At 45.2% G+C, this 72,089-nt stretch overlaps 1 protein-coding gene across 1 annotated transcript; it reads left to right on the top strand.

The window, feature by feature from the left end:
- Positions 1 to 7,928: 7,928 nt before the first annotated feature.
- On the top strand, positions 7,929 to 48,389 carry zbtb40 (zinc finger and BTB domain containing 40). Its single transcript, XM_015960120.3, has 12 exons — positions 7,929 to 8,174; positions 8,399 to 8,558; positions 31,792 to 32,183; positions 32,274 to 32,431; positions 32,669 to 32,864; positions 32,941 to 33,324; positions 43,942 to 44,148; positions 44,283 to 44,447; positions 46,587 to 46,801; positions 46,967 to 47,123; positions 47,588 to 47,823; positions 47,919 to 48,389. The coding sequence occupies exons 2-12, from the start codon at positions 8,407 to 8,409 to the stop codon at positions 48,114 to 48,116; spliced, it is 2,460 nt and encodes an 819-aa protein (XP_015815606.3). The 5' UTR covers positions 7,929 to 8,174; positions 8,399 to 8,406; the 3' UTR covers positions 48,117 to 48,389.
- The last annotated feature ends 23,700 nt before the right edge of the window (positions 48,390 to 72,089 follow it).

The raw sequence follows: 72,089 nt of genomic DNA on the forward strand, positions 1-72,089 counted from the left end.
CTTCATTAGATCGAGAGCCAAATGGATTGAGGAAGGTGAGAAAAAAACTGCTTATTTCTGTAACCTAGAAAAAAGAAGCCAACAAAGAAATTCTATAAACTCTTTACTAATAAATAATGTTGAATCCACGGATGAAAAATTAATAGGACAAGAAATATTCAACTTTTACCAAAATTTATATACTTCTAAATTTTCAGCCCCTAATTCTCATGCTTTTCTAAACCATATTGATTCCTTCATCCCTAAAATAGATGACTCCTTCCAAAATACCTGTGAAAAGGAAATTACGATGAGCGAACTAGATAAGGCAATCAAAAGATTAGCGATTAATAAAGCACCTGGCCCAGACGGCCTTACAGGTAACTTCTACCGTCACTTCTGGCAGGATATAAAACCTTTACTATTTGAAGTTTTTTTTGGAAATCTTTAATAACTCCACTCTTCCACCAACGATGAGACAAGGCATCATCATATCTATCCCCAAACCAGGCAAAGACCCAAGAATTATTGTAAACAGACGACCCATCACACTTAGAAATTCGGACTATAAATTGCTTACTTACATATTACCTTACGCCTCCAGTCAGGAATTTCAGATATTGTCAGTGAATCACAATCCGGTTTTCTAAAAGGCAGATCGATCCATTGTAACATTAGATTGGTAATGGACATAACAGAATACAAAGATCTGATTACTGACAACAGATTCATACTTTTCTTGGACTTTTACAAAGCCTTTGACTCTGTAGAACATCAGTTCATCTTCTCAGTCTTAGAACGCCTGGGGTTTGGTACCAACTTTATCAACTTAATTAAAGGCCTATATGACAACATAAACAGCTGTGTCATCTTACCAAAAAACACCACCCCTAGATTTATATTAATGTTGGAATCCCACAAGTTGCCCAATCTCACCATATCTCTTTATTCTGGTTACCGAAATGTTGGCATTGTATTTAAAAAACTGCGATAACATTGCAAAATTAAATGTTCTAGGCACTGATCTAATTGTGACAGTGTGAGCGTACTGTCACAATGTCCCGATTGATCATGCGCCCTGGCTACTTGGCCAAGGGGATGTCCCTTTGGCTGACTGGTTAGAGCATATGACTCTCACTTGGGAGTCTGGGGATCAAATCCTGCCCGGGCCCTTGTTTGTCCACCTTGCCACATAATTATAAGTCAACTTGCAGATGGCACCACTCTTTTTTTAAAGGATTCTAAACAAATTTCTATAGCCATTCAAAAGATTCAACTCTTCTCTGAGGCCTCGGGTCTAAACCTAAATCTAAAAAAATGTGAACTTCTAGCCATTCATGACACAATGTTAAAAGAAATAGATAATATCCCTATAAAATCTGAGGTTAAATATCTAGGAGTGCCCATAAATAAAAACCCTAAACTTAATTCAGTCTTAAACTTTGAAAATAAACTTAAAGAAGGAAATTCTAAACTTAACCTGTGGCTCCAACGTGACCTTTCTATTCTAGGTCGTATCTACCTCACCAAAATGGAATGTTTATCAAGATTAGTTTATCCAACCAGTAACCTTGTCTTGCCAAACTACCTAATTAAAAAAATAAATCAAACAAACTTTAACTTTATTTGGAGAAACAAACCACACTACCTTAAAAAGGCTCATATGACTAAAGAAATAAAAGATGGAGGTTTAAAGGTCATTGACTTTGAATGTCTTAATGTTACCCTAAAGATTAGTTGGTTAAAATGTTGGTTAAATCACCCACACGCCTTTTGGTATAGTATCCCCAATTACATTTTTAACAAAATTGGTGGCTTAAAAATTCTTCTCCTAACTGACTACAACATAAACAAACTCCCCATTACACTTTCAGAGTTCCATAAACAAATTTTATTGTATTGGAAAATGATATATGTACATAACTACTCACCACACTCTATAATCATTTGGAACAATCAATTTATATTGCACCGAAACAAATCACTATTCTATAAAGATTGGTTAGATAACAATATATGGTCTATTATACACTTAATGGATGTAGATGGTCACCTCTTGAATTATGACAATTTCTGCAGAAGATACAATTTTAAGGCTTCTGAACTTGACTTTAACAGGTTACATAATGCACTTCCAAAACAATTTATCATCCAAGCCTGGAAATATCTAAAACATCAATGTTCGATTCCAACCCTTCCTATGTTATCTATTAAAGATCTTCTGTTAACTGACAGAAATTGTCACACCCTGTCCTGTCTCCCCATTTGGTTCAGCCTGCGTCTCTGTTAATTGCTCCCACCTGCCTCTCGTTTTCCAATCACCCAAGCTCCCAGCCCTCTTGTATTTAAACCCATCCAGTTCTGTGTCTCTTGTTGGCTCATTGTTCCCATGTCCTGCGTGCGTTTGTTATTAAAACCTTTTATGTTACCCACTTTGTCTACCTGCCTGTGGATCCTCACCTTCGTTCCACTCACCGGCACTTCTTGACAGAATGAGCCAACCCACAGAAGGATCCAGCGGGGAGGTTATCCCTTGGGAGGACCTGCTCCAGTTTCTCACCGTGGACCACCGGCCGGCTCCTCTTACTCCAGCATCGCCTTGCCGCGGACGCCGCCACCGAGCCCGGGCCTCAGCGATCCTCTCCACCCTCCCGGAGCTGGATGGAGACTTGGACGAGGAGGCACAGATGGAACGCTTCTGCTATGCTGTGTGCTCCCCCGAAGTTGGCCCATGACGTTGGGAAGGATGCCAGGCTCCACCGTCATCCCTTGTCCCAGGACGGAGCAGCGAGCTCACAGCTGCCCCGGCTCGGCGCGCCAGCTTGGACCCGCCCCCCAGTCAGACCAGCAGTCCCATCTCCGGTCCAATCAGTCCCTCCATCATCTGCAGGAGGAGGAACCACGCCTACAGCCCAGCTGACAGAGCTCGGCGGTCTCCAGGCGGAGCTTGGCCGGATCCGTCAGCTCGTCAGCCTCTGGGAGTTCCAGCTGGACACCCTATCCTCCCCGTTTCTCCAGGAGAAGGTTTCTGTCCAGCCAGCAGCCCCCCCCCCCCCCCGGTCTAGCCAGCAGCTCTCTCGTCTCCAGGCCAAAGGACCGAGCTCGCAGCCCATCAACAGAGCTCGCCAGTCTCCTAGCTGAGCTGGTCCGACTCCGTCAGATCCTCAGTCTCCAGGAGTTCCAGCTGGACAATCTATCCTCCCTGCTTTTCCAGTTACCGGTTCCACCAGGTCCCGCGCCACCAGTCCAGTCAGCGCCAGGTCCCGTGCCACCAGTCCAGTCAGCGCCAGTTCCAGCGGTGGTCCAGGACGCTCCGCCCCCTCGCCAGCCTGTCCAAGAGGTTCTGCCCCCAGGCCAGCCTGTCCAGTGGTCAGCGCCCAGTCCGGCGGCACCAGCCAAGGAAGCGGTCCCGACTGTAGCGGCTCCGCCTCCACTCCAGAAGTCAGCGGCCCCTCCTGCAGCGGCTCCGCCTCCACTCCAGAAGTCAGCTGCCCCTCCTGCAGCGGCTCTGCTTCCACTCCAGAAGTCAGCTGCCCCTCCTGCAGTGGCTCCGCCTCCACTCCAAAAGTCAGCGGCCCCTCCTGCAGTGGCTCCGCCTCCACTCCAGAAGTCAACGCCTCTGGTCCAGAAGTCGACACCTCTGGTCCAGAAGTCGAAGGTTCCGGTCCAGAAGTCGACGGTTCCAGTCCAGAAGTCGACAGTTCCAGTCCGGAAGTCGACAGTTCCAATCCAGAAGTCAACGGTTCCGGTCCAGAAATCGACGGTCCAGGTCTAAAAGTCGGCGGTCCAGAAGCCTTCGCCTCCGGACCAGAAGCCGACAGTCCAGGTCCAGAAGTCGGCGGTCCAAAAGTTGGCGGTCCAGAAGTCGGCGCCTCCAGACCAGAAGCCGACAGAGGTCGACGCTCCATCCCGTCCAGAGGTCGACGCCCCTTCCAGTCCAGAGGTCGACGCCCCTTCCAGTCCAGAGGTCGACGCCCCTTCCAGTCCAGAGGTCGACGCCCCTTCCAGTCCAGAGGTCGACGCCCCTTCCAGTCCACAGGTCGACGCTCCTTCCAGTCCAGAGGTCGACGCTCCTTCCAGTCCAGAGGTCGACGCTCCTTCCAGTCCAGAGGTCGAAGCTCCTTCCAGTCCAGAGGTCAAAGCTCCTTCCAGTCCAGAGGTCGACGATCCTTCCAGTCCAGAGGTCCACTCTCCTTCCAGTCCAGAGGTCCACTCTCCTTCCAGTCCAGAGGTCCACTCTCCTTCCAGTCCAGAGGTCCACTCTCCTTCCAGTCCAGAGGTCCACTCTCCTTCCAGTCCAGAGGTCCACTCTCCTTCCAGTCCAGAGGTCCACTCTCCTTCCAGTCTAGAGGTCCACTCTCCTTCCAGTCCAGAGGTCCACTCTCCTTCCAGTCCAGAGGTCCACTCTCCTTCCAGTCCAGAGGTCCACTCTCCTTCCAGTCTAGAGGTCCACTCTCCTTCCAGTCTAGAGGTCCACTCTCCTTCCAGTCTAGAGGTCGACGCTCCTTCCAGTCCAGAGGTCGACGCTCCTTCCAGTCCAGAGGTCGACGCTCCTTCCAGTCCAGAGGTCGACGCTCCTTCCAGTCCAGAGGTCGACGCTCCTTCCAGTCTAGAGGTCGACGCTCCTTCCAGTCCAGAGGTCGACGCTCCTTCCAGTCTAGAGGTCGACGCTCCTTCCAGTCTAGAGGTCGACGCTCCTTCCAGTCTAGAGGTCGACGCTCCTTCCAGTCCAGTGGTCGACGCCGTCTCCTCCTCCAGTCCAGTGGTCGACGTCTCCTCCTCCAGTCCAGTGGTCGACGTCTCCTCCTCCAGTCCAGTGGTCGACGCCGTCCTCAGTCCAGTGGTCGACGCCGTCCTCAGTCCAGTGGTCGACGCCGTCCTCAGTCCAGTGGTCGACGCCGTCCTCAGTCCAGTGGTCGACGCCGTCCTCAGTCCAGAGGTCGACGCTCCTTCCAGTCCAGAGGTCGACGCTCCTTCCAGTCCAGAGGTCGACGCTCCTTCCAGTCCAGAGGTCGACGCTCCTTCCAGTCCAGTGGTCGACGCCGTCCCCAGTCCAGTGGTCGACGCCGTCCCCAGTCCAGTGGTCGACGCCGTCCCCAGTCCAGTGGTCGACGCCGTCTCCTCCTCCAGTCCAGTGGTCGACGCCGTCTCCTCCTCCAGTCCAGTGGTCGACGCCGTCTCCTCCTCCAGTCCAGTGGTCGACGCCGTCTCCTCCTCCAGTCCAGTGGTCGATGTCTCCTCCTCCAGTCCAGTGGTCGAAGCCGTCCTCAGTCCAGTGGTCGACGCCGTCCTCAGTCCAGTGGTCGACGCCATCCCCAGTCCAGTGGTCGACGCCGCCATCTCCAGTCCAGTGGTCGACGCCACCGTCTCCCCAAGCTCCCAGCCCTCTTGTATTTAAACCCATCCAGTTCTGTGTCTCTTGTTGGCTCATTGTTCCCATGTCCTGCGTGCGTTTGTTATTAAAACCTTTTACGTTACCCAGTTTGTCTACCTGCCTGATTCCTCCCCGGCGTCTGGATCCTCACCTCCGTTCCACTCACTGGCACGTCGTGACAAAAATGCAACAATCTTACAATAAGATCAGCCTTAAATGAATCTCTATTTCCTGGAAAAACAAACAAAAATAACATAATTTACAAATTTGATAAAACGTCTGTTGAGAAAATAAGAACTATCTACCTAAATTACCCATACCACCGAAAGCTAAAGAAACCCACTTTAAAATAATGAATGCAATCTATCCTTCAAAAGAATTGTTAAGAGCTCATTTTAATATTGATAGCAACAACTGCTCTTTTTGCAAAAGTCACATAGAAACTATAGATCATATATTTTATGACTGTCAGAAAACACAATTGTCCTGGAAAAAGCTAGAGGTGTGGATCAAAAATAAAATTACCCCTCCCAGTTCACATCACTAAAGATATGATAATATTTGGAATTATATTCAATAATAAAGATAAAGAACTCTGCAATAATAGCATCCTCTGTTTAGCCAAATTTTTTATCCATAAACAATGAATTTTACAATCATCCCCTGTCTTCAATGGTTTTTAAATAGAATTTCAATCATATTTAAAATCCCTGAAACAACTCAACAAATATAGCGAAAATCTATATAACATGTTAGCTGAACTTCAAAAGTGATTTCCTAATTCTATGCTGTACCCTCATTGAAAGCTGTACTTGTTCTTTTGTTTTTTGTTGTTGTCTTTTTACTGGATATTTACAAATGTTATATTAACTGCTCCTTTTCAATTTAAGTTTTGGACTTAACATTGTCAAAGTGCCATGTTTGTTTGTAAATTTACTAAATAAAAATAAATAAATAGTCTGCTCGCACTGCACGTCCGACCAGAATTACTTCCGGGAACTAAGGTGACCCGGTTACATGCGTATTTATTTATTTTGTTTTACTATTTTCTGTAAATTAAACCAGGTACTTGAGTTTTTATTTATAAGTTGATATGGAAAGTTATAAGCAGTGGCAGCACCGGGGGCTCTAGGGGGCGCTATAGCTACCCCTGGATTAGTCATTGCACCCCCATAGCACCCCAAGTAAATATAAGATTTTTTTATTTTTTACAATTTAATTTTAATTTAACGTGTGGATGTGATAATATTTTACATACAAAATAAAAATAATCAGTAAATTATCTAGATAGTAAAAACTTAAACCAAAACAGGAAATTGATGTTAACCTTTGACCTCATTTTCCACCTGTGAACGAGTGAAAGGCAGAGCTAGTGGTAAAATGGATCGGTTTTTGTTGCCCACATTTCCATGGGTTCAGTCAGAAACGAATGAATCTTTGGAAGTGATCTCAGACCCACAAAAACCTACGGATCTGGATTAATTCAGTTCAACTCAAAGATACTTTATTAATCCCAGAGGGAAATTAGACTTTCAGTACACACAATTCTGAGATCAGACATACATACATAGGCATAGACACATGACAAGAATTGGTGACTGTGGTCATTCGCAACGTGAGTCATGCTACCTTAATAAAGATCAGAGGGGTTTACATGAGGATTGAGTCAGGTGGAGGGAAAAAAGAGAGTCAACCCTCAACCGCCGCAGCAGTCGAGGGTTTTTTGCCGCTGGAAATGCTAACACTAACGTTAGCTAACCTTGCAACACTATAGATGGTTTTCTGTGTGGCTGTATGCATTTATGATTTCATGGAAAAATCAGCGATTGTTCATATGTTTATGATGTATATTAATGATTGTTTCAGGTGTTGTTGAGGTGTTGTGCACGCATGTGTATCTGCTAGTGTTGAAGGTGTTTTAGAGAACAGTAGGTACGCATGACCACTTCCTTCATAGCGCCCTCAATAAAAAGACTAGCTCCTTCATAGCACCTGCAGAAAAACATTTCTGGAGTTGCCACTGGTTATAAGGTATCTTAAAACTTATATTTATAAGTTGACCTCCGTTTACAAACTACAGCTAGTTCATCAGAAGCAGATCTTGACATTTAAACAGTAAGTCTATGGGAAATTGTCAGGATAGGGGAAAACAGCTGGAAAGTGGAGTGAAATAAGGGGAGTTTCCTGCCAAAACTAATATATTTCATAGCCACATCTCTAATGTTTCTAAAAAATCAACCCCTATGAAAATCGGTTGAAAACTGAGAAAGTTAGAGTTGTTTAAATAGTGCATGCACCACTAAACACCAGCGTTAGAGGAGGCCAGCTGTCCGAAGTAAACAAAGACGGCCGCCACGTACGGACGTCAGGGTCCATTGACGAACAGCGCGGGCGAGGGATCTAGTTAATATATGATATCTATGGTTCCAACTTCTACAGCTCTGTGCTGTCCTAGGGTAGGTTAGGCCCCGCCCACAACGCCGCGGTTGCTGCGGCTCCATGATTTATAGTTATAGTAATATATATGTCTATGCTCTTTACCATGGGAAACGGGTAATAATGGCTCTTTGATGGGAAAAGGTTTCCGACCCTGGGCTAGAGGGACCGACAGTTGTTGTTGGCTGCACAAGAAGGGACTTTGCGTGAGGAGACCCATCCAATGTGGCGGCGACGCTGTTACGCTCTTCAGCGCCAAATGAAGTGTCTACGTGTTCATGTCTATGTCGTCGTCGCCATTTTCAAAACGGCTAAGCTTTATTGCACACGCTGGATTTGTGCAGCAATGTGAACTTAATAAAGAGACGGATCTTTAGAACTGGAGGTAAATCGGTCATGAGAATCGTAGCTAGCACCAGAATCGCTTCACTCAGACGTGTTTCATTAACAGAGTCGTGACTCCTGACCTGACGGTGTTAGCATGCATAGCTAAAGCTACTGACTCTTCTGGAGCAGAAACAACACGCTACTTTACTAAACCGCTCCAGCGTGTAAGCAAACACAATGTTTTTAAAGTCATTTGTAGTCTAAGAGTATGATTGTCTGCAGTGTTCAAGATGATGGAGCTGGCCGACTTCAGCAGACAGCTGATGCAGCAGCTGATGCTCCTGAGGAGCGAGGGGCTCTTCTGTGACTGCACCATCATGGTGGGGGACTCTCAACACCAGGCACACAAGGTGGTTCTGGCTGCGTCCAGCATGCTCTTCAGGTAGACCCAAACCCCTGCTCCTCAGCATCAACAGAAGCTCACCATGCAGGCCCGTGGTCTGACTATGATGGTGGCACCATGGTAACACGGTTCTAGGTCACTTCCTTTTTATTCACTCTGTGAATGTTAAAGCAGAAAAAGCGTCAAATGCTGTCAACACATGCATGTGCAATTCTCGTTTTTCTTAAAGAGCAGGTTATTTTTTATTTCACATAAAGTGCTGTCCAAAAATAGAGTTTAGAGAAGCGACTCCCCCCCGCCCCCCCCAAATCATAACCTCTGACTTAAAGAGCAAGTCACCCCCTACCAGATTCTTACTCAACTCCCACTTCCTGTTTGAAAAATGCAACAAATTCTGTCGCCTGGCAGACCGAGAAGGCAGAGCTGCTAACATACACACACACAGGCTCACGACAGCATTGTGACATCATAATGTACCAGCTTACATCATAGCATACCTCTTAGCCAATAGCGGTGGCAGATTTAAATTAAAATACAGTGCAGAGTTTTTACCTGACAACGGCACAACACTGCCAGTTTTAGGCAGAATATTTAAATTTGAACTAAGATGCACTGAAGTGCCAAATTATTGACGACACGTGTCTACAGCACGATGAGACACTCGTTAATTTAGTTTATCAGCAAAAAAATGTTTATTTGGGGGTGACTTGCTCTTTAAGGTGGGGTGTTATAAGCTAGTCCCGCCTCAAGCTCAGTGTGGCCAGTAGGTAGTTTTCATACAGATAGGTTGTGTTATGGAGTCTGTTTTCACTAGTTTTGCATTGCAAAGTTACTTTGTTGTTTCTCTAAACATTGGTTCAAGGGAGTCTCTAATCTAACCTGCAAGATATGATCGGTGACTCTGAGTTTTTCATGCAGGCTGAACTTGAAAATCGTCTCCTACACCTATCTCCTGCAGTAGCTTCTGATAGAAAACAGACGGTAAAACTCTAGGATTAGAAGGTCCTGACAGATCTACATCACACTGTCACTAACATTCATGGACTCACCCATCTTGGCTCACGATGGGGAAGGCTGTTGTTGATTTAGTGTCCAGCAAACAGCAGAGAACGTCTCGGCTAGTAGAAGCTAACCGTTAAGCTTGGAGCACACCGGATATAGACACGTAGCGCTGCTGTTTTGAAGAGGCAAGTGGTCACACAGGACGTGCTACGCCACTGAGCGCTTCTAGCAAAGTCACGTGATAGTCACAACATCATAAGTACGCTATTTATTAGAATATTTTAAGATCTATAGTACTTTAAAGTTACCAACACTGCGGTTGGGCCTTAAAGCCATTCTGCGTCGTAACGTCTGTTGTAAAGTACTCCACAGTGCACAGTTTTTCCTCTTCAAATTTGGACTGGCGAACTTTTAAGTAACGTCGTTACCTACAGTTGTGGTCAGAAGTTTACATACACTTGTAAAAAATATAACATAATGGCTCTACTGAGTGTCCCGTTATTTCTAAAACTCTGATTTTTCTCTGATAGAGTGATTGGAACAGATACTTCTTTGTCACAAAAAACATTCATGAAGTTTGGTTCTTTAATGTCTTTATTATGGGTTAACAGAGAAAAGTGATCACATTTGCTGGGTCACAAATATACATACAGCAACATGAACTAGCAATTTAGGTGACTTAGAAACGTGTCAGTGAACTGAGCTTCATAGCATGGCCTCGTAACTTCTTGTGAGTGATTATGAGTGACTACAGCTGGTGACTTCTCTTAGGCCAGGTAAATAGGGCTCAATGGATACAAACGCCCACAAACGCTACAATGGGAAAGTCAAAGGAGCTCAGCATGGATCTGAAAAAGCGAATTATTGACTTGAACAAGTCAGGAAAGTCACTTGGGGCCATTTCAAAGCAGCTGCAGGTCCCAAGAGCAACAGTGCAAACAATTGTTTGTAAGTATAAGGTGCATGGCACTGTTTCATCACTGCCAAGATCAGGAAGAAAACGCAAGCTATCACCTGCTGCTGAGAGAAAATTGGTCAGGAGGGTAAAGAGTGAACCAAGAATCACCAAAAAGCAGATCTGCCAAGAATTAGAAGCTGCTGGAACACAGGTGTCATTGTCCACAGTCAAACGTGTTTTGCATCTCCATGGACTGAGAGGCTGCCGTGCAAGAAGGAAGCCCTTGCTCCAAAAGCGGCACCTTAAGGCTCGACTGAAGTTTGCTGCTGATCACATGGACAAAGATAAGACCTTCTGGAGGAAAGTTCTGTGGTCAGACGAAACAAAAATCGAGCTTTTTGGCCACAATGCCCAGCAATATGTTTGGAGGAGAAAAGGTGAGGCCTTTAACCCCAAGAACACCATGCCTACAGTCAAGCATGGTGGTGGGAATATTATGCTGTGGGGCTGTTTTGCTGCCAGTGGAACTGGTGCTTTACAGAGAGTAAATGGGATAATGAAGAAGGAGGATTACCTTCACATTCTTCAACATAACCTCAAATCATCAGCACGAAGGTTGGGTCTTGGGCGCAGTTGGGTGTTCCAACAGGACAATGACCCCAAACACACATCAAAAGTGGTAAAGGAATGGCTAAATCAGGCTAGAATAAGGGTTTTAGAATGGCCTTCCCAAAGTCCTGACTTAAACCCCATTGAAAACATGTGGACAGTGCTGAAGAAACAAGTCCATGTCAGAAAGCCATCAAATTTAACTGAACTTCACCAATTCTGTCAAGAGGAGTGGTCAAAGATTCAACCAGAAGCTTGCCAGAAGCTTGTGGATGGCTACCAAAAGCGCCTAATTGAAGTGAAAATGGCTAAGGGACGTAACCAAATATTAGCACTGCTGTATGTATATTTGTGACCCAGCAAATGTGATCACTTTTCTCTGTTAACCCATAATAAAGACATTAAAGAACCGAACTTCATGAATGTTTTTTGTGACAAAGAAGTATCTGTTCCAATCACTCTATCAGAGAAAAATCAGAGTTTTAGAAATAACGGGACACTCAGTAGAGCCATTATATTATATTCTTTACAAGTGTATGTAAAGTTCATGAAAATTATATAGTAAATCCCTTTGTCCTTCATATATATATATATATATATATATATATATATATATATATATATATATATATATATATATAACGACAATAAAAGTCTCTAAAGTGAATTAAAAAACATTAATGGAAAAAATGAGAACACATTAAGACTTTTCAAGATGTGCAAACAAAATAGTAGTTGCCTAATATTCAGTTTTATTGTTAAGCCCAAGATGAACTTTTGATCTGCACCAATTGCTAAAGTAGAGGACTCCCAGAATCAGTGAAAAACATTTCAACAACACTCCTCTCTCACCAGCAACAAAATTTGTTACAAAGCATCCCTAACACTGTCCTATATGTGTATCACAGCAGCTCATTGCAACAGAATGTAACTACTACAGCTGATAACTATTTAGCTAGTTAATATTTCTGTAATATTTTCAGTGAAAGACAACAAAACAAAAGAAACACTTAATTTCACAACCATTTTATTTTGGGTACAAAAGAATTCTTTGAAGCATGGCTTTCTCAGCTGCATATCGATTCATCCCCTCCCATTTTTCCAACACTGTCACCTGAAAGACATGCACACAAGGATTAATTCATACACTGTCAGATGTTTTCGAAAAGTAACTTGCAATCACTGCTGAAGACTGCTTTGTACCTCTGGGACAAGGACATCAAACACCAAGTCCAGAAACTGGAACTCTCCCTTCTTTATTAGTTTATCTATTCCTGAACATGAACCAATCCACTCTGTCAGCTCGTCAACCTATAAAACACGTTCACATAAATGTGAACAAAACATTCATAGGGCTGCTCCATTAATCGAATTTGAATCACGATTACGATCTGAGTTTTGAACGATTATAAAAAACAAAACAAGCCGATTATTTACTCCTCCCGCTTGCGCTGCCCTGAGTTGCAAATGAAGCGCTCCTCCCACAGTGTTGCCAACTTAGCGACTTTGACGCTATTTCTAGCAGCTTTTCAGACCCCCTTCTTGACTTTTTAACTTAAAAGTACCTAGCGAACACCTCAGAAACATCTCTGGTAACCCTTAGCTACTTTCTGGATAACTGTCGTCGACATTTCCTGCAGGTTAGCTAAACACTCCGCCTGTGCTCCGGACCGTTCTTCAGGACATTAGGAAAGGGAATGATGTAGTGATGTGTCGGTCGCTAAAGAAACAGCTCTCGGAGCCGGCTCCCTGTTGGAGTAACCAGAGTGAGTGACACACACCGCACCTGCGGACTCCTGAGCCGATAAAAACGGCTAAATGTGCGCGTGCGGCGCGCTAAACACACGTGCAGCTTGCCCTGATTGCTGTGAGACCGGGTTGGGGGGTGCAGCTGTGGTTGGGACAATTATTACATTAACTGATGGACTTGTAAATAAATAGTTTATAAATAAGGTAGAAATAAGTTCCTCACGCTGATAAATAATAACTAATCTCTCTGAGGACACGGTGCTAGTGCACGCTCCTACAGCACCTTGACACGACTCAATAAATGTTATACAACATTTTGTGGACATCAATTTATTTGCGTTTATTTGTTATAAATGCCACTGTATAATTCTTGCTGTCAGTATTTGCAAGATATTGGAATTTGGGTCTGTACTGGTTAGACTTAAATGAGTTAAACCAAGGTTTATAGCCCTTGGGTCATAGACTATGAGCTATAAGTATATTGGTCTTTTTATACTGGGAATCAGGAGTTCTTTTAGTGATCATCTTGTTTCTTATTTTTGTCCTGATTGTGCCCTGAGCAATTTTATGACTGAATATAAACAAATAAAATCAACATAAATTGAAAATCGTCCTAAATAATCGTGATCTCAATTTCAGTCACCATAATCGTGATTATTATTTTTGCCATAATCGAGCAGCCCTAATTAGACATTTATTTACGATATATATATATATATATATATATACACACACATACTGTACATAAATAAATAAATGTTGTCTAATGCTGAGAGGAATGTTTTGTTTGTTGATAAATGAATAAATAAATAAAGGACCCAGGTGGCCCACTGGCCACGCATCGAGATAAATAAATGTGATGCAGCTTATTGTCAGTCAGTATTCATTTACCTGTGCATCAGCAAAGTGGAACATCAGTGGCTTTAGTCTTTGCTTTAATTTAAGCGAGACACCTGGATTGTGCCACAGATACATGCGGCCTGACGTCACTCTACCGCTGCAGAGATCCTTATACAACGTCTGAGTAGAGACAAGAGTTAAAAAATAAGCAACATTACCACAGAAAACAAGGGATTGCATTATCCTATGTACAATTTTCGAGTCTTAATTTATTATAATTAAACATTACCTTGATTTCACCATCTGAAATCACTGGCTGGGTTCCATCTTTCAAAGCCTCGATTGTCCTGTAATTTAGATAAAAATACATCTTATTAGCAAATGAAGAATACAAGCACATGTAAGGAGTTTTGTCAGGGTCACCTGAAGAAGTCCGATATTCATTTTAGATCTATATTTAAGGCCTGTAACTCCTGAATGATTTGCAGCTAAATGTGCTTAAATCCGGTAATAGTTACATAAACCATACCCGATCAAAGCAGTCAGTCTATTTTTTATAAGGTTAGGATTATTCTGGAACAGAATCAGAAGGAGGGAGGCAGTAATTACAGAATCGGCTACTATTTCAAAGGTATTGTACCTGTTGCAGGACACCTGATTTGTGCAACCACAGTTGAATGACCCAGAACTGACAAATGGCTTTCCAGCACACACCGTATGCAGCCAGCCTTCACGAATATTGCACCGTACCCATTCTACCAGCTTCTCTTCTGGATACAATAGTCTGTAGGTGACAATGCAATACAGATTTGGAAAACACAAATTTAACACTACACTTTATCTTGTGTGTTTTTTGATGTTTTTCTAAGAAGAACTGTGAAATTTGCTATATTACCCACCGCTGTCCTGTATATTCAGATATCTGATAGACACAGGCAGGTATGGAGTTTGCTGTCGTGCTGTTGTGTCTGATGGCTCCATCTTAGAATTATTTTTTTTTTTATATTTAAAAACAAAATAGTTAAGACCTTCTGTAGCAGCGAATGATGCAGCAATACAATTTATTTTCAAATGATGATAATCCTTTGGAAACAAACCTGAGCAGGCTCTTCAGCCTTTCGCTTCTTTAATTTGAAGACTGGGACATGGTGGCCAGCAAGGAATACTTAGCACTCTTCAGTCCAATGGGCAAACACTTTCCTGTAACTACAGCATGCACACAATCTATGTTAAATAACATGAATTAAAAATGCTTTCTTTGTTATTTAAATCCTACATAGCTGTCAAGACTGTAGTTCTCCAGCAACAGCAAACACCACCACTTCCGCAACAAGGGCATGTCAAGCTGCAAGATTATTTTTGTAGGTTACACTCAAGTTGTACATTCTGCTACCTACATGGTTTATGGTAGATGGCCTGTATTTGGATAGTGCCTTCTAAAGCCGGGCGTACACTGTGCGACTTTTTCACTCGTAGCACTCAGCTTCAGCTCAAACTGAACGACTTCCTCGCAGAGCAGATCTCACGAGTCATGTGCTCACACTGTACGACCCAGTTCTCGGATGCGACCTGACTGCTCACGCTGTACGTCTGGTAGCAACACGTCGGCCCTAAAAATGTGCTAAAAATAGCAGTTTTTACCCCACATGTCAGACTTTTTTGTCTTGCCTGTTGTCCTTCGGGAGTGCTGCAGGAGGACACACGGGGATTTATGGGGGTTGGATGAGGAAAACGAAATAAAGAAAGTAAATCTGTGTTTTGTGATCAGTTTAATTTGACATGAACACGACAAACACGCTTTCTTGACAATCTTTGTGAGTAAAAAAAACGTGTAGAAACAAAAACGAACAGCGTGTGTTATTAGGGAAATAGCGAGCGACCGGCCGGCGTTGATGCAGGATTGCGCGCGCATGCGCCGTGAGCGGTTCTGATACTTTTTGGGTCGCAGCTGCTCGCAGCGCCGCTTCAACAGTGCGATACCCTCACGAGGGACGAGCGAAATATTAAACACACCAGAATAGGGCTGCAACTAACGATTATTTTCATAATCGATTAATCTGTCGATTATTTTCTCGATTAATCGATTAATCGGTTTGTTATTGTTTAGCTATTTAACCTATACAAGTGATGGATGCATTTCAGTTAAGAAAAAAAACATAAGAGAATTGTGCAGTTGACTGCAATCTATTTTATTGCACATGAACACAGTCATCAGTATAAAATGAGCTAAACAGTGCAAAATATCAGTCCAGAATAATTTTTTAGCATTAGCTGGAAGCCTGCTCCTTCCACCATGGATAGTGGCCTCATGTCTTTTACCAGCATGTTTAGAATAGAGTTTGTAAGTGGTATGAATTGCTGGGGGGTGAGTGTCTTGTTCCCCATGTAGTTGTCCATCGTTGCTTGTTTTTTTTCTGCCTAAGAAACACAAATAGACTGAAATAAGTACACATATAAAATAAAGCAGCACACACACTACAACACTAAATCAATATTATATTATTTGAATTAATTAACAATATACAGTGATCATTTATTTTGAGGGTTACGTTCTACAAAATAGTCCGCAACAGGAGATATTCAGAAAAAAATTCAAATTTTTTTACTATTAAAAAGCTCTAAGTAAGAAGCTCATGAGGTTTTTACTTTGAGTCGGGAGTGTTTAAATTAGCTAGAGAAATGTGAAAAATGTTTATTTTGTGTAATACTGTTTAAGAAACATGATAAAAATGTGTTGTGAGGCGTTTTACAGCGTTAGACGGTAAAACAGCCTTTTAATAGTAAAAAAAATGACTTTTTCTGAATTTCTCCTGTATTTAAAAATTGAAAGCGTACAACTATGCCGCGTTATATTCACCTGGACACAACTCGTCTGTATATTTTTCACCGCGGAGTTGTCCTTTTTTGAATGAGGAACATAGTTATGGGTTTGTGCCGTTTTTCTCTTAACGAGAACATTCATATAAACAGACATGCTAAATTTGGCAAGCGCATGATTCACAACACGGAGGAGATTCACGATGGCATCTAGTCAATCAGAAGTAAAACACCGTAGACTGACGCGGCAATAAAAACATGTTTAACATCCAGTATAACGAACTCAGCTAAAACACTAAGTCCAGCTTGTTTATTTTCTGTTACTTACCGGGCTGGCTCTTCCAAATGACGGCTCACTTGACCGCGGTGCTCTTCCTCTGCTGCATCAGCCCCCACATGTTTTCGTCTCAAATGTTCACTTAGGGACGTTGTGCTTCCGTGCCATGCTAGATGGTTTTTGCATATTTTGCAGGTCACCCGTCTTTTCAAGGCATCTAGAGTGAAGTGCTCCCATACTCGTGAGGTTTTTGTCCGGGGTTTCTCTTCAGTTTTGTCGCTTCTATTTTTCTTCCGTATTTCCTCTTGTTCCGCCATCTCTCACAGCAAAATGAGCGTCAGTAACGTGATACGTCATGAAAACCGAGGGCACTCATTGGCTCATTTCTTCTTCTACGGCTCCACTGGTAGATCAGTGGCTCATTACTGCCACACACTGGCGGCAAATTTAACAGCTTGTAACCGATGTCAGATTGTGGTAAAAATAGACTTTATGCGGTAAAATATGATTATTAAACAACTAATCGATGACTAAAAAAGTTGTTAACTATTTAAATAATCGATTATAATCGATTAAATCGATTAGTTGTTTCAGCTCTACACCAGAAGTCCCTGCGACCTCACGACTGCTGATCGGTAGCTGGTCACGTGGTGTTAATCGCCTCTCGTAACCCCCTGTACACTACACGACCGCTCGGCGCAAAACTCTCCCCGATGTCGTGGCTTCTCGCACGACTGGAAAATCGGCTCAAAAAAGTGAAAAAGTCGCAGTGTACGCCCGGCTTTAGGGTACTACAATCCCCCAAGGTGTTTCACAACACAATCAGTCGTTCACCCATTCACACACACACACACGCATTCACACACTGCTGGTGATGAGCTACAATGTAGCCACAGCTGCCCTGGGGCGCACTGACAGAGGCGAGGCTGCCGAGCACAGGCGCCACCGGTCCCTCCGGCCACCACCAGCAGGAAAGGCGGTTTAAATGTCTTGCCCAAGGACACAACAGTAGAATTCTCTGGTTGGAGCCATGATCGAACCTGCAACCTTCTGATTAATGGATTACCCGCTCTACCTCATGAGCTACTGCTGCTGGTTTATTCAAAAAAACAATTTCAACCATCAGACAGACACTTACTGCTGAGTAGTCAAATGGTGCATCAAAGGCAATGTACAGGACAGCCTACAAAAATAAATACAGCATTTTTACAATTTTTGAACTTGTCGGTATTCCAAGATGCTCATTGGAATTGATAAATCTTACCATCAATATAAATATGCCACAGTCATTGCCAAAGTCTTGTCTTGGAAGATCCTTATATTCGAATGGATGCAAATTAAATAGTTATTGTGCGAGTTTATCATGCCATCATAAAAAATGGTACACTGATTTTATTACCGTGATATCTTTGCCAGTTTCTCTGTCCATTTCCCAGGATTTAGGTTCTGTGCAACATCCCTGATAATGTAAAATAGAAATAAAAGCAAGCAACACAACTTTTAATTACACATGCAACAGCTTGGAAAAAGCTAAATGTCATTTGAATGTGACCAAACTAACCACCACCAGCAGCAAGAAAAAATTGTAACCTCAAAATAGCCATGTACTGCAAAGCACCAAACGGACTCTGTGTTTGCATACAAAGAGTCCAGAAAGAGAATTTCGGCTTTATCACCTATAGAAAACACACACTTCAATTTCAGCACATTAATTGACATCTGGAAAAAATTTATAATGGAAACTAAAATCATGTTTAGTGAGTGTATCGTTTAATTAGTTAAACAATTATAGTATGAATATGATTTTTACATAAATAATAATAAGATACTCACACACAACAGGAAATGAACACTGCATCTTTTAGATGACCACAAAATAAACATCAACTCCATGGTCTATAACATTTGTAGAGGTGACATAAATACTTACAGGTAGACTTGTCATGGGATCCATATCTGGTGACAACCACGTTGGAGTAACATACAGATCACAGATAAAGATGTTCTGACCCTATAAAGCAGACTAAACCATGCTAAAAGCACAACCACACCAAACATAATGCTGAATGTCTGCAGAGCTTTACCTTGTATTGTGCCACTTCTTCAATTATCCCTAAACAGCCATTTCCAATCTGGGCAGGTCAACCAAACACATGCAAGGGGTTTGAAATTGAGAAAGTGCGTGCACACACACACACACACGCATGCACACACACAATCTTCATATGAACAGACACAAGGCAATTTAAAAGTAACTCACAGTGGCTTCCATGTCCCTTTGCAAGCCCAAGTGCCCAGTGTGAGTCAGACATGCCTTTGGGGTACGAACAATCAGCTCCTCCCCTGGTTTGTTGTGGTCAAGGACATGCTGAAGCTGAAATAATAAAAAGAAGTAAAAACACTGCAAGCCCTTAACATCATAAATGTTAATTAAACAAACAAAAACAGTCAACGTACAACTTATCTTACCACTTCCTTTTGAGAAGGATGAACTGGAAATGCCCAGCATCCACGATTTGGATGGACAAACGTGGCTTTTGTCAGGTGTTCACAGTGACTCCCACACTGCATTGGTTGCGTATGTTCCTCTTGGTTTCCACACACATCTTCATGCTTCCTCTTCTAATCATCACTATTAACCAGGACTGTTTGGCAATCTGTCTTTGCCACGTTATCTAAAAAGTTATATGACAGGGAGGCGTAATATCGGTGCAATTTCAGACATTACGACTACTTACTCAACATGAAAGTAAGTCATTAGGAGCTGTTACGTACATAACGTATGTATGAAACTTATTTCAAAGTTCAAAAAGACCATAGACTCACCTGGGTCTCCTATGACAGCTTGGCCCTGGTCTGTGACTGAAATGCTGAAGATTTTGAAGTTGGTGACCGCTCATCAGTTGCCGAAGTAATAGCTTACCGTTGCATGCATTGTTTCTGTGTTCAATCAAGTTTCTCGTCAAAAAGATGTGTGTTGATGGTGCCGTTCTGTTGAGGAAATAATTGTTTTTCCTCATCTTAGCAAATAGCTGCTCTGCAACCTGGATGTTCATAGAACCCTGCAACTCAGGCACAAGGCCGATCTTTCTTAAGATGTCATGTGGATCTTTAGTATTAGCCTCATGGAACTTGTCATGAAGTGCATAGTGATGGTTCGATCCAGTTATGGGATGTCCTTGTTTGTCTGGGTTCCTTGATTTTTCAGTCAACCATGGCAGGCACACCTTCACTTTCCCTCTTGCTGCATCAGTCAAGTTTTCCTTTGTTGGGTCAACTAGTTTACCCTCATTTGGATGAAAGCGAGGGTTTTCAGGTGTCCTTAAGTTAGTGTGTGATGCCAGGCCACGTGCAAAGTCATACAGACACACATTTGGGAAATGCTTCCATGAGAGAAGGATATCTGCAAAGTCTCTGGGGCCTTCAGCTCTCAGATTAAATTTTAAACTGTACACAATGCCATGTGGACATAACACAACAGACCATCCACCTGGAGGGAAAAGAAAGAAAGAAAGGTGTGTAACTGAAAACGTAAGCCAAAGATAACAAAAGAAAAAGTCTCACGGCTAATTTGACTAAAACACCTGAATCAGAAAAATCCCCAGCTTTAAAATCCTCGGGGAAAAAGCACTCGAAACAGAGCTTATCTCTGTACAGAAACCAGGTCGCAGGAACAACAGCCAACTTATAAACAAGTCCAAAATGGGCAAAAACCACAGTTTAACCGTAGTTTAATCTAGTACTAACTAGTACACCGGCGCAGGAGGATCACAGACTAGCTCTGGACCTCCCCGAATGAAGGCTGTCATCTAGTCCTCAGGTCTGCCTGATGGCTGTTTTGGAGCAGCTGCTCTTGCTGCTGGCGTGCGCCTCTCCAACATGCTGTACTGTCACACAGGGAGTGAGCTGCTCCGGAACTGTCCCTGGTGCTGAACGTTCAGTAAAGATGAGGCCAGGGCGCAGATAAAACATGACGATGAGGACCGAAGGGACGAGGGTCGTGAAAGTTGAAAGGTGAAATCTAAGCCCCCACCCCTATTTAAAGTGGGTTTTCCACGTTTGACGTAGATGGATTCAGAGAGGAGTAAAAGAAGCTACAATCTTCTCTGTCCAGAATGTGTCCCTTGTCCTTCAGGTGTAGGTGGACTGCAGAGTGTTGACCTGAAGAGGTGGCTCTCCTGTGTTGTGCCATGCTCTTGTATAATTGTTTAGTTCCCCCGATGTAAACATCTGGACAATCCTCGCTACACTGGACTGCATAAACGACGCCACTGAGCTTCTGTTTGGGTGTTATGCCTTCTGGATGGACCAGTTTCTGTTTGAAGGTGTTGTTGGGTTAAAGTTTACTGGGATGTTGTGTTTGGAGAAGATTCTTCTAAGTTTCTCTGAGACTCCTGCCACGTATGTGATGGTGGTGCCTTTGTGCCTGTTGGCCTTTTCTTTGCTGGTTTCTGCTGTGGATGCTTTTCTAGACTTCTTTGTACGTAGATTTCACAAAGGCCCAGTTTAGGGTATCTGCATTTGTGAAATCTACAAAGAAGTCCAGCTGCCTTCATTTCAACCCTTTGGATTACCATATTCTGGATGACTGAGAACCTTCACTAGCAACCAGCTTTTAGATCTGCAGAAAGGGAGAGAGACACAAAAATCCAACAGAACCAGAACATCACTAACAGTTCTGATGGATGGTTTGTCGTGTTCTTGTCATCCAGACTTTGTTCTAGTTGTTCTCTCTTAGCCTCTCTGAAATGTATGGACACTATATGTATATGAATTACACAAACACATCAATTGTTAACTATAAGAATTATATTGTTTATTAAAATGACTGAGTAGTAGTTTCTGCTTCTCTATCATATACTAAGTGTTTCTTATAAATACCTGCCATAGATCTCACACACCTGTTGTATGAACATTTTTTTAATTACTTTGATTCTCATTGTTTTTTAATGATTGATCCTTTTTCTATAAGTTTTGACACTAAGCTCTGGACAAGAGTCACGTATGTTTATGTTTATGTTTATTTCTTTAGCAGACGCTTTTATCCAAAGTGACTTACAATTTATAACCTATAGGGCATGTTGTGATCTGTGGGGGAAACCGGAGTACCCGGAAACCCATGCATGCATGGGGAGAACATGCAACTCCACGCAGAAAGGCCGCAGTCGAGTTTCGAACCTGCAACCTTTGTACTGTGAGGCAACAGTACTAACAACTGCGCCACCATGCAGCCCTATGTACCCACAGCAACCCTACTGTGATTAAAACCTCTCAAGCACACCAAGTGCTATGTCAGCTCTACTGGTGTCTGATGATCGGGGGATGTCTAGATTATTTCTTTTGTCTTATGGCTCCATCACGTGGCTGACAAGCGTGTCACCAGGACATAGTTACACTTTTGTATTTACGACCAAGAGCAGCACCTCTCTTTCATGAACGCCGTCCTCTAGCCAACATGATTTTAGCAGTTAGCTTACTGTTGTAACATGGCACTTATACCTTATTAAAATAAAGTTACAAGTAGGTCCTAGCACATACTGATCGTTAGCATTAGCATTATTATCATGAGTCAATGAGAAAATAGCACAACTCAAGGTAACTAGTTACCTGAGCAAAAACAAGACGATGGTCATTTAAAGCTCCGGATCACTAAAAGGTGAACCAACCTGAAATAAAGCAGCCGCAGGCTTCCAGGCTTGCAAAAGGCATTTGTTTGGTTTGCAGTGTGATGTGAGGAAGGCAGCACAAGGTAGTTTGTTGCTGATCGCTTCAGCGCTGGGTATATCCTCCACAGTGATGAAAAGTGTGACTTTTAAAACTATATGGGTCATAACCTAAAAGAAGATGTATTTTTTCGAGATATGGCGTCTGTGCCAGCTCATTTTAAGCTTTAGTCGAATCACTTTCATCCATTGCACCGTGTTGTATTTCTGTGTTTTGTGGCGGAACAAAACACTTCCTGCCCCCATTTGAGTTTCGCATGGCTGCAGGCGTCACGTGAGCGAAACCCAACAAGGGGACAAGGGGGCGGGCTTATCACAAAAAAAGACGTATTGCCTAGACCTCATCATCTTTATGGGTTTCTGAAAAAAATCATACAGAATTCCTGTAAGGGTAAAACTCCAGACAGCAACTTATGAAGTCTCAATGTGTCCCCAGGCCGCTGCAGGAGACTAGGGATGCACCGATGGATCGGCATTTGATCCCAATCGGCCGATAGCGCCCCTATCGGTTTTGATCGGACTTTTCATAATAGATCAAAGCAGACCGATCAGGTAGGGTTGTCACGGTAACCGGTGTAGCGGTAAACCCCGGTAAAAAAAAAAGTTGACAATAATAATAACCGTCTTGTTTAAAAAAAAGACTATATTATCTCGGTGGGTTTACCGTGGCTGCGGTGTAGGCGCGGTGACCCTTACCAGCCACCGTATCATCTGCTGAAGTTGCCGGCGGCACATGCGTGCTTTTTTGTTTACAACCAAAACTTTCTTGAAGCTAAGCTGAAATAATGGCCAAAGGAGGAGACGGCAGCACTCAGGAGGACATTTTTTATCCCTCAAAGAAGACAAAGTGGGAAGTATGGGCATCTTTTGGACATTTGAAGAACGCTGTTTGCAGCACGTGCAGAAAAAGTGTCTGTGAAAGGCAGCAACGCTTCAAATCTCATGACACATCTGCGTGACCATCACCCACAACTCTACAGTCAACGCAAGGCAAGCTAACGTTAGCGTTTTAGGTAAAATGCGTGATCCGAGGATTTGGGTTGAGGGAGAATGCAACGAGTCGCTATATAAAGCCGCCGCAGCGCCGCTACCTGCATATAAACCGTGTCGCGGACACCCCCATGTTGAAATGACGCTATGCATTACGGGGCTCCCAGGGGCAGATAAGAGTTGGTCTCTCTCCGAGAATAATTATGAATTAACAATGATCACTGCCTGATGTCATTTTCCCACATCTGCAAAGCTCACTGGAAGGACACAAACCGAGGACAATATTTTCCTGATATAGGGTTTATTACTCAAGTAAGGGTAAAAAAAAGTATCTGATTAGAAGGCTACTTGAGTACTGAGTATCATCTGATCTAATATTTTTAAAATTATGACATCAAACAGACATAAAATAAGAAGTTATGGGCAAATATTGGTATTTTAAAGACTAAAGGGAAGAAATGTAAACAAATAAACAACATAATTACAAAATAACACATTTTAGGCAAAATTTAGACACAAACTGAGGACAATATTTCCTGACATACAGGGTTTATTTAATTGTGTGAAAATGTAGCACGTTTAAAAAAAATACCGCAATAATACCAAAAACTGTGGTAATTTTGGTCACAATAACCGTGAGGTTAAATTTTCACACCGTGACAACCTTAATACAGACCATTTTAGATTAGGTTACATTTCCTTTATTCCCAGATTATGTAGTTTGTAGCACTCATTATAATGTTGTAGAAAATTTCTGGCCAATCCACGTGATCGGTATCGGTATCGGTGATCAGCATTCTTTGATATCGGTATTGGTGATCGGCAGCAAAAAACCTGATTGGTGCATCCCTACAGGAGACATCAGGTAATTCTCGCGCTGCTCTGCGTGGTTGCATGTTGGAGTAGCTCTGTTAGCTACATGTAAGTTTTGCCTTTTTTGAACATTTTTTGTTCTAGCGTCTTAAGAAAACCTTTTACTTTTCTGTTTCTGGTGCAGCTTAGAGGATTTTTACTGCTCTTTTTTCACTTTTTGAGCATTTGTTATGATGCGTAACTGGCAACAAGCTGGTTTACAATCGGGAGCAGCTGATTAACATTGGAAAGGCTGAAATAATACCTCAACTGAAGCCACAAATCCTAAATGAGCTAAAACGCAAGAAGCGTGGGTGCAGAGCGGGAGCAAAACGGAGACGGAGAAAGAGGAAATTTAAACCATCTCTTCCATCGATCATAATGGGCAATGTGAGATCACTGGCCAACAAGATGGAGGAACTCCAAGCCCTTTCAAGGACTCAGCCAGAGTATCGGCAGTGCATTGTTATGTGTTTCACTGAGACGTGGCTGCAGGTCCATATCCCCGATTCCAGCGTCACTCTGCCAGGATTCCTGACTGTACGAACAGACAGAGATCTGAAGAGGAGCAGGAAAAGAAAAGGAGGTGGAGTGGCAGTGCTTGTCAACAACAGATGGTGCCATCCATGTCATGTTTCAGTGAAATGTCGTCTCTGCAGCCCAGATGTTGAACTCTTGGCAGTAAGTTGTCCCCCATATTATTTACCAAGAGAGTGTTGTCTTGGAAACCTTTTATATTCCACCTACAACTATTGCTGAAAATGCATTTGATGCCATCAGTTCCGTTGTCGCTAAGCTACAAACCCAGCACCCCAATGCATTTGTGGCTATATCTGGTGATTTTAATCATGCCTTGCTCTCTGTTACACTTCCAACATTTCAACAGTTTGTCAGCTGCTCCACCAGAGAAAACAAGACATTGGATTTGTGTTATGCAAATGTAAAGAATGCATACATGTCCAAAACAAGACCTCCTCTGGGACAATCAGATCACAGTCTTGTTTTTCTCTGCTCAGAATGAAGACCACTTGTTCAAAGGCAACCTGTGACAAGAAGAACTGTGAGAAAATGGTCACAGGACGCTGAAGAAGCCCTGCAGGGTTGTTTTGAGACCACAGATTGGATGACTCTGCCAAGGATATGAAAAGGACATCAATGCCATGACTGGATGTGTCACTGACTATATAAACTTCTGTGTGGACAACATCATACCCACCAGAACAGTGAGATGCTTCGCTAATAACAAACCCTGGATCACAAGTGAACTGAAGAATCTGCCAAATGAGAAAAAAAGAGCCTTCAAGGAGGGAGACAGGAATTTATTGAGGAGTATACAGAAGCAACTGAAGATCAAGATCAGAGACAGTAAGAAGGCATACAGGAAGAAGCTGGTGAACAAACTGCAGAGGAACAATATCAGAGATGTCTGGTCAGGGATGAAGAAGATCACAGCCTTCAAGCAGAGGAAGGATTGCACACATGGCAGCCTGGACACAGCCAATGAACTGAACAAGTCCTTCAACAGGTTCAGTTCAGGAACAAACCCAGCATCCTCCTTGCCTGTCCCCAGCCAATCAGACATCCCATCCTCCTCTGATCCAACATTTTCCTGTCACACGCCAGCTCTTTTGTCCTCTAACGCAGTCATGGACTCTTCCGGTTCCATAAATCTGTCATCAACCAAGTCAGGGGATGCTGCTGACCCATTTACCTCCCCCTCCCACCTATCTGTCGCTAGAAGTCAGGTGAAGAGGCAGCTGGAGAGACTGAACAGGAACAAGGCTGCAGGTCCAGATAGTGTCAGCCCCAGAGTACTGAAGGCCTGTGCAGAGCAGCTCTGTGGGATTCTGCAGCACCTCTTCAACCTCAGCCTGGCCCAGGAGAAGGTTCCAGTCCTGTGGAAGACATCCTGCCTTGTTCCAGTTCCAAAGAAAACTCGCCCATCAGTCAATGACGACTACAGACCAGTTGCCCTGACATCCCACATCATGAAGGTCCTGGAGAGACTCCTGTTGGTCCACCTGAATAAGCAAACTAGGACATATCAGGACCCGCTGCAGTTTGCTTATCGCCATGGAGTTGGAGTTGAAGATGCAATCATCCAGCTGTTTCAACCAACCCACTGTCATCTGGACAAAGCAGGCAGCACTGTGAGGGTCATGTTCTTTGATTTCTCCGGTGCATTTAACACAATCCAGCCTGATGTTCTTTGCCAGAAACTCCAGAAGACACAGGTGGGGTCCTCAGCTATCGCCTGGATTAAAGACTACCTGACAAACAGACCACAGTTTGTGAGGCTGAAGAACTGCAGATCAAACCAGGCGATCAGTAACATTGGAGCACCACAGGGGACTGTACTCTCACCATTCCTTTTCACCCTGTACACCTCAGACTTCCAGTACAAATCAGAGACCTGTCATCTATAGAAATACTCAGATGACTCTGCAGTTGCCGGGTGTATCAGAGATGGACAGGAAGCTGAGTACAGAGAGCTGGTGGAGCGCTTTGTGGCATGGTGTGGAAACAATCATCTGACCTTGAACGTGAACAAAACAAAGGAGATGATTTTAGACTTCAGAAGAAACAGGGTGGAGAAGAAGTGGAGGTGGTTGAGGAATACAAATACCTTGGATTTCACCTGGAGAAAGAACAACAAAGCTGTTTACAAGAAGGGACACAGCAGACTGCACTTCTTGAGGACGCTTAGGTCCTTCAATGTCTGTAGCAAGATGCTGCAGATTTTCTACAAGTCTGTTGTTGAGAGTGTAATCTCTTCAGCCATCGTTTGTTGGGGTAGCAGCATCAGAAGCAGGGACCTGAAAAGGCTCAACAGCCTAATAAAAAAGGCTGGTTCTGTTCTGGGGACGACTGTGGAACCACTGGAGGAGATAATGCAAAGAAGGATTCTCCAGAGAATCAAGAAAATGATGGACAACCCTGAGCATTCTCTTCACAAGACTGTCCGACAACAGAAGAGTGTCTTCAGTCAGAGGCTTCTTCAGTTTCGCTGCAACACTGACCGCTACTGGAGATCCTTCCTGCCAACAGCCATCGTAATATACAACAACTCTTTGATGACTTGATTATATTATTATTCTTAGCAATTTCCCTCTGGGATTAATACAGTATTTTTGAATTGAATTGAATTGAAGGTGTGTCAAAGCAGACATCAATCTGTCCTCTTGTGTTGTGTCTCTGTTCTTCATGAAGCTGCAGCAGGCTGTTGAAGGTAACTGTTAGGGGTTTTCCTGCCTAAAGTAATAATCACACAGGAACGAATATGGTCTTTTTTTTAGCTTTGCAAAGGGAAGAGAGCAATGGAGAAGTTGAACAGCGTGACTCCACTCCACTGCCCAACTCCAAAGTTCTCCCTGTGTGGCTCATTTTTATTAAACTCAGGAATGCATGAGAGTGGTTACACATTACTCTAATGTGGTGTGGTAAGATCAGTGCAACATGACTTGGAACTGAAACATAATGCTCCAGACACAAAACTGTGGGTGATTGTCGGTGACTCTACAGCATGAATCGACAGCACGAGTGTGGGTGAATCGACAGAGCGAGTGCAGGTGAATCGACAGAGCGAGTGTGGGTGAATCGACAGAGCGAGTGCGGGTGAATCGACAGAGCGAGTGCGGGTGAATCGACAGAGCGAGTGCGGGTGAATTGACAGCATGAGGAACAAACATCATGTACAGACAGACTCACATATGAGATAATCGGTTTACATACTCCAGCCGTAACGTTTACTGCACCGAGTTCAAGTTGATCTTGGACAAACCAGCTGTGATGAGTTCAGCGTTCATCCAGGCGTGCAGATAGGGTGGGGGACGGGGGGATCTGTACCCCCCAGATTCAGATCGATCCCGATCCATCCCCCGCACTAAGGCCAGAAAGAAAACAAAATCAGAGGTTAAGCGCTTGAAGCTCCTTTTTCCAATTACATTGAATGCAGCATGACGTAAACAAACAGTGACTCCAGAGGCGCCAAAGTGGTTGCTGCTAGGATGCAGGATGAAGCAACGATTACTGCGTATTTAAAAAAGACCAACAGTGTAAGTAGGCGGGACCGATCTGTCTGTTTATGCATGTTGGTTCTAGTTTCAGTACGTTGTTGTCGGTGTTGGGACTTACTCGTTATAAGCGCCAAAGCCTCATTGCTGACTTTAACAAGTCTCATCTACAAATATGATCCCTCATGAAGTTACTACTTTACACCAGAAGATAGTGGAGATGTGGAACCTTCAGGCTGAGCAAAGTTTGGGAGTTTTTGAGTTTGAAAACCGCCTCCCGCCGAGAGGCTCCCAGTCGGGGAGAGGAGGAGATGCGCGCAGCATGAAGAGCGTAAATATTAGATAAAACGTATAATTGCCGGCAGGTCTGGTCTTTGTTGACTGATCACTTTGTCTGGTAATGACTGACTCTGATTATGAAGCAGAACATTGACTCTGATGAAGAAATTCACTCATCCAGCCGGGAAGATTGACGCTGCTGCAGCATCAGACAGCTGGTGCTGCACGAGAGGTGTGTGGAGTTTACAAGCTCCAGACGTTGGGTTTGATGTTGGTTTAACCTTCTCTGGGACGTGATGAATGTAGAAATGATGGTAAAATACCGCTAACGTGACAGACGTAGCGACAATGTTAAAAAAAAAGCTGTAAAAAAGAGGCAGATGTCGATGCGTTAATATGGAAGTCAAGTGTGCCACATAATCATAAAAAAGTAAAATATAAAATTTAAAAAGAGATTTATATATTTATATATAAATAAAAACCTTTAAAATATAATGACAATTTCTAAATAACGTAAACATATGAAGGAACATCTGTTGGTCAGGCTGAAAAGTTTGGGAACCACTGCTCTAAGTGAATATTGTTTTTAAATATATTTTATGTGCAGTTTTTTAGGGCTTTTATGTTTTCTGTAAAGATTAGTATGCTGAAAATCATTTAACGTTTTGCATGAAGCATGAGGTTTTGGTTAGTAAGTGATTGGGAGAATAACAAATGACTGATTTGAATAGTGTTGATCAGGCAGAACTTTGCAGCCAGGGTTCCATTGCACAATGGCTTCAGACACGTATATAATAGTGTTAGTTTTGTAACGTGATAAAGGAGCAATTCCACCGAAGGTTATTTACACTCTCTCCTCAGATGCCTCTGACACAGTACTAATCTGCATGAGAGTGCCTCAAGGTCATGCATTCGCTTCTAAACTGCTTCTTTCCAGCCCAAGAGAAGAATGAAGACAAAGGACTCTTTCTTTTTAATAAATCAAAGATGAAAATATTATGATTAGTAAATTTTAATAAGTAATATGACTTTAATCTAGCTGCAGTAGACATTCTGACGACACGTAATGTAAATGCACGACACATTGCTTTTACTCATCCAATCAGAACCTTCCTTTCTGAAGCGTGGCATAGTCTCTGTGGTGTTTATGAATCTGCCAACTTTGATTCGACCATAAATCAAAACATTCAGATTAATAAAACCAGTCCCCACGCCATCTTAGTTCAGTTCTCTGAGTTCTCTTCAGTTCACTGCAGTTCACCGCTTTCTAAGAGAAGTATTGGACCGGCCACCCGGACTTCCTTTTTAAGCAAAGAACCAACAAGCTGGATAAAATCTGTTGCATTTTACCAACCAAGCAACGGTTCCTTTCAGAATAAAAGCTGAACTCACTGACCCAAGGAGGGTCCATCTGACGCTGTCAACCAGCTGTTTTAAATGTTTTAAAGGTGACTCTCTCTTCTGTTGTCTCGTCTCGTCTTCCTCCGCTTATCCGGGTCCGGGTCGCGGGGGCAGCATCCCAACTAGGGAGCTCCAGGCCGTCCTCTCCCCGGCCTTGTCCACCAGCTCCTCCGGCAGGACCCCAAGGCGTTCCCGGACCAGATTGGAGATGTAACCTCTCCAACGTGTCCTGGGTCGACCCGGGGGCCTTCTGCCGGCAGGACATGCCCGAAACACCTCCCCGGGGAGGCGTCCAGGAGGCATCCTGACCAGATGCCCAAACCACCTCAACTGGCTCCTTTCGATCCGGAGGAGCAGCGGTTCTACTCCGAGTCCCTCCCGAATGTCCGAGCTCCTCACCCTATCTCTAAGGCTGAGCCCGGCCACCCTACGGAGGAAACTCATTTCGGCCGCTTGTATCCGCGATCTCGTTCTTTCGGTCATTACCCAAAGCTCATGACCATAGGTGAGGATTGGGACGTAGATCGACCGGTAAATCGAGAGCCTGGCTTTCTGGCTCAGCTCCCTCTTCCCCACGACAGATCGGCTCAGCGTCCGCATCACTGCAGATGCCGAACCAATCCGCCTGTCGATCTCCCGATCCCTCCTACCCTCACTCGTGAACAAGACCCCGAGATACTTAAACTCCTCCACTTGAGGTAGGACCTGTCCCCCGACCCGGAGGTGGCAAGCCACCCTTTTCCGGTCGAGAACCATGGTCTCAGATTTGGAGGTGCTGATCCTCATCCCAGCCGCTTCACATTCGGCCGCGAACCTACCCAGCAAGAGCTGAGGGTCAGAGCTGGATGAAGCTAGGAGGACCACATCATCCGCAAAAAGCAGAGACGAGATTCTCCTGCCACCAAACTCGACACACTCCACACCACGGCTGCGTCTAGAAATTCTGTCCATAAAAGTGATGAACAGAACCGGTGACAAAGGGCAGCCCTGGCGGAGTCCAACCCTCACTGGGAACAGGTCCGACTTACTACCGGCTATGCGGACCAAACTCACGCTCCTCTGGTAAAGGGACTGAATGGCCCTTAACAGAAAGCCACCCACCTCATACTCCTGGAGCGTCCCCCACAGGGTGCTCCTGGGGACACGGTCATAAGCCTTCTCCAAATCCACAAAGCACATGTGGATTGGTTGGGCAAACTCCCATGCCCCCTCCATCACCCTTGCAAGGGTATAGAGCTGGTCCACAGTTCCACGGCCAGGACGAAAACCACATTGCTCCTCCTCAATCTGAGATTCAACTATCGATCGGACCCTCCTCTCCAGTACCTTGGAGTAGACCTTTCCAGGGAGGCTGAGGAGTGTGATCCCCCCCTTCTGTTGTCTCTCAGTTAATACGAAGTGTTACATAATCCCTGCAATAAAAAGTTCCAATCTTCTGGTTAAAATAACCCAAAGATCTATAAGATTAATTTCATATTTACTATGGAATCTTATGTCTTATGGTTCCTTAAATAGATGTAAATTAACTCCTTTACAGTTTTTACATAAACCATTGGATGAAATTACACAAACCGACTGAGCTCTAGTTAAGGCACTTGCAATAGTTTGTGTATGTGTGCGTGCGTGCGTGTGGGTGTATGTGTTTGGGGGAGGGTACATTGGCACTTTGTCCCCCCCAGTTTGAAAATCCTATCTGCGCCCCTGCGTTCATCAGTCATGTGACTGCACTCACCACTGACCAGATAGTCATCAGATTAAACACTTGAGTCTTTTATTCCCTTAGGGCGATGGTGGTTCTAATGGTTGATGTTGTTTCTGTCAGGTCTCTACTGGACAGCTCTGATACCATCTCCATCGACACCAGCGTGGTCTCGTCACAGGAGTTCAGCTGTCTCTTAGATATGATCTACACGGGCAGGTTACCTCTGGGCAAACACAACATCAGTCGCATCGTGGCTGCTGCTGAAAACCTGCAGATGTTTGATTTAGCTGTTGGCTTCAAAAATGTCCTCACCACTCTGGTGAACCAGCAAGTCACCAGCCACACTACAAGTACCACCTCAGAGGGTTCAGCCACACCCAGCAGGAAGGACGCTGCCTCCGACAGGATGGACATCAGGTCTGAGATAGAGAAGAAGAGCTGTCGCTGTGGCGACGAAGATGTGGTGGAGCCAGCTTGTAAGAAATCTTGTGAGGAACCCCCAGAGTCTCCAGGTCTGGTTCTGTAGAGTAGCACTTAAAACCAGTAGAGTCAAAACCTCAGCCTGAGTGTGTGCGTGTGTGTGTGTGTGTGTGTGTAAACAGGCGTAGAAGATACTGCAGCAGTCAGAGAGTCTAGCACAGCTGCTGGTGGTCTCCTGCAGAACTCCTTCCTGCTGGTGAAGCTTCTCAGCAGCGTTCCGTCTGTCCTAGAGCTTTTGAGCCAGGCAGCAAAGGGCAGGTGGGATGAAGAGAGCAGACAGGTAGGAGTCTTTATCTTGTTGTTTTCCTGCTAACTCTTGTGATCACCTGGCTTCAGCTCAACCTGGTGAAGGGGGTGAACCAGAACTTCTGCTCCAGGTCCGCCTGCCAGGCTGATTCCCGTTTAAATGAGGGAAAGTCCAGAAACGAGCTGGACACGGGGCATGATATGGGGGTTAAAAGTGTCTGGTCAGATCATAGAACTGAAACAGAAACAGCCTTCTCTCTGCTCCTGGCAGGTTCTGAGGGAGTGCTGTGAGGAGGGGGAGCCCAGCTTGGCGCTGGAGAAGCTGATGAGCAGATTAAGAGATGGAGCAATCAGTGAGCCGAGGCTCATTCAGCTGCTCCAAGCTGTCCAACAGAAAACTCTGGCATCCTTCCCTACTCTGCTTCTCCCTCTCCTGGAAGGGAACACACCCCAGACTGAGGGTGAAGGTCAGCGCTCCAGGGTGAAGGCTGCTGCTGGACTGACTCTCTTCAAACATCTCTAACGTGTCTTCCTCCTTCACAGCCGACCCAGAGCAGCAGCATGACTCCAGAGATGAAGCACAGCCAGAACCAGAGGTGGAGACTGAACGCAGCACCAAGCAGAGTGAGGAGGATGAGAAATCTGTGACTTCTCCAGCCGACTCTTTGTCCTCCATCTCCACCCAGTCCAAGTCCTACTGCTGCCGCTGGTGCAAGAAGAGTTTTAAATTTAAGTGTCGCATGCTGTCCCACGCAAAGCGCTGCTCCATGTCCCAGGACGGGGACCTGCAGTGCCCTCGGTGCCCCAAGAAGCTCCCCAACCAACGAGCAATGAGGCATCACTGGGCGGAGCTTCACCGGGACACCAAGCGGGACAAGAAGAAGGTGCTCTGTGATCTCTGTGGGCGGTGCTTTGCTCACCCATCAGGTCAGAACTTCCACAGTGCAACCGTGTGTGTGCGTGCACGTGCGTGCGTGAGAGAGAGAATCCTAAAACGAGAGAAACTTCAGATCCAGTAAAGATTTAAAACCAAGGTAACTTAAATTCCTCTGGAGGCTGAGCTGGATCAGAGCTGTCTGCTACTTCCAGTGTTGGGTGTCTTATGTAAAAAAAAAAAAAAAAAAAGTAATTAAGTATAGTTACAAATTACTTTTTCCAAAAAGTAATTGAGTTAGAAACTCAGTTACCACATTGTAAAAGTAACTAGTTACCTAGCAAAGTAACTAACGCTACTTTTATGTTCTATAATATCTTAAACGTCAAAGATTTTTATAAGTGAATATTTCTGACTATCTGGAACGAGCATGTCAGATATCTGGGAATCTGGGAATCTCACATTGAATTCCTGCTAGTGCAGTTGTTATGGATATACTTCATTATCATTTCTATAGTAACAATGTAGCTGCTGATGTCTTTGTTTGCAGTTTTGACCAATAAGAGCATCAGTCTTTATTTACACAGCGCCTTCCACTGCCTTTGCAAGACCAAGGTGCTGAACCCAACACACACTAAAAATAAAAAGGAGATAAAAGCAGCATACAAAATGTAAAGAAACATAAAAGCATAAAACCAAGTCAAGAAAAGCCAAACCATAAAAGCGAGTCTTCAAACGACTCGAAGACCTGCAGTGAAGGTGATGGTTTAATGTCCAGTGGAAGGTCGTTCCAAAGAGAAGGAGCCAAGCCCGATCACCTCTAGACCTGTACCAAGGTTGTGGGACAATCAAGAATACAATTACTAGGATACATTAAATTATTGATATATAAACTAAGAGTTACAAAGATTGTTGATTAAATGTTAAAATGGCTTTCCAGTGGTTTAGTCTCAGCACATCACTCATTTCTTCACCTTTCTGAAGGGCTGGTTGTTTTTCTTTCCTCCTCTTTTACAGATTTGTCTCCACAAATATTTACAGATCCACCGTGTTAATGTAATAATCGTCCCAGCCACCTGCTTTATAGAGATCTGAGGAAAGAACCTACCTCCCATCTGCAAACAAACACCCTGATGTGCAGCGCTGTGTTGTCTGTAACACCGGCTCCTCCAAGGAGGAGCAGGCTCTGAGAGCCGACACATCACTGGTGCGGCTGTCAGGCAGCCTGACAGCGCTGCTGTGCTTCATTCAACCACATTGTAGTAATGCTTTCAGTTCAGCATTAATATCTTTATATTAATATTGTTAAAATATCATCATTATTTTAATACCGCTACTATTTATTATTATTATTATTACTGCATATGATAATAATGATTATAATGGTATTATTTACTATCAGATTAATGTATGCGTTTAATTACTTATTTTATCTCATACACATGAAGGCGTCATATTCTAGCTACTCACACACACATCTATGGGTGCACTAAGGGTTGTCTCATGGAACGTACATGGAGCTGGCTCCAGAGAGAAGAGATTAAAAATTTTTGATCAGTTAAAAAGAGTACAAGTAGACGTAATATTATTACAAGAGACTCATAGATCTGCCACATCTGACAACACTTTCAGAGACTTTTACCAAACTTTGTACTCACCACAGATAAACCCATCAGATAACGAGATCATTGAGTTCCTTGGCAGGATAACACTTCCTAAATTATCAGACAACCAAGCTACAGTCCTGGACTCGCCACTAACATCAGCGGAGCTCCAGGAAGCCCTTAAATCCATGACTAATAGGAAAGCTCCAGGTCCAGACGGGTTTCCAGCAGAGTTCTACAAAGAATTCTGGATCATTCTGGCTTCAACATTTTTCAGAATGGTGAGGGAAATCGCAGAGAGCGGCAGATTACAGCCAAACATGAACTCAGCCAATATTAGTCTCTTGTTAAAACCAGGCAAAGACCCTGCATTTCCAACCAGCTATCGCCCAATTTCTCTTATTAATGTTGATCTCAAAATAATTTGTAAAGCCCTGGCCAAAAGATTAGAGAAGGTAACCCCCTTCATAATACACCCTGACCAAACTGGTTTCATTAAGGGTAGACAATCATCCACAAACTCACGTAGATTACTTAATTTGATAGATTTCTCTTACAGTAGAAATATAGAAACTAGTATATTATCTGTAGATGCAGAAAAGGCTTTTGATAGAGTTAACTGGAAGTTCTTATTTGCAAAACAATTTCTCTTTTGTCAGTTTGCTTAATACACAATTGGAGTCAGGAATATCACATACCTGAGAATTAATGTCTCTCCCAAGTTAGCAGATCTAACAAAATGAAACTACATCCCACTTTTTTTTTCTTTTTTCCCCCCGTGTCCTGTCTGGCTGTGAAGCAAGCAGAACTGATTTCTGAATGCTGGTAACAAGCCTTACAGATTTATTCTCAGGTGGAGCATCAAAGTGTTTGCTTTTAATGTCACGCCTGATACTTAAAACTTTATTGTTGTTATTGTTGTTGAATGCTTTGTAATTCCGACCAGACATGGAGACAGAGGTGAAAGAGAAAGGAAAAGAAAAGGTGGGGAGAGAGGGGGGGGGGTGTTCCACAAAAAGTAAACAATAATGAACAAGAGTCTGCTTCTAGACCTGCAGAAAAAGACCAAAAAAAAGCAAAAGGGCAAAAAAATGGGGCACAACAACAATACAACAAGATCTACCTATCACTGCGTCAACTTGATGAAGAAATATATAATCAACATTGCTTAACTGAAGAATCACGATAATAAATCACAGTGCATTAAGTGCCCACCATAGTCTTAAGACCTGTGTTTAACGTGCCCAAGCCCATACTTTTGAGAGCACCATGTGAGCACCTGTGTGTGTACACGCGCTTGTTTATGCAAGGTTTCTCTATAGGAGCGCCCAACAGAGAGTGTGAGGGACCACAGATACGCCCCCCAAAGATGCGCAGGAGACGGGGGGAGCTCCAAGTCTCAGAGATCCAGGCGCTGCCCCAGAACACAGGAACCCCAAGGAGACTGCAACCAGAAAGGCCCCCGCCCCCCTCGAGAGGCACAGAGGATCGCCCCGGGGGGCCACAACCAGCAGCCAGCAGAGTCCCGGGAGATATCATCGGCAAGCCCTCAGGCCCGCCCGCAGCCTCCCACCCCCTAGCCGGCCGAGCCCGGGACCCAGCGACCCGGGACCCAGGGGCGACCACCCCCGCCGGGGACCCAGCAGAGCCCAGGGACCCAGACCCCACCAGGCAGCCACCGGGATCTATCAGGCAGATGCCAAAATCTTAAACCCCCAGACCCAGTTGCCACGAACACTCAGGCAGACCAAGGCACAAGCCCCCACACCAGGTGTGGCAGGGGGAGGGGGGACAAAGATCTATATCATCAAAAGAAGTTCCAGGAGAGGGGAGGAGTCAAAGGCCCCACCTGACATATACAGTCACACACAAACACAGTCACACACTCCCTCCCTCATGCTCACACATGCACATACAACCCAAGACTTACGAAAATGCCCGCCGGACACCTACTCATGCTCCTCATACACACCCTATTCACTCTGGTCGCAGTACTGCATCACATTGGGTACAACCATCACCGGTAACCAGAGTTTGACCCTTTCTGCTGGGGTGCTGATGAGCAGGCTCCCCCGCCCAACGCTGAGCACAGCAACCTAGCACCCCAGACCCCAACCAGACGGCCAGATCTCCCTCCTAGCCTCCAGCCCCAGGAAGCCTAGCAACAACAGAGGTGGCCAAGACCCCTAGTCTCCCTCCGCCTGCTCCAACTACATCCCACTTTTAAAGAAAGTGGACGATGATCTTGCAAGATGGAAATCCTTACCGATATCACTCATGGGGAGAGTTGCTACAATTAAAATGATGGTCTTACCCAGAATAAATTACTTATTTTCAATGATCCCAAACAAACCTCCAGCTGACTGGTTTAAATCTCTGGACTCCTCAATTACCAAATTCCTTTGGCAGGATAAACCTCCACGAATTAGCTTAAAAACGCTTCAGAAGACCAAAGACAGAGGAGGACTGGATTTACCCAACTTTTATTATTATTTCTTAGCCAACAGGCTGCAATATATACCAAGATGGTTGCAAGATAACCCACTAGATGAGTCCTGGTTAGATATAGAACAGACACTTTGCAATACGATAGAGCTATCAGACTAACCATTTATTAGCTCAAGCATAAGAAAACATGAAAGCTTCAAAAGTATTAGTATCAGCACCTCTCTGACAGCATGGTGGGAGTATCTTAAAATGGCAGAGTCTTCACTAGTACCATGCAGACGCACACCTATCTGGAATAATCCTGATATTTTGCAAAATAATAAAATGATGAACCTTCCGGACTGGAAAAATAAAGGAATCCTATACCTGGAACACATATATGAAGGATTGGACTTCATCCCATTTAATCAAATAGTCTCCCAATTTGGAATGGATAGCTTTTTAGAATACCACCAAATTAAATCTGTAGTCAAACAAAAGTTTAAGTTCAATAAAGTAGCATTACAAACACCACCAAGGGTATTAGACTTTTATAATCTCAAACCCCCCAAACTACTGTCTAAAGCAGTGGTCTTCAAATGGTGGCCCGCGGGCCACATCCGGCCCGCAAGCCCTCTCTTTGTGGCCCCCAAACCCCGATGGCCGACCGGGAGGTTTAGGATAGAGCTGAGGAAAATAATCAAATAATCAATGCATGAGATGTGGGCATAAACGATTTTGCATCATAGAAGAGAACCATAATCAGTTATAGTGGAATGTAGTTGTGTTATTTTAACGGCGGCACCAACGCAGCATCCAGATCTGTCAGAGCGGTGTTCTCCACATTTACCGGGTAGGAAACTTTGGTCTGCCTTTATGTGGTTCTGCAGGGCTGAGCGCTGGAGTTGTAACCCGAGACCGAACCCGAATCGAATCAGCCCAACTGGTTCTGTTGGATTTGGGTCGTAAATTATGTTAATTGAGCAGCTTGTTACGCAGCTCGCTCCACTCGCTCGATCAGCGACTGAGACAAAGAGAGCGGGAAATTGTCTGCTCACACAGGAGAGAGGATCGGAGGACGCTCCTCCAAACATGCATTATTATTTTCATAATTTCATTATTGTTTCTCCTGGAAGCGCTCAATCAGACCGAGTGTTGTGATGTCGGGAGATCCGGTCTTGGGGAGGGAGCGGGGTCAGTGACGGCGGCTGCAGCGTGATCATCTGTCTCTTTTATTTAGGGACACGGAGAAGTTAAAAGGAGAGAGAAATAGAAGATAGAAGTTCTTGTTCCACTTTATTCTTTTGTTTCATGATGATAAACTGATGTTAAATTCAGCTTAAAGAGAAACTGGGAGGAAGCTTTGGTTCATTTTATGTTACAGGAGGTCTTGTTTCCTATCTGCTCCTCCAGAGACAGCATGGACATGAGGGTGAAAGGGTGAGGGTCCCACAGGACAGGTTAGTGCAGTCACACAGCCGAGCTGGAGGGGGACAGGCGCTGTTCTTCTTTTATATTGCAATCTTGTGTGTTATGCGCACAAAACAGCAAGCAAACCCACTCCACACACACACACACACACACACACACACACACACACACACACACACACACACATCCCCCGGCCCTCTTGCTTCTGGGTCTTTATTGTGTGTGGCCCTCGGACCATTATAATTGAGGACCCCTGGCCCTGCTGCCCCCCTCTGGAGGTGCTTGGGTTGCCTCGGGGGGTGGACTACTGGCGGTTGTGAATGGGGCCCCTTTGAGGGTCTCGGCGGTGGCAATGGGTTGCTGCCTGGTGGCTGCATCGCCCCTAAGTAAGTCTTGGTGGGGGCCTAGGGGCTCGGGGTGTGGGGGAGGCGAGCCTCTGTGGGGATCTGGGTGAGGACTTGGGGGTGAGGTCCTGACTTGTAAGCTTCCGGGAAGAAGGCAGGAACAAGCGGCAGTGCATGGCCCAGGCTCAAGGGCCTCAGGTGGACCTTGGCTCCTCTGGAATAATAACAACTCTGTCCCATCACGGGGGAGGGGGATGTCCAGGAGGGGAAGGACCCAACCTTACCTGGATGTCTCATGCCTTAAACATTCTGGAAGTTGTGCAAATGCAGGGATGGGAGTAGATATTCTGCTGGGGTGGGGCTTGGTTGGTGCCCTCTGACTCCGTGGGGCTCTGCGATGCAGCTGCTTTAGGCCCTGACGAGATGGGCTAAGGTCTCCATGCCCTGGGTGGCATTTTGGGAATGGAGTTGCCTATTAAGCCAGTGGATGAGCTGGCTCCCTGGAGGGCTTAGGCCAACCAGCCATTCCTCCCCATGCCCATACATTTTTCTCCTCCTGCTCCTTCATATCATCACACAATCATGCACATAGGACCTTGGGGGCTGGGCAAGTCAGGGGTGCGAGTATGGATCCCATTTCCGCATTCCTGTGGCAGCCTGCCCCCAATTTCATTTGCACCTTAAACACTTCCACCAACGACATTCCATGCAAACACACATTTAGGGCCTTGGGAGTGAGCACACTCAACGACATTTGGCAAGGGGATCTTTCAGCCTCATCCTGAGTGCCGGTGCCCACTTCCAATTTTAAACTGCACTTAGACACAGAGGGCTGACGGGGGAAGTGAGGTTGTGTGGTTGCATCAGCTGGCGTAGACCAGACGATGCCTGCATTGCCTGTTCACCAAAGCTATGGAATACACCTCATCATCCTGCACTATAACTGTATTGGAGCAGGCGGAGGTGAAACTAGGGGTCTTAACACACCTCTGTTGTCACTTGGCTTCCTGGGGCTGGAGGGTAGGAGGGGTAGCTGGCCATCATGTTGGGGTCTGGGGTGGTGGGATGCTTTGCTCGGCATTGGGAGGGGGTGCCTGCTCATCAGCACCCTAGCAGAAAGGGGTGAACTCTGGGAACCGGTGATGGTTGTACCCGTATTGCAGCAATACCGGGACCAGAGTGAATAGGGTGTGTATGGGAGCGTGAGTGGGTGTCTAGAGTTCATTTCTGTAAGTCTTAGGTTGTATGTGTATGTGGGTGCATGAGGGAGGGAGTGTGTGACTGTGTCTGTGTATGGCTGTAAATGTCAGGTGGGGTCTTGGACTCCTCCCCTCTCCTCGGACTTCTTGTGCTACAATACATCTTCGCCTCCCCTCCCTCTGCCACTTTTGTTATGGAGTGTGGTGCCTTGGTCTGTCTGAGTGTTTGCGGCTCCCGGGTCAGGGGGTTTAAGATTTATTGAGTCTGCCTGGGGGGATCTGAGTCCTTGCTGTTTGCCCCTGGGTCCTGGGTCGCTGGGTTGCAGGCTCAGCAGGCTTGGGGGTGGAAGGCTGCGGGAGGGCCTGTGGGCTTGCCGCTGATATCTCCCGGGATTCTTCTGGTTTTGACCCCCCGGGGCAATACTCTGCGCCTCTCGAGAAGGGGGCTGTGGCTTCTCTGGGTATAGTCTCCCTGGGGTCCCTGTGCTCTGGGGCAGCTTCTGGATCCCTGGGACTTGGAGCTCCCTCCATCTCACACTCATCTTTGGGGGCAGATCTGTGGCCCCTTACACTCTCTATTGGACGCTCCTATAGACAAACCTTACATATACAAGCGGGTGTATACACAGGCGCTCACATGGTGCTCTCATAAGTATGGACTTTGGTATTTTCAACACATGTCTTAAGGCTGTGGTTGGCACTAAATGCACTGTGAGCTATTATCATGTGATTGTTCAGTAAAACAATGTTGATTTTATATTTCTTCATCAGGTTGACGCAGTGATAGCTCGCTCCTGTTGCATTGTTGTGTGTTGTTTTTCTCTTTCTGCAGGTCTAGAAGCAGATTCTTGTTCATCATTGGTTGTTTATTTTTGACTCCACGTGGAAATGTTCTGGAGCTCTGCATCAGCACCACAGCTGGTGTAAATGCTCTGATGGGGTTAGGGTTAACTCTAACCCTAACCCTGGTTTATTATTTGTTTATGCAGGAGTGGGCCACATGGTCTAAAATCTACATCACAATACATTCTTTACTTCTGTTTATTTATTTATGTCAGAATGAATCCCAGCAGAACAAATACTCCTAAAACTACTGAAGAACATCAGAACTTATAAAAATAAAACAAGTTATTGATATGCTACGATTCTCCAAACGATGCAACACAAAGTTCTCCTGAAGATGAAGATATTTAAATAAAGTCCAAGCTGAATGTGATGAAAACACAGAATTATAAATAATTAGAACTGAAGTGAAAAATGTCAAGCAGAAACATTTCTTCCTAATTTCCCCATTCATTGAATCACTTTTCATGTTTTTCATTTTCTCCCAGAAGTGAAGTTTTACCTGACTCGTGAAAATGATTCTTGATCCACAGCAGTAAATGAGGTTGGAGGTTTCTTCTTTTTCTGCCGTTTGAGCGACGCTCTGATCAGCGGGTCTGGGGTCATTAGAGGTCAGACCCACGGACTCGCGTTTTTAATGAGACAAACAGCTGCAGATGGACAGTTAATGTAATTAGTGTTAACGAGCTACTAACGCAGAATTATTTACTGGTACAACATCAGGTTCGTATAACCGACGTTACCCGTATTCACTACCCCTTAATCCATGCTGCAGCAGCTTGACCAAATCCATGCACAGTCCCTGTTGGCCTAGACAGATGACTGATAATACATCAACCATATATTACTGTGCATTACTTTATCTGAGTATTCATTAAACACATCCCAGCACAATGCTGTTTTTACCCGGGGTGAGTGCTGTCATCATCTGGGTTATAAATATGAATTTTTATTGTGATGCGTTCACAGACCACAAGGGGTAGGCGCAGGGGCGTCGGACTGGGGGGGGGAGGGTACCGTTTACCCAGGGCCCACTGCAGGGAGGGGCCCTGAGACAGCTTTGAATAAAATTGTTTTTATTGTTGTTGTTTTTTTCCCCCAACTTACTTAATGTCTTAATAAACGTCCCTTTACCTGGATAAAGAGGTTAAGAAACAGAATTTCACCTTAAAATAATAACTGAATAATCTCTGAGGCATCTATCACCCCTTAAAAATGTGCAAAGTGGTTTAGTCCACACCAGCGGCCAGGGGCTGCACGGCCGCATGTACAGCTAATGAGACATCGCAGGTGCCGACAGCCAGAGCTGGAGGCAGGAGAGTCAGTCATGTCTTTTCCCAAGAAAGGGAAATCTGGCTTCCAGAAAAGAAAAGAAGGAGAAAAAGTTAATTGAACAGAAGCGAGTATTGACTAGGTTTTTCAAGAAGGAAGGTGAGCAGCAGCAGAACACAGTTTTAGCTGATATTAGCTAGCTCTCAGAAGCTGCATTCATGTTAGGTGTTCAGTGTTAAACGCCTTTAGTTTCACCATCAAGATCAAATATAAATTAATTAGTGTTATCAGTGATAACACTAATTAATATATATATATTAATCAGAATTATTATCGCGGGCGGCCACCGCCAATTCGCGGACCTCGCAGTAAAAACAGGTTCAGTCTGTGTGGATATTTCAGCTCCTTCCCAGTCATGGACCAGGACAAACTTGGTATCGATGGATTCGTGGTAATCTCAGGAACGAGAAGCTGCCACTGTTTTTCGTATAGCACGATGACACTGGTGTTAGAGGATTGTTATTGACTTGGTTAGATATTTTAAGCCTATTTTAAATTTCTTTATATTTGATCTTGAAAACGGACAATCTTATAATTTGGCTGATAATGCAGGGATTATAAAATTTAGAGTACATTACATTCACAGAGAGAACCTGGTTTATTTCATGTCATATGTATTTAATATATCAATATATATCAGCAAAGCTTAACATCATGGACCATGACAGACATGACTGAAGAGCAGATGAAGATATCATGCCAGGCACTGATGAGAAAATATTACAAGGATCTCACAGCTGAATTTGAGAATGAGATGCTACACCTGAGAACAATATATGGTGCCAGATTTCCACACATTCGGTCTCCTCTTGAGCTGCTTAATGCCATACAGGATGCAATTACAGAGCATTTTTGGAGAAGTTTGTATTGGACTGAGGATATTTTGCACACTACCTGTGACTGTTGCTGGGGGTGAACGGGCTTTTAGCAAACTGAAACTGGTGAAAAATTATTTGAGATCAACAATGTCCCAGGATAGACTGAACAGCCTAGCTCTTCTTTCTATTGAAAGCCAATTAGCCAAAGGATTGGACTTTAAAGATCTCATAAGTGATTTTGCTAACATGAAGACCCGTCAGTGGGCATTTACTGGAAAATAAATTCCAGGATTTTTGTTTGAACACATTGTTGGCAAATAAAAATAATTATATGTGAAGTCTGGGCATTTCACTTTTATTATGCTGGCATTTGTATTTGCTCAATATAGAGGTTAAACTAAGATCATATTTATTATCTTGTCTTATAGCATGACAAAAAACGTGTAAGAGAGATATTAAGTAATTGAGCATGGGGGCCCACCTAGAAGACTTGTACCTAGGGCCCAGAATTTGGTGCTACGCCCCTGGGTAGGCGCACATCTGGGTGGGAATCTCTGACTTAAAAATTAATGCCCACTACTCCCAACACTGGTTACCTGAAGAAGAAGGCTGTGGCTGCAGGAAACGTTTGTGGGATTGAACCAAGCTGATGAGGAAAATGTCGTTCTGCAGGTCTGGTTTACCACAAACAGACGGAGCACTTTGACCAGAAGCCGTTTGCTTGTGAAGAATGTGGAACAAAGTTTGGAGCCAACTCGTCTCTGAAAAACCACATGAGGCTTCACACCGGGGAGAAACCATACCATTGTTCACACTGTGACATGGCCTTTAGTGTGGCAGCTGCACTCTCATACCACACCAAGAAGAAACATTCTGAGGGTAACACACACACACACACACACCTAGATTTATAAAATGCACTATGTTAAATAAGTTAAATTACTTTATCTTGTTTTAAATAAAAAAAATGGTGTGTGTGTGTGTGTGCATCCGTACATGTGTGTGTTTTCCAGGGAAGATGTATGTGTGTCAGTACTGTAAGTCTGTATTTGCACAGTCCATCGAGCTCACTCGCCATGTACGCACACACACCGGTGACCGGCCATATGTATGTCGGGATTGTGGGAAAGGCTACAGCCAGGCCAGCGGCCTCACGACTCACCTGCAGACGTTTCACAGTAAGAACACTCAGCAGGATGCTTAAACGTTTGGACACGTTGTTATCAAATAATCATGGGTATAACAGTTTTGGTCCTATGGTGAGTGGTTTACAGCAATACGACAACAACTGTACACAAACCCATTCACTACACAAACATTCCACACTCACATGGGAAATCATGCAGGATAAAACCTGACTTTGAAATAAACAAACATGGCGTAGCATGCTGTGCACCTCCGTCACCTCGCCTTCTGATTGGCTACACATAAAACAGGCAGTATGTTTGTCCCTGAAAATCAGAAAAGGACAACCAAACACCTTTCAAAACCCAGATTTATGATAGGTGCAGTCCCCAAGTGCTTTTGAGCAGACCAGAATGCTCCTAACACACCACACACAGTAGGATTATCTGGTGACAGAATCAGGTGTGTCCTAAAGATTGTTGGAATGGGAGGATGGGGTCATAAATTGGCCAGCCGCTGCAGGTCAGAAGGGCATCTGTGAAGATGTACTTCCTACAGGACATACATGCTAACGGCTAGTCTACACTCAGCCAACACCAAAGTATTCTGTTACCATCTTCAGAACCCTTTATTTTCTGGTTTTTTGGTAGAATTATCAAGAATTAAAGGAAACTAACCACATTTGAATACCTTCAGGTTTACTAAATGATGACACACCAAGCTGTTTTAAGCACAACACTCATAGCTGCTCTCAGTTTAGCCCTTAGCTCTGACTAACCATTAGCTCAGGTCAGCTCTAACTAGCTGTTAGCATGGACGAGTTAGGGGCGCGTTAGCGAGTACCTGGTGGCCAGGCTTTCATTTTCATGGAGCCCGGCCGGGCACAGCCCGAACAGGAAACGTGGGTCCCCCTTTCCATGGTCTCGCCACTCGTGGTAGGGGGTTAGGGTTAGAAACTGTGGAATGTCACCTCTCTGGTGGGAAAGGAGCCTGTATATACCTGTAATCATATCGAGGAGTGTAACTCTGACGAAGACGTTCTGTCAAAATGTTAGTTTTTTTCTCTTGCACCTAATAAATTATAAGATTGAACCGAGAGCTCCGGCCCCTCCCTTTTTGTTTCATGCTTTGTAACCTGTTAATACAAAGGCTACAGTCAGGTGGAGGTAGGCACCTAAAACCAGACATGACTTGTGTTCACCAGAGGCATGGTGGCGAGGTTGAAGAGCTTCATCTTCCAATCGTAACTCAGGAAATAGCAGAACGCACCGAGGTACGCCTCTGTAGCACGACTGGTCCGCACGTCAGCAGTCAGGGACCACGGACAGCTCTGAGGGTCTGCTTCACCGTGAAGATATTAGTTAGTTTATTTACCAGATTAATTATTCTGTTATATCTAATAAAGTAGGGTCAGATTTAACACAAAGAAAATGTTTTATGCTTAAAAAATATTAGTTTCTTGTTGTTCAGTCAGCAACATTTTTATTTTATCATAAATGCATTTTATTCTTATATTTGTGTACACACACACACACACACACACACACAGGTGTGTAGGTATTCTGGAGTAGATGAATAACTATTTAATTTAGAGGGACAGTGTGCATTAATAAACATTTTACAATGTAAATGTACCCATTTATAGCCAAAAGGCTAATTTCCATTGATAAGTAAAAAGCAACATTTAGGTCTGCTGCTCCTCCACATCGAGAGGAGCCAGTTGAGGAGGCTCGGGCGTCTGGTCAGGATGCTTCCTGGACGCCCCCCTGGTGAGGTTTTCCGGGCACGTCCAACCGGGAGACCTAAAGGAAGACCCAGGACACGGTGGAGGGACTGTGTCTCTCACCTGGCCAGGGAACACCTTGGGATTCCCCGAAGGAGCTGGCCCAAGTGGCTGGGGAGAGGGAAGTCTGGGCATCCCTGCTTAGGCAGCTGCCCCCGCGACCCGACCCCGGATAAGCGAGAGAAAATGGACGGATGCAGTTAGGCTATCGGTAGGATGATCTCTGCAGGGAAACGTTTGTCAGTTTTAGCTTCAGTTGTTTTCTCAGCAAAGAAACATTTAGTAGTTCTGGTGGTGGCGGCGGTGTCCTTGATTTTGTGGACAGATTTGAGTCCTACTCTAAACAGAACCTGAACATGGCTCCATGTGCTAGAGGTTCTGACATGGTGTTTCCTGTTGTCTTTGTCAGACCTTTCACAACCACACGACTGTACCAAGTGCTGTCTCAGTTTCTCCACATCAGAGGAACATCAGCTGCACATCCAGAGGTTCCATCCAAAGGAGTTCCATAAGTGTTCTACCTGCAACAAGGTGTTCTCCAGCGCCGCCTTGCTGGACAAACACAAGACCAAACACAGCGGGAGTAAACCATTCAGCTGCCGGCTCTGCAACAAGTCCTACCAGGTGGAGCCCAGCACACAGGCTGGGGTCGTTATGAAAACCCAAACACCATCAAAGCTTTACAGTGTTCCCTATTCCTACAGCTCCCTTTAACCTTATCATTATTATTTTCATGTGTATGGTGTCACTCTGTCCGTGTGAGACCAAATGACATCTCTGTCTCCATAGCAACTGTCAGGCCTGTGGTATCATAACAGAACCAACCACCCTGAAGTGTTTGCCAACCAGACCCGGCAGCTCAGGAGCCTGCTCCAGTGTGACCTCTGCTCTAAGTTCTTCCCCAGTGGCGCCAGTTTGAGCAAACACCAGGAGGAGCAGCACCAAGGTAAGCACCTTCTAGGGCTCTACAGCCCCCCAAGGCTCTTTTCTACACAGCCAGTCGTTCACCCATTCACATGGTGGTGGTGACGACAGAAGCTAGGCTGCCAATCACAGGCTCTTCCAGCCACCAGCATGGGTAAGGGGGGTGGTGGTAATGCACGCGTTTTCTTATCGCTAACACAAACGGAGCGGTGACAAAAGACAGGAGATTATTTGATTACTCGCTTCTGAAAAAACTACCATTGCTTTAAACGCTGTGATTGCCATCACTCGAACACATCAACACACTAAAGTGATAGCAGCATACCCCAGGAAAGCGCCACGCCCTCTGCTGTCGTGGCGGAGAATTGCTTCATGACACCGACACCCTAACTGAGAAGTGTAAAAGCAACCATCAGTACGTGTGTGTGTGTGACAGACGTATGAACTAGGCTTTACCGTTTCTGAGAGCTTGTATTTGTTGTCCAGCCTCTGAGTCGTCGGGGCCCCAGTTGTCCTACAAGGTGGTGCTGGATGGTGAGGACAAGGTCCAGGAGCATGTCTGCAGTCAGCACATGGATTCTAGCAGCAAGGCCTTCAGCTGCCCCCTCTGCTCCCTGGTGTGCAACTCACAGCTGGAGCTGCAGGAGCATCTGCTCTCCTGTCACATGGAGGTGCAGCAGAAAGACGGTCAGAGGAAGCAGCGCTCCTCCTCCTCCTACACGGTAACCACCAAACTAATTCATCAAGCGCCTTTCAAAAGAACAGCAAAGGTTCCCTCGGTAGAGCAGAAGTCCAATCTGACGCTTTGTCTCATCAGGTGATGTCAACAGGTTCTGCTTTAAGACAACAGATCCAAGACCAGAACCAGCCAGGAGCCACTCCACATGTCCTCGTAGCACTGGCAGGTGTAGAGGGCCGACCATCGGGTGAGGTGGTGGAGGTGAATGTGTCCGACCTGCTGAACAACTCCGTCACCTTCATCTGTGAGAACAAGGCCCTGGGTTCTGACTCCTAGCTGGAAACCTAGTTGTGAACTGACCGTCTGTCTCGCCGTTCTTTTCGACTGCACTGCTCCAACAATGACTTGACTTGTCTCGTTTCACCTCACTGATCACCTCAGATGAGCGAGGTTCTGGTTCTGATCATTAGTCTGTAAGTGGAGTTCTGATCCAGCACGATGATTTGTACTGCAGACCTGAATCCAGAGGCGTTCGTCTGTTTTGGTTCAATAATGACATCTAAATGTTTGTGGTTAAATTTAGTGAATAAATAATATTTGATCAACGTCTCGGAGCTCCGACTAGCTTCTTTACGAGGAATCCACAACATTGATAGTCTTACCCTGTGTAAAGGTGAATGTAAAGGTGAACTATTTCTTTATGTTTAACAACGGCAAAGGTATACGGGCTTTTATTTTGACAGCGTCATAGCAACCGTAGCCAAGTAGGGAGGCGCAACGGGCTCAACACAGAAGAAGCAAACGTAAATTTGGAGACGGCGGAGAGAGTGAGATGGCGCTCGCGCGGGTGCACGCTGCGAGCTGCTCGTCCTCTATGCAGTGGTACCTTGCTTTTTACTAGCTTTTATTGGCGTTTTATTGGCTTTTATGCATTTTTGTTGTCTCTGATGCTTTTTTTGAATGGTGTGGATCCTCTGGTGACATACGATCGAGCTGCGCTGCTGAGGCTTCGTCCTCCCGTTGATGTAGCGGGCTGCGCGAGCTGGGAACCTCACGGATGGTGCTGCTGGTTGGACTGCCCATGTGCTCTCTCCCCCCAAGCCGTGATGTGTCGGCCCTCTGTCCGCCCCATCTCGAGAAGGAAGCATCGGAGAAGACGGGGAAAGAGAGGTAGCCGGCGCGTGAGACGTCGGGCTGGATCCCTGAAGAAGCGGCTGGTCCGATTCGGCCCAGCTTCTGACCCGGTGGTTCCGAGATGTCTTACGGTTTACTCTGCGCCCTGCCCAGGGAACTTGGCCGGCTCTGAGGGTGAACCGGCACCGCGCCACGGCCGATCGGCTCGAAGACCTCGCCAGACTGGGGTTTGTTGGGAGAATCTGCGCTCGGTTACGGGCACAGAGTTAGAGGGGACTGGGCCCGTGCGCGATCTCGGTGCTGCAGTCCCGCCGCAGACCCGGTTTGGTTTGGTCAATGCCAGGTCTGTGCTGAACAAAACTTTTATACTTCGTGACTTTTTTATTCAGCATGACTTGGGTTTTCTGTGCATCTGTGAGTCCTGGATCCCGTTTGGTGACTCAAGCGCCCTGCTGGAGCTGGAACCACCTGGCTGCTCCTGTTTTAATATCCCCAGATCACGGGGCAGAGGTGGAGGGCTGGTTGTTGTTTTTAAATCCAGCTTTCCTTGTAAACAGCTTACACCCACCATGTCATTTTCTTCCTTTGAACTGTGCTTATTTGAACTGTGCATCTCCCCCCGCCTGCTCGTCGTGCTGATTTATCGGCCTCCAAAGACTGACTCTAACTTCCTTAATGATTTCTGTGATCTTGTGGCAGACTGCATCCTAAAATATGACTATGTCTTATTTTTTGGTTATTTTAACATCCATATCTGCTGTCCTGATAATGTGCTCACTAAAGGTTTTTTTTTTTAATTTGCTAGATTCATTCAATCTAACTCAACTCATGCCAGGGGTCACACCCTGGACCTGGTTCTCTCTTTTGGTCTACCCGTCATGAACCTTGTGACTTTGCCTCCTGTGTTCTCTGACCACTCTCCAATACTCTGTGATGTTATGTTGCCATGTCCTGTCCCTGTGTGTGAATCTCCAGCTACTAGGTTCAGAGCCCTGGATGCAGAAACTATTTCAAAGTTTGTGGACTGTATGTCTGTAAGGTTAGAGACCTTTAACCCAGATCCATCTAACGTTGATCATTATTCACAACACTTTGATTTACTTTGTAATCAGATCCTGGACGTGGTTGCCTCTCTCAAGCTTAGCAAGTCTAGGCCTAGGAGGGAGCCTTGGCTCTCTGATGTCACACGGGCTTGTAGGCGGGCGTGTAGATCCTCTGAGAGAAAGTGGAAAAAGGATGGCCTACAGGTCTCGCATGAGTTGTTCAGAGCATCTCTGGTTGCTTATCAGGATGCAGTGAAGGCCGCCAGAACGGCCTATTTTGCAGACATCATTGAGACAAACTCCAATAATCCTAAGATTCTCTTCAAAACGCTAAACTCAGTTCTGGTGTATCAGGAGCCTAGCTTCATGTCTCCTACAGCTGCTGGAAACTCTGAAGATTTTCACAGATTCTTTGTTGATAAAGTGTCAGGCATTAGAGCTGCTACTTCTGGTAACTCTATTGACCCTTTTCCAGTTCCTCCATCACCACCCACCCTGACCTCCCTCAATACCGTTTCATACTCTGAGCTGAGTAATCTTGTTGCGAGGCAGAAGCCATCTGGCTCTCCACTTGACGTTCTGCCACCTCGTCTCTGGAAGGCTGCCTTTCCGTGTCTTGGCCCATCACTTGGTCAGATTATCAATGGGAGCCTCAGCACAGGTGCGGTCCCAGCTGCTTTGAAAGCAGCAGTTATTCGGCCGACCCTGAAGAAACCTGGTGCTGATGTCTCTGTGATAGAAAATTACAGGCCTATCTCTACCCTGCCCTTTACATCTAAACTGCTTGAGAAAGTCGTTTATCAGCAGCTGGTCTCACATTTAGCTGACTCTGATCTGTTTGAGGTTTTCCAATCAGGGTTCAGGTCTGGCCATAGCACAGAGTCTGCTCTACTGAGGGTCCTAAATGACATCTATCTATCACTAGATCAGGGAACATCTGTCCTGCTTCTGTTGTTAGACCTGACAGCAGCCTTTGACACAGTTGACCACGCGATTCTACTGGATCGCTTGGAACGATGGGTTGGGATCAAAGGGTCTGCTCTGGATTGGTTTAGATCGTATCTCCACAACAGGACATTCTGCGTTAAACTGGGTGATGTTTTTTCTTCTTGGGAGGGGCTCCGCTGGGGGGTCCCTCAGGGATCGATCCTTGGTCCACTTTTGTTTGCCATTTATCTGCTTCCTCTGGGGTCAATCTTTCGTAAACATGGCCTATCATTCCATCTCTATGCTGACGATTGCCAGATTTACTCTCCATTGTGTCAGGAGAAAGGTCACTCTATCCAGTCCTTTGTGTCCTGTCTTAACGAGGTGAAGTCTTGGCTAATGGCCAACGTTCTGCATCTGAATGAGGGAAAGACAGAGCTCATTGTTTTTCACCCCAACAGCAGGAATGTGGATCGTTATGTTGATCTTGGCCCTCTTTCTCCATACTCAAAACCAGTTGTTACCAGTTTGGGGGTGAAACTTGATGCTGGACTTAAATTTGATGCTCACATCAATTCTGTGATCCGGTCCAGTTTCTTTCACCTGAGACGCCTTGCAAAAATCAGGCATATGCTGCCGAGAGCCCACCTGGAGCGGGTACTGCATGCCTTTGTTATTTCTAGGCTTGACTACTGCAACTCTCTATATGCAGGGTTGTGTCAGTCAACACTGCGTCGCCTACAGGTTGTGCAGAACAGCACGGCCAGGTTCCTGACTGGGACCAGGAAACGGGACCACATCAGTCTGGTTCTGGCCTCCCTGCACTGGCTTCCAGTTTGCTATCGTGCCCAATTCAAAATCCTCGTCTTTGTTTACACTTTCTTCCAGGGTGGTGGTCCCCCCTATCTAGCCTCACTCCTGAACAGACACTCCCCATCACGCGCTCTGCGCTCATCTGACCAAGGGCTGCTCGCTGTCCCTTGTTCTAGGTGTCGTGCTCGTGGGGACCGGGCTTTCTCAGTCCTAGCACCGTCACTCTGGAACCAGTTGCCACCCTCAGTTAGGCTGTCCCCATCTCTGCCCGTCTTTAAGAGTCGCCTAAAAACCCACCTCCTCCGCTTGGCGTTTCCAGAACATGTTTGATTTTGGCCCTCTACTATGTTGAATTTATCTCACAGTTTTCATTGGTTCACTCTAGCCATTGTTTTACACATTTGTCCTGTACCAGAATGTTTCACCTATTTTGTAATTTGTATTTTGTGATTTGAATTGCTTTTATTTTTGATTTATTCAATATATTTACCTTCAACTGAACCATGTTCAGCGCTTTGGGCTTCCTGACAGGGTCGCGGAAGTCGCTTTATAAATAAAGCTTTGATTGAGTGATAAATCTATTAGAAGTAAAGACGGAGCAAAGGATAGGCTATTAACGGTTCACAGAGAAGAAGACAAAGAAAGTTTGAAGAATACTTCTGTCTAGCTTCAGTTGATAAGGGGAACAAGGTTTGTAACTATAATTAAGAATGTTGTTATGAAAACGGAACGTGTATGGGTACCTATATGATTGTATTAATTGTGAAAAAGGCTAGCAATGTAATCAGTTATGCATTATGGTTTCTTTTATGATTTATTTATTTTTTTGTTTATGCCTAGCTCTTACGTTGGTTGGTTGATGATACGGACGGCTCAATAAATCATCATTCACCATCAGTTCCGGCCGTCTCAATATTGACTGAATGCTACAGTAAGAGCTTGACCGCCCCCTCCAGCTGAACGGTGTGGTTTCAAGGTTCAACAGCAGTACCCGTAACGTCCAGCAGAGGGCAGAAGTTGGTCAGGAATTGAAATGGATCAAGGCAAAGTAAAATGGAAGACTTGCAGGCTGCAACAGTAAGTCAAACGGCCCTAACTGAACAGATTACAACTCTGCAAAGGGAAATTCAAGACTTAAAGGACTCACTTCAGGATGAAAGTAATGCAAGACAGGACATTAAAGATTCAATCAAAGAAATAAGTGAACTTAAAGATAAAATCCAAAACATGTCAGATCTGCCAAGACGCTCTGAAAGAGTTAAAGTACAAACAGAAAAAATGATAATATATCTACGGGAAAAAATGATCAAAAAGGAAAAAAGAATGCTTGTTCTTTATGAGCAATGGAAAGCACAGGCTCGAGAAACGAGAGAAAAATTAAAGGAAGATATAACCGTGAAGGAGATGTCAGAACTTGCTGACATAATAGAAGAAAGGAGAGATGATATATTAAAGTTATATTCAGAAAATAGAACTCAAATGGCACCATCATCTGACGTAAGGAGAAAGATAGATGCATGTGAAGCAGTAACTAAGGAGATCATATGGATAATTCTGGAAAGAATAAGTGGTGTTGATGGAGATTTTGATGCAGATCGTGAAAAAGCTCGTTTACGTGAACTTTTAGAGCATGACTACGCCATTTGCATATATGGATCAACTGCAGCATCAAATCGCAGCCAGCGATCCTCAGCTTCCCATCTTACAGCAAAACGAGCTGAAGCAGCAGCAGAACTAGCAGCAAAGGAGGTTGAGTATGAGGTCGCGCTGGAGGAACAAAGACAACAAGAAAAAATAAGGGCTCTAGAGGAAGAGCATAAAAAACAGGTGGCAGTTCAAAATGCAGAGTTAGAACGCCTGAGAGCACAAAGGGATGTGAAAGCAGCTCGAGCCAGATTTGAAGCATATGACAGGCATGTACTACAAGTGGGTGATGTACAGTCAATTACAGATGAAAAGGTGAGCCCAAACATCACACCTAAACAGCCCCCTCCCCCAGTGTTACCCAGCTAGCACAGGCAGTTCAGGACAGCATAAGATTAAACAAACTTCCTACGCTAGAACCAACAGTTTTTAGTGGCGACCCAATACACTTTATTGAATGGAAATCCACATTTACATCACTGATTGATCAAAAGGGCATCTCAGCAGCAGATAAACTGTACTATTTAAAGAGATATGTAACAGGGTCAGCTCGCAAATGCATTGAAGGGACTTTCTTTAGGAGTGATGAAGCCACATATAAGGATGCTTGGGACAAGTTAAACCAAAGATACGGCCAGCCCTTTATTATACAGAAATCATTCCGAGAGAAGCTATCAAACTGGCCAAAGGTGCAGTCCAGAGCTGCTGAGGGATTAAGAACTTTTGCGGACTTCCTAAATGCATGCATGCTCGCTATGCCTCATGTAAAGGGTTTGCAAATACTTAACGACTGCGAGGAAAATCAAAAATTACTGCACAAACTACCAGATTGGATAAATGCAAGATGGAACAGACAGGTAACAAAGACTTTAATGGAAGGTGGTGAGTTTCCAAGTTTTAGTGACTTTGCATCCTTTCTCTCTGTTGAAGCTGAAGTTGCGTGTAACCCATTCACCTCCATTCACGCCCTCCGTTACTCTGAAACTAACAGCGACAAAAGAAACACAAGAGAACCAAAAGGGAACAAAGTAACACACAGTCAATAATAATAACATCAAAGGATTTTTCATGTTTTCTGTGTCAGATTGCACATCCACTCCACAAGTGTCCATACTTCTTAAAACTGTCTCTAGAAAACAAAAGAAAGTTTGTGAAGGAGAAGAAACTTTGTTATGGTTGTCTAAAACAAGGTCACAATGCCAAAGACTGCAAACGCCGCTTCAGTTGTGACACCTGCTCAAAGAGGCATCCTACCGGTCTTCATGACGACAATTATTGGAACGGCCTACAAAAAGAGACACATGTGAGTGTAAATAATGGAACTCAAGTTAACTCACCTGCAGCAGCGACGGCTATGTCACTCAATGTTGCCAGACCTGAACACACAATCAGCACATCAATGATAGTTCCAGTGTGGCTGTCAACTGCTAACAACACACGCAAAGAAAAACTGGTTTATGCGCTATTAGACACGCAGAGTGATGCTGTCTTCATTGATCAGGATGTAACACATGAGCTGCAGGCAGATGTTTACCCAGTAAAGCTAAAACTGACTACCATGATGGGAAAAAATGCAGTTGTAAGCAGTGAAAGGGTGTCTGATCTCTTGTTGAGAGGCTATAACTCAGCCACAGTCATAAAGCTTCCTACGGCATATTCAAAGGACTGCATCCCTGCTAACAGAGAACACATACCCACATGTGAAACAGCCAAACAGTGGAGTCACTTGCTGCCCATTGCCGATGAAATCCCTCCACTTCTCCGTTGTGAGGTAAATCTCCTCTAGGTTATACTTGTCCTAGAGCTCTAGCACCTAAACAAGTAATCTTAGGCAAAGATAATGAACCTTATGCTCTTCGGACTGATTTGGGATGGAGCATTGTTGGCAACTCAGACCCCGAAGAGAAAACAGACATGGCAACCAGGCTTTGTCACAGATGCACTGTTAAAGAGGTTCCTCCTTCCACTCCAGCAGACACAATACGTGTATTGGAAAGAGACTTCAAAGACACTGAAAGAAATGAAAATAATGTGTCACAAAAGGATCTATTATTCCTCCAAAAACTTGAGGAAGGCATAGTACAAACGAAAAAGGGAAATTATGAAATGCCATTGCCGTTCAGGAAAAGACCACAAATGCCAACTACCAGACAACTTGCTGAAAGCAGACTAAGTCAACTGAAACGCAAACTCATGACGGATCAAAAATACAAGGAGGATTACATGAAATTCATGAATGAAATGATCAAAAGAGGTGATGCAGAAGAAACTGACGATATTGGACCACCTGGTGAGACATGGTATATACCTCACCACGGTGTTTATCATCCAAAGAAACCTGACAGGTTGCGCATAGTTTTTGACTGTTCAGCTAAGCACAATGGTACCTGCCTTAATCATCATTTACTAAATGGCCCTGACATGATCAACAGTCTAACTGGTGTTTTGGTGCGCTTCAGACAGCATGAAGTCGCTCTAATGTGCGACATTGAAAAAAAGTTCCACCAGTTTCAGGTTAAGGAAGGTGATCGCAACTATTTGCGCTTCTTATGGTGGGAAGATGGTGACCTTAACAGCCAGCCACAAGCATACAGGATGACAGTCCACCTTTTTGGCGCTGCTTCATCCCCAGGGTGTGCGAACTATGGACTCAAACATCTGGCTAAGGAAAACAGATCTGCATATCCTGTAGGCTCACAGTTCATAACCAGGGACTTCCATGTAGATGACGGAGTCACCAGCGTACAAAAAACTAAAGATGCTATTCAACTAGTAAAGGAAGCACGTGAGCTATGTACAAAGGGTGGATTAAGGCTGCATAAGTTTGTATCCAACAACACTGATGTTTTAAACAGCATTCCAACATCAGAGCTGGCAACAGATACAAAAACAAAGGACTTGACATTCAAAGAGGCACAAACAGAAAGAGCCCTTGGCATTTATTGGAATGTAGAGAAAGACTGCTTTACGTTCAACATCATGCTGAAGGACCAACCCCCAGCCAGGCGGGGCATCCTATCAGCAGTTGCAGCAATATATGATCCCCTCGGATTTTTAGCTCCTTATGTGCTCAACGGCAAGGGAATTCTTCAAGAAATGTGCCGGCAAGGAACAGACTGGGACGACCCAATACCAGATCACCTCAGGCCACGGTGGGAGTGCTGGAAGGGAGACCTGCAAAGTTAAAAAACGTCCAGATAAACAGATGTTATGCTCCTGCAGAATTTGGAGAAGAGGTCAAAAGAGAATTACATCACTTTTCAGATGCAAGCACCACAGGATACGGCCAATGTACCTATCTTAGACTCACAAACAAAAACAAAGAAGTTCATTGTGCCTTTGTCATGGGCAAAGCACGTGTCTCACCCACAAAGGTCACCACTATACCCAGGTTGGAACTCACCATCAGTTCCGGCCTTCTCAATATTGACTGAGTGCTACATGGCGCCCAACGTGGGGCATTGTTAGATAATGTAGAAGATAAGCCCGCACCTCATCCCATGCAACTTTAATTGATCGCTGTTCAATTTTAGCTAAAAGATATCTGCTTACGTAGTAATTAGTAAATAACATGTATTTATAGCGAGCCTAAGTCTCCTCCCTTTCCAGTCGGCTCACGGGTCCCCGGAAGAACGAAAAATGAAAGCAAGTCAACAGGGTTAAAAGAGCTGTTTTCACACCCGCTTTGCCTTATGCCCTGGATCACACACACTGTATGTAAGGTTTCTCTATAGGAGCGTCCAATAGAGAGTGTGAGGGGCCACAGATCTGCCCCCAAAGATGTGTAGGAGCACAAGAAGTCCCAGGAGAGGGGAGAAGTCTAAGACCCCACCTGACATATACAGGCATACACAAACACAGTCACACACTCCCTCCCTCATGCTCACACATGCAACCGAAGACTCACAAAAATGAATGCTAGACACCCACTCACGCTCCCCATACACACCCTATTCACTCTGGTCCGGTACTGCTGGACAATGTTGTTATTAATTTAATAGTTTTTTAAAAAATTTTCATACTTTAATGTTTTTCGTTTTTGCTTATGTGAAGCGCCTCGTGATTTCTATCTTGAGGGGCTCTATATAAAAGATGGTTTTCTTTCTTTCCCAAAGTGAACGAGACACGATAGAAATATCTGCCCAGTGTCTAAGATAGCATCACAGGTTAGCGACTCCTCTAGGAGCTTTGGAACTTTTTCAGATGACTTCACAAAAGTGCATGTTTCTCAGGTTTGTCCAGCGGGAAAGTGTGCCAGGTGCTGAGGATGGTTGAAGACCGGCAGTGATGGACGTGACCTCACCAGACCCCACTGGGACCACGGGATGCACCTTTGGGACAAGTTTTACTCATGGTGGGCTCTTGTTTACGACGGAGTTATGTGCGGGAACCGTAGGTGCAGGACGACGTTCACACTGTACGTCTGCAGAAGAGAGGGGTGGAACGTCCTTGTCCTTTGGTGAGGTGCTCACCAAGTCACAAAAAATAGATCTCAGAACGGAGCGCAGGTCATCGGGACATGCTACCACACCCAGCTCTTGACCTTGGAGGAGAAAGTCTGTTGTCAGCACGGTAGAGGAACGTTAATGGTCAGGGCAAGGGCAAGGGCAGCGGTCACCTGAGCAGGACAACCTCCTCCTGGAGGAGTACTGAGAACCTGCTTTAGGTGTGCTCACAAATTCGTCCGGTAGTGCTGTATGCAGGTGGGGGAAGTCATTTCTGATGTCATCCCTCTGGCTGTCAAAAAAACTCCCCCACAGTGCTGTCTGTCGGGTATTTTTATTTATTTAACCCAGACGTACCTCAAAGAAAGTCCAAAACACACAAGGGTGGTTAGAGATAATATTGTTATTAATACCATTTACCAATAAACACAAATAATCAATAATCAGATTTTGCAAAACCCGGAGAGATTAAAGAAACACTCACACACCATGGAGGTCGGTTTAGTCTCTCAACAAGCGGAAGCCCATCAAAAGGTTTTATTCACAGATGACAAAGCACACACACATTGAAAGTTGGCCCAACCTCCTCCTTCACAGAACTTTCCCAGGTTCAGAGAGTTTGTTGTGATAATACGACTGCAGACTTACAAGGTCGATTTTCCCGTGCGGCAGGGGCCGGTTAATAACACCAGATGTTTCTCAGACAAAATCATATTTACCACGTTAAATGTGAGTAAGGTTAATGAACTCTGTTTGAAAAAACAATCATTTTATCCAACATTCTGTCACACCCTGTCCTGTCTTCTCCTAGGTTGTAGTCTGTGTCTCCGTTAATTGCTCCCACCTGCCTCTTGTTTCCCAATCACCATAGCTCCTGTTCCTCATGTATTTAAACCCCTGCTGTTCTGTGTTCCTTGTGGTGTCATTGTTTCATTGTCCAGCGTGCTTCTGTATTAAAACCCTTTGAATGTGCTCACCTGTCTGCCTGTTTTCCTGCTCCGCGTTGGATCCTCATCTCAGCTCCGTTCCACTCCGCAGCGCGCTGACAGAATGATCCGACCCAAACCCGTTGTGAGATCCAGCGAGGAGATTCTCCCGTGGGAGCACCTGCTTCAGTGGCTCACTCCGAGCCACCACCCAGCTTCTCCATCGCCTTCCCCTGCTTCAGTTCTGCCTCGCCGAAAACGCCGTCCTCGGCCATCAGCCGCAGCAATCCTCGCTGCTCTCCCGGAACCGGACGAGGGGTCGGACCGGGAGCCGCTTCCGGATCGCTCCAGCTTCGTGGGCACCCGCCTGGCTGTGTGCTCCCTGGGAGTTGGCCCACGGCGTGGGGAGGCATGCCGGGCTCCACCGCAGCGGCTGGTCCCTGGACGGAGCCGCGAGCTCGCTGCAGTTCTGGCTCAGTGCGCCAACTTGGACACGCCCCCAGTCAGACCAGCAGTCCCGTCTCCGGTCCAACTAGCGCCTTCGTCATCTGCAGGCGGAGGAACCACGCCCACAGCCCAGCTGATGGAGCTCCAGGCGGAGCTTGACCGGATCCGCCAGCTCGTCAGCCTCCAGGAGAGTCACCTGGACACTCTATCCTCCCCGAACCGCCAGGAGAGGAGTGAGCCCGTCCACCCAGCGGAGCTCGCTGGTCTCCGGGCTGAACTGGCCCAGCTCCATCGAACCCTCAACCTCCAGGAGCTTCAGCTGGACGGGCTGTCCCCCCTGCTCTCACGGCTTCCAGCCCTACCAGTTCCACCACTTCCAGTCCAGCCTGTCCAGGCAGCCCCTCCTGCAGCTGCCTCGCCTCCACTCCAGAGGGCCCAGAAGCAGAAGGGACGGGCTCAGAAGCAGAAGGGATGGGCCCAGAAGCAGACGGTTCCGGTTCTGGCCCCGAAGCGGACGGGTCGGCCCCAGCAGTCGGCGGTCCAGCAGTCGGCGGTCCAGCAGTCGGCGGTCCAGCAGTCGACGCACCCGGACCAGAAGTCGACGCCCCCGGACCAGAAGTCGACGCCCCCGGACCAGAAGTCGACGCCCCCGGACCAGAAGTCGACGGTCCAGAAGTCGACGGTCCAGAAGTCGACGGTCCAGAGGTCGACGGTCCAGAAGTCGACGGTCCAGAGGTCGACGGTCCAGGGCTCTGGACACCCCTGCCAGTCCTGTGGCCGACGCCCCTGCCAGTCCTGTGGCCGACGCCCCTGCCAGTCCTGTGGCCGACGCCCCCGCCAGTCCTGTGGCCGACGCCTGTCCAGAAGTCGACGCCTCTGATGACGACGTGTCCGAAGTCGTCGCCTCCTCCTCTGATGACGACGTGTCCGAAGTCGTCGCCTCCTCCTCTGATGACGACGTGTCCGAAGTCGTCGCCTCCTCCTCTGATGACGACGTGTCCGAAGTCGTCGCCTCCTCCTCTGATGACGTCGCCGCCTCGTCTGATGACGTCGCCTCCTCGTCTGGGGATGCTCTTTGCACTCAAGAGGCCGACGCTCCGTCCAGCCCGGCATCTCCACGGTCTCCAGTTCCGATGGTGGTTTTGAGGGCAACGCCGGCCCAGCCTGCATTGACTTTGTCGCCGGCCCAGCCTGCAGTGACTTTGTCGCCGGCCCAGCCTGCAGAGCTCCTCCTCTGCCGCAGGCGCCGGCCTCCAGAGGCCCGTCGCCTCCTCTTCTGCCGCAGGCGCCGGCCTCCAAGGGCCCAACGCCTCCTCTTCTGCCGCAGGCGCCGGCCTCCAAGGGCCCGTCGCCTCCTCTTCTGCCGCAGGCGCCGGCCTCCAAGGGCCCGTCGCCTCCTCTTCTGCCGCAGGCGCCGGCCTCCAAGGGCCCGTCGCCTCAACTGCCTCAGGCGCCGGCACCCGGACTCTGCCGTTCCCTGCCGCCTCTCCATCGTCCTCTGGGCCCTCCATCCGGGTCCCCCTCCCCCCGCCCTGCTCCTGGTTCCTGTGGGCGTCTGGGATCCGCCCTTTGAGGGGGGGGGGGGGGGGGGGGTACTGTCACACCCTGTCCTGTCTTCTCCTAGGTTGTAGTCTGTGTCTCCGTTAATTGCTCCCACCTGCCTCTTGTTTCCCAATCACCATAGCTCCTGTTCCTCATGTATTTAAACCCCTGCTGTTCTGTGTTCCTTGTGGTGTCATTGTTTCATTGTCCAGCGTGCTTCTGTATTAAAACCCTTTGAATGTGCTCACCTGTCTGCCTGTTTTCCTGCTCCGCGTTGGATCCTCATCTCAGCTCCGTTCCTCTCAGCAGCGCGCTGACACATTCCTCCCTGATTTCTAATGGAGTTCATCCCAAGAAACTAACATTATCAACCGTACCCTGAGTGTAAAAACGTCAACAGACCTCCCTGTGGAAACATGGGTCACCTTTAATGGGCAGCAGAATAAAACAGGAGCAGCCGAACTACGATTAAGTGCAATTGAAGAATCAACAGCTAAAAGCACAAAATATGGAAATTTCAGATGGAGATGACCAAACATGATTAATTTTAAGATGCAAACATAATTAATTTTATGATTTAAAATAAACTGATCAAACATGATTAATTCTAAGATGAAAAAAATAAAATGATCAAACATGATTAATTACCAAACATGAATAATTTTAAGATGAAAAATAAAATGATCAATTTTTAAGATTAAAAACATAATGGTAAAAATAAAAGGGTAATAAATCCACCTGAGTTGATTACCATCGGTTACGAGCCTGCGTTGTATAAGCTAAAACGAAACCAGGTTCATCAGGGGAACATATGAACTAAAACTTTATTAGGGGGAAATACGGATTAAGGCACCTGTCATGACCCTGTCAACCATTTATTTACCTGTAACACAGCTGAAACTGAGTGAATAATGAACAAACATTGTTACAGAAGCCGATACCAATTTCTCTTCTTTAAAACAGCCAGTCTATGAGGCACAGGAAGCGTCAGGGGGTTTCAGCAGAGTCGGGGGCCAAAGGCCTAGCAGTGGGGATGTATGTATGTATGTGGGAGCAAAGAAGGTCACGTTGGGATGGTGTTGCACTTTCGTCGAGATGAAACGGAAGAATCCTAGTGGTTGGGCCGTCGAAGTGAGGGGCTTTGTGTTTGTAGGTGGGGAAAGGCAACGGGTCATCACAGACACAGACTCTCTTACTCCAGCTCAGGTGTCCTCGTAAGGACGCCCGTCCTCAGCTGACGTGAGGCGGGGGGCAGCGAGCTACTCTGCACTTTGGGGCCACACCAGTTGTGTGGCAGGGGAGAGAGACTTTCAAGCAACTTTGATGGTGTCATAGCAACAGTGGGGACGATGAGGGGACATCCTTTTTGAACAGGAAGCCGTGAAACCAGACGGGAGATTTGGGGTACTGGATCTGGACATCGTTGGAGGCAGGTCACAGCGTCATGCGGGCAGACCCAGGAGGGGTCTCAGCCACCAGATGTTGTTGCCGTTGTTCCTCCCAACTGCTGCTGTTTCCTCTCGTTCCGTCAGGTGCTGAGGGCCGGTTCCAGGGCAGAGTGCGATCACCAAACATCAGCAAAGGTGTCGTGGATGGATCCTGCAAGCTTAAGGCAGACCGTTTACTTATCTGCCGTCCTCGGTGAGCCCCGCATGAAGATGGTCAGTCGTTGTGGCCCTCTCAGCAGTATGCAGCAGTGGGAGGGATGAGATGAGTGACCTTGACGCCTCATCCGGTAGAAACACGTGCATCAGGACCCCAGTCTCCTTGGTTTCACGGTCTGTGGCGAGAAAGCACAAGAGAACTCTGCGAGATCACTGTGGACTTTTAACTTTTGTTCAACAACATCCATCCATCATTCTTTTTGATTCAGTAAAGTTCGGACCCCCATTACACTTTATCATTCTAATGCTAGAATCGAGACCACAAACACTGTGATGGACAGAAAATGCCCTGAGACACAAAAATTTAACACTGTATTCCCCTTGATCGTAATTGTTTGAATAGCAAAGATAAAATAATAAAAACAAACACAATGCCATAACAAAAGGCCTGGGTAAGGTAACCCATATATATATATATATATATATATATATATATATATATATATATCAATAAACCATACCAAAGTGTATTCACTAATTCATGTTCCATGTTGTAGTAAACTAACCTACACCAGTGATTTACAAAACCCATCAATGGTTGACAAGACTCAGTTAATAGGAAGTTGTCAAGGTTCATGAAAGGTCAGAACACCTTTTTTTGTAAAAACAGCAAGTCAAATCATTATGGTCAGGAATCCCAACCAGGGTAAAGTGTCTGCTTATGGCAGGAAACCAAGAAACAAAACAAAATCACAAATCAGGGTGTCTTTCATTGTTTAAAACTCAGGCCACTTTAAAGTCAAAATAAAACATGTAAACACCAAGTATAGAAAAGGTCTAGGACCGCATAATCCTAAACAACATGATTTAGTCATAACATAAAACCCTGAGATACGGAAATATGTCTCAGCAAAAGAAAAGGGCACAATTTACACTAAGCAAAACTAATAATCAGACCAGACAAAATAACCCAATAAAAATATGGTGAGCATCAACCATCAACCCTGGGAAATCTATTTTCTAACAGGCTGGTAAGCGTTTGTTGGTAGAAGCCACGATTGTACAGCGTTGTGTCTAAGGAAAACATCCCACTAAAATAAAATAAAACAAAATAACCAAAATAATAAAACTAAAACCCACGAAAAGTGGGCACAAGGTCCCACCGTAAAATTTAACAATCAAAACCAGCCAAAATGTCAAAGGTCAAACTGAAACCACTTCTTTCTAAAATATATCTAATTAGTCAAAACAGTGAAAGAAAACAGGTGGTCATATTATGGTTTGGGTGTTTAGACTGTCAAAGTAAACATTCGGTTGAGAACCTTCAAACTTTCACAAGCGGAGTTGGGCTGAAGGTCACATTTCAGTAGATAGCTAAGGATGTTGTTTTTGTTTTGTTTTTTTTTCTTTTTTTCTTATGAACCATACTGTGTTGTGCAGAAATCCAATAATCCAGTAAAAATAAAACAGAATATGGTGAGAAAACATCAGCCTATTTTGGAAATAGGCCCTAAATCGAAGAATATACATCAGATGGTCCCAATGGAAAATTTAACTATATGTCTCATAGAATTAGCTCACTTCTCCACAGAAAATGACAAATGTTACAATTAAACCATATCTACTAATTAATCTAACCAATGAAACAAAGCAGGTTAAAATATTTGCGCTGAGCTAGAGTTTGTATTCCATTAAGGAACAGCCTTACCCAGTGGAAATAGAGACCATCTTGAGTCCAAGTTGTAATTTTAAACTAAGTCTAGTAGCAAAAGGCATCCTTGGACGCAGATCAGCCACCTCACAGCTAATCTGTTTCCACAGGAACCTGTCTGGCAAAACCAGAAATGAATACATCAAAGCTGTTTCAGTGAACAGGGGCAAAAGAGTTTGTCATTTTACAACAGTAGTAAGGCACCGTCTTTACAGTTCTTCAATTAAATAGAGCAGATGCCATTTAAGTGGTTTTGTACCACATTAACACAAAATCATAATTTTACAATAATTTTCCCTTCTAATTCTGTAACTCGGGGTCAAATCGAGCACCAAAGAGAAATGTGCAAAGGTCTGGGGCCTTTCTTCATTAAGGGATTACTTAGGAAGGGTTAAAAACTGCATCATCTGTTTTTTTAGTCCGGGGTTTTTAGGGGTGTTCAGAATGATTTCCTTTCGTCCTGACTGTATCTGTCTGCCTTCACCTGACAAAGTGTGTCCAAGATACTGAACGGTGGTTTTGACCCACTACAGTTTCGTTTTACTTAATTTATCGCTTGTCAGGTGGATATGTCGCAGTAAGGCGTGAGAGTCTGTGAGGTGAAAACTCTGCACCTTCAGATGCGATCCAATCAATATCCACGGAAATAAGGATCTTAAAACATTTACTGAACCTTGAAAGTCAGCAAGTCAATTATTATTATTATTATTATTATTATTATTATTATTAGGATTTTGTGAGGTGCAACTAATGTAACTCCACATTTCGTAGGTGAAAGCAAATCAAGTCAGGATGAATAGAAACACTGAAATATACAATTAACTGCAAATAAAAGATCAGTAGGACAGGGGTCACTCCTAGACTAGATTTAACCATCCACCATGAATAAATAAAAATACTCGGGTCACAAGAGCAATAAATAATTAATAGTTGTGCTACTTTTTATTTTGGTTTGTTGCAGGAGCTCTTTCAACCTTTAATTTGTTTTAGGGCGAAACTACAATTATGGAGACTCCCTGTAGACCACCATTTTGATTTTTAATTTCATTTCATTTGACTTCTAATTTTATTTTATAGCCCTTGGGCCTTCACTCAATTGATTGGATATTATTTGTTGTGATAACCAGGCGCAGGCACGGTGTGGATTAGCCTGCACCTCTGGGTTAAGGGTGTAATTTGCCGGTTTCGACTACTTTAGAGTTTTTCCAAAATAAAAACCATAATCCCTTGGAAAATGTCAAATACCCTTTTGTCGGTATTTGTTTATTTAAATAATTGTTTAATCCTGGGCCTAAACTGGCAGTTTGGTTAGGTCGGTAACGTGGGACTTAGAGCACAAAAAGGGGACCAGAATATGGCAGGGATCTAGTTTATTTTAAGGGGCAGTTGCGTGAGAAGTGACCTGGGCAGTTCCAGCAAACGGCATATTTCTTGCTCTTTTTCCCCTGCTGATAAACAACAGCTCCCCCCTTTTTGTCATCTTCTTCAAAAAAGACCTGTTGGGCTGATTTGGGTGTTTTTTTGCTTTTTAATGTTTCCCTGGATGACCTTTTCTGCGTGTCTGGCGTGTAACATCAATTCTGCAACACTGCAAGTTTCCCAGGGAACGCGGGGAGTTTTGATCCGTGCAGCAATTGCAGGCAGGAAACCGTTCAACAAATCAGCACATAAAAGTCGGACATAAGGCCCAACTTCATCCGCGTCGGGTGTGATGGCACGGTGGAGGTTGAAATGTGTTTGACATCTGGCACGGAACTCATCTACGGACTCATCAGGCCTTTGTTTAATGGCTGTTAGCTGAGTAAAGTTTGGAATTTCATTAACGTTTTGCTGTACATCCGTTGCCAACATGTCTGTCATGAACTCCTCCTCTTAACCTCCTCTGCGGGCCTGGCTGGCACTGCACTCCAGTTCCCAGCATCCCTGTCACCGACGCTTCCCGGTGACGTCATCCCGCTGAGCCTATTTAAGGACCTGTCACAGCTGAGCCGGCACTCAGTCATCATCTCACGATAGACGCCAACCTATTCTAAACGACTAAACCTAATCTGCCAACTCTGAAAACCATCCGGGAAGAGAACTTCCCATGCTGTAATCAGTCACGACCAAACACCAGTTTCTCCGCGCCTGGTTCTCAAAGCCACACTCCAGCTCAGCCGATCGTACCTGACAATGTCAAACTGGAGGTGTCCAGTAGCCGGAGGGTTTAGAAGGCTCGCTTGAGCCAGTTGATCTAACTTTTGGCCAATTAAGCAGTGGGAGCGAATCACCTCCGTCATATCTATGACCCACTTCTCTGACTGTTCTCCGGGTTTAAACGGGTGTCTCCCTTCAGCCGGCGGAGCTGAAGGAGTTAGTTTACTTAGGACGGATGTATTTTTCCCTGCTGCATTTTCTTTCTTTCTCTCCTTACTTTTCCGGATATCCTCCTGTCTTTTATCTGTCTCATCTCGCCAAATCGTTGCTATCTTTAGTTGTTCTGCCTTAGCTAATTTATTTTTCCCAGTGGCTGCTCCAACTTTAAGTGTGTACATGCTGACCAAATCCTGCCATTGTTAACCTTCCAGTCTCCCATCAACTTTGTACTTTTTGTGCCATTTTTCCATAAATCTTAAGCTATCTGGGTGTTTATGAGACATGTATTTTATGTCCTCCTCCAGTTTGTTTTTAGAAGTGGTGTTTCCCATTCTAACTATGTTGTTTTGTTTACTGGTCTAGTAAAACAAGCTGGAAGAACGCCAATTATTTCTAAAGTAAAAATTATCGGAAAAACGATTATGCTACAGATAAAGGCGTATGTTAAAATTACTTTTTCAGATAACATTTGACAGCCGCTGAAGCAAATCACCGCTCCTCCATTTTCTGTCTCACACACACACCCACACACACACAAACGCACACACTCACACACTCTCTCTCTCACACACCCGTACTCAAAACCTCTTCTACACCTCAAGTTCCCGAAACATGTACACCGACACGCACACACAGATAGTTCAACACGACGGCAGTAATCAGAGATCATGCAAGCCTGCACGATCTGAAACGGGACAAAAGCCCACAAAACCCACGAACACACAGACAAGGGCGTCAGTTTGTTTTCAGAATTGCTGGGGACAATAACCATACACTTGAGTAGGGTTTAAAAATTGCTGGGGATAATAAAGTAGGCTAGCACAGGGGTCGGCAATCCGCGGCTCTGGAGCCGCATGCGGCTCTTCCATCCATCTGACGCGGCTCTCTGTGCTTGTAAATAATGAATGGATATTTAAATAAAATGCTTTATATTTTACTGCATTAATTTTACATCTGTAAGCTAATTCTAAATGTAAAGATTGTCTGCGTAAACCTGAACAGGTCCAACCCGGTCTTACTGTGAGACCGGGTTGACGGGTCTCGCTTGTGCGTAATCATAGGCGCTTTGTGAGCTGAAGACAATGTGAGATTCTGGGATTCTCCTCAGCTCCTGGATGTGTCGCCACATTGGAGACAGGAACAAGCACTATTCAGCCAAAGTTTCATAATCGGGGAACATTTTCTAAGTGACAAGTCTCTCTGAGGCCTAGTCCACACGTAGCCGGGGTTTTTTAAAAACGAATATCCGCCCCTCCAAAAACTTGCATCCACACCACCGCGTTTTAAAAACAAACTCTGTCCACACGTACCCAGATAAATACGTTGTTAAGGACATGCCAGACCTGTAGGCGGCAGTACTTCCCCGTTCTTAACCTCGTCCTTCGTCTGTGGTCTTCCGCAAGGAGCAGTAATTCCGCTTGCAAAAACAAACAAGCAAAAAGCGCTTGGACGATTGATGGATCGGGTAGTGACAGAGCGCAGCTCTGAGGGCTTCCATGCTGCCGGCTAGTGTAAACACAGGTCGCACACGTGATGTCAGCATTTTTTTGTCGTGGAAAGTGACGTTGCGGACCTTAAAACTCCGGTTTTGTCCGTCCACACGCAGACACCCAAAATGGAGAAAACGCAGATCTTCACTTTGGCCGGAGTTTTTAAAAAGATCCGTTTTCGTGTGAAAAAACTCCGTTTTCGTGTGGACGACAGGCCAAAACGTAGAAAAATACCTACGTTTTGGCAGATCCCCGGCTACGTGTGGACAGGGCCTGAGAGACAGAGTTTGGAAAACACTCGCTTCAGTGGGAGGAATCTTCCCGCATGCGCTCTGGTTCTCTGGGTGGCTCTGGGGTTAATCAAGTTTAATTGTTTCTCTTTGCAACAATCTTCACAGGAAGGCAAAACAGTTAAATGGCACGTTACATATATTTCCATTTGACTGTTTATTTTGACAGATAAACTCAAGGATGTTGCTTGGTTTGAAAGAATTACCCCGACGCACACTGATGCGCATGGATGAGCTGACATTTTAATCGTTAACTAACATCGCGGAGGTAAAATATTCCCATCAGAACATCAGAGCTTCATACTGGACACTGTGTTCAGCGCAGCTCGGAGCGCCCACGGTGGACAGTGAGCTGAAGATCTGGGGTTCGCAGCGCAGAACGGTGCATGCGGTGATTTCCTCCCACTGAAACAGTCTGGAAACCCGGTCTCTCTGAGGGATGTGTCACTTGGAAAAATGTTCTTTTTATGAAATTATGAAACTTTGGCTGAACAGCGCTTGTTTCCGTCTCTAATATGGAGACGCATGACGCGTAGAGACATTTGATCACGCACAAAGTTTATGTGGAGCAGAAGCGGTCGGGCCACGGCAGGTGAAACGTTCCTAGCCTACATGAAGTGAAACTGTTTAATTGTAACATTAATGTGTTACTGGACACGCTGGTCTGGTTGGTTAGACCAGTGTTTGATGTGGAAAACACACACACACACACACACACACACACACACACACACACACACACACACACACACACACACACACACACACACACACACATACACACACACACACACACACACAAGTAATGTGTCTATAGTTACATTGTGATTTCTTAGTAAATATTCTATTTGGCGAGAGATAAACTTTATTGTATTTATCCTAGTGGATCTATAATTAAACGGGTAAACTAGTAGTAGCACATCAAACGTCAAGGAAACCAAAAAGTTATTATCAGGAGAGAGAGAATGTTTTAGTGGTTAGCAGCAGTGTGCTAGTCGATGGCCCCCTCCATGAGGCCACCACAGCTCAGCAGAACATCGTTGTAGCTTCTTCTGGGGAGAAAAACACTTAGAGAGAAAAATAAAGTTAACAGCTGAAATTGCAGAAAATAGTACAGTTAAAGAGCAGACTGTAGAAGAAATCAGTAGAGTGTGAGAAGTGGTCAGTGTATCCTCCAGCAGTCTAAGCCTATAGCAGCATAACTACAGAGTTAACTCTGGATAATCTATCCTATTTAGATGGAGGCATGTTGGAGGCAGGGCAAGGGAGAGCCGTCTTTACCGACTGTACACTCCACCTCCCTCTACTCCCCCACTTGTCCAGATTTAGGCTAACATCAGATTTTAACCATAGGCCCTATCAAATAAAAATGTTTTAAGCCTATTCTTAAAAGTAGACAAAGTTGTATTTTCTAAGCCCTGAAAACATCTCTGTAAAGTTTCATCAGTCTTCTGTTCCTCTCCTAAAGTTGCATAAGACAGGGGGAAATCCCAGCACCGTCTCCCTATCTTATCGTCTGTATCGAGAGGCAAAGATGGAGAAGGAGGAAGGGATGGCTTTTCATCTGAAAACAAACCAGAAACGTCTATTACGTTGTCCTCTGTCAACTTTCTTTGAGCCCTCGTTACAACACGGGCTGGATAATATTTAGAACTCTTAACCGTCTCCGCGGCTGCCTCAAAAGGACTTTCTATAATCCGCAAAGGAGGGACAACCGCGCCCCCGCCACGTCATTCCCCAATATAACAGTCACTCCAGTGATGGGAAGAGAAGGGCAGACAGCCAGATCAAAGATACCATGGACTAAATCACACTCTAACCAAACCCGGTGTAGAGGTCTCAAAACCGGTTCGGAGTTTATTCCAGAAAGCAGAACCAACAACCCAGTAGAACTGTTTTCATCAAAGGATAATGTTCCCTGTAATATTAAAGACTGGGAAGCTACGGTGTCACGGAGTATTTTTACAGGCACATGGGTACCATTTTCGTTTTCAGCCACAAATCCTTGGGACAGAAAAGGCTTAAAACATGAACTTTCAGTCTCGGTTTTTACTTTCATTACCGACGGAAAAGGCTGATAAGTCAGCAACCCGATCTCCCGAGGGGGGGATTGTTTTTGTTCATTACGACGTTTTAAAACCAATCTTTAACTATGTGGCCAGGGCGGTGGCAGTAAAAACAATGTGTTTGTCGCGTTGGAGGTTGATTTGCTCCAGGAGGCCTCAAGGGAGCGGGACGCTTGTGCTCCGGTCGGGGCACCTCACCATTAAGGCAATGAGTCAGAGAATACTCATCAGCTAATAGAGCCAGACGAGTTGCCTTTTGTTCATTTATATATAAAACCACACGTTCAGGCAAGCACCGTTTCATTTCCTCCATTAATATTAATTCTTTAAGCTCCTCAGCTGTGTCAGCTTTGGAGGCAGACAACCATTTTCCAAACAAACACACCTTTTCTCTAGCAAATTCCACATAAGTTTGTCCAAGAGCTTTACACTTGAGTGCCCGAAGTTTCTGCCTATTTGCTTCAGGGATCAGTTCATAAGAGTTCAAAACCGCAGATTTCACCTTCTCACAATCCATGCTATCTTTTATAGATAAAGAAGCCATTACCTCTTGTGCTTTTCCTGACATCCTGCACTGGAGAATAAGTGACCATACCTCCCGGGGCCAATCGAGGGCAGCCGCAAGTCACTCAAATGCGGAGAAGAAGCTATCCACCTCCGTCTCCCGAAAGGTCGGCACCAAAGCAATGCACTTGCCCACATCGAATTTCCTTCTATCAGTGGCATCAGGGTTTCTTTCATCAGCAGGAGGTTCCACTTCTCTTCTTTCAGCATCAGGCGGTGAATGAGTCTTTATCGTGTCAGCCGATCTCGCTTCCACTCCGCTGGTGGAAGTGCTTTCACGAAGCATCTGCAGTTCATGATCCAGTTCCATTTTACATAATCGCAGCTTTGTCTCAGCTTCGAGCTCAAGTCTTTTTAGTTCCAGAGAAGCGTCTTGTTGACGAGCCTTTTCCTGGGCTTCATATTTTATCCGGGCCAACCGCACTTGTAGGCGTGCAGCCTCAAGGGAACTCAGAGCAGACGTAGGAGAAGGAGGTTCATATCGAGGCATGGTGACAGGTAGAGGAGTAATCTTACGCTCCTCCGGTGTAGTCAGCATCTCACTGGGGGAATCCCCAGGTGGTTCGGCCTGTTCGGGCTCCTCCAAACGTTCCACCACCTGCAGTAAATCAGTCTCACCGACAGCAGGCGGAATCAGCAAACCACATCTCTCCATTTCCTGGATCACAGCAGCTCTCAAGTCCGGTTTAAGCATTGCTCGGGCGCCACGGAGGCCGAGGTGTGCAGCCAGTTCCTCGAGAACACTTTTCCGACATCCCTCGATCACCTCCCGCGAGGGAGCCTCCAATATCTCCGTTAAACTAGTCATAATGACACAAGAGGAGAGAACACCACGTTAATTCAATAGCAAAATAATTTCAATAATTCTGTGCAACTTCAAAACACGAGTTCCAAACTCCACACAACTGTAGGCTATTATTATTACTAAAGTCTCGGGCTAAATTTAAACAGTATTACTGCAAAAATCCCGGATGAGCCCCCATTATGTTACACCCCTCCAGGCCTAGGAATACCAAGAGGGGTAACACAAGTGTGGTGGGAGCAAACACGAGGACAATTAAAAGTTCAAAAGGAGTTTATTAACTAAAAGTGTCCCTGGCAGGTATAAATAAGGTTGATGGAAATAATAATGCCAGAGGTCTGATAAAAGCTGTTATTCTGATTAAAAGTCTAAAGCTCTGGGCAAGGCCCCACACTCGTACAATACCCAGCCCGGGGTAAGTTTTCCTCCTTCAGGTCCTGTGTTACTCCAGCTGTATCAGGCGTCTCACGCTCTCCCTTTTCTTTCTCTCGTTCTGGAAGCCGGTG

The sequence above is a fragment of the Nothobranchius furzeri genome, chromosome 3 (genome assembly GCF_043380555.1).
Source record: "Nothobranchius furzeri strain GRZ-AD chromosome 3, NfurGRZ-RIMD1, whole genome shotgun sequence".
Taxonomy (NCBI): Eukaryota; Metazoa; Chordata; class Actinopteri; order Cyprinodontiformes; family Nothobranchiidae; genus Nothobranchius; species Nothobranchius furzeri.

Coding starts and splice junctions, on each gene's coding strand:
- zbtb40 (XM_015960120.3), top strand. CDS start 8,407: ATGATGGAGCTGGCCGACTTCAGCAGACAGCTGATGCAGCAGCTGATG. Junction 8,559..31,791: donor GCGTCCAGCATGCTCTTCAG/GTAGACCCAAAC, acceptor TGTTTCTGTCAG/GTCTCTACTGGACAGCTCTG. Junction 32,184..32,273: donor GGAACCCCCAGAGTCTCCAG/GTCTGGTTCTGT, acceptor GTGTGTAAACAG/GCGTAGAAGATACTGCAGCA.